At 38.4% G+C, this 72,089-nt stretch overlaps 1 protein-coding gene and 1 pseudogene across 3 annotated transcripts in view; both read left to right on the forward strand.

Annotated features, from left to right (window-relative positions):
- Positions 1–27,670: 27,670 nt before the first annotated feature.
- Positions 27,671–29,911, forward strand: LOC108402141 (STE20-related kinase adapter protein beta pseudogene; annotated as a pseudogene).
- Positions 29,912–56,700: 26,789 nt separating this feature from the next.
- SLC40A1 (solute carrier family 40 member 1) overlaps positions 56,701–72,089 on the forward strand; it is a 19,914-nt gene continuing 4,525 nt past the window's right edge. Inside the window, exons 1-6 of one of the 3 annotated variants that reach the window (XM_073218531.1) lie at positions 56,704–57,048; positions 57,508–57,575; positions 61,957–62,006; positions 64,058–64,217; positions 66,348–66,463; positions 67,519–67,645. In XM_073218531.1, the coding sequence (XP_073074632.1) occupies positions 57,041–57,048; positions 57,508–57,575; positions 61,957–62,006; positions 64,058–64,217; positions 66,348–66,463; positions 67,519–67,645 (529 nt within the window). In that variant the 5' untranslated portion in view covers positions 56,704–57,040. Of the gene's footprint in view, positions 57,049–57,507; positions 57,576–61,956; positions 62,007–64,057; positions 64,218–66,347; positions 66,464–67,518; positions 67,646–72,089 lie in introns of all 3 variants that reach the window. The other 2 variants (XM_017668460.3, XM_073218532.1) reach the window with 2 other exon arrangements.

Consider the following 72,089-nt stretch of genomic DNA (forward strand, 5'->3'; position numbering starts at 1 on the left):
TATCTAACACCTCCAGTGACATGTCCCAGATATCAGCTTCAGTCCTAAAGGCTGCAGACTCACACTGCTCATAAACAAACACACCCTGAAATGAAAACAGCTCAGTCACTGACTGTAGTTTATTATTAAGGGAAAAAAATGTTTTGTCAGTTTCATCTTTCTTAGCTTAATGGTACATGGATATTAGACAACAAATTTATGGTTTAGGGGTTCATTTGTTAGGAAGAAAGGAAGGAAGAGGGAAAGGAGCAAAATCAAGGAAAGGGGGAAGGGAAGAAAGGAAACTATTAGCAATACATTTTTTAAATTTTCTTTTGTCAAATTACCCTGACAATGTTTACAACAAGAGGTGAAATGTTATAGGATTGATTTAATAGTCATTTTTTTTCCTAGATAGAGGTCAAAGAATTAGGCAAAACCCAACCCTTTTTCAGTTTTAATGGTTAGTAAGGGTTCCAGTATTAATATGTGAATCAATGCAACTTGAATGGCCAGCTGTGGCATCTGCAGACAAGTGTGCCCCCTGTCACCTCTTCTCTCCCAGGTACTCACTGGCTTCCAGCTTCCCTGCCAAGGTGGGCACATGAGAACAGCTGGGTGCTCTTATCAGTGAGAGAAAAAATACACAGCTTGAATTTCATTTTTCACTGACATGCTGTATTTGAGCTGGTATTCCACATTTCAAGTGGAAAAAGGCCTCCTAAATCAGGTCAGCTCTTCAGGGGTGCAGAGAGAGCAATTGAAAATGTACTTTTGGAAGGCTGTGAAACACAGTTCCCATTTTGTTATAAAAATCTCACATCTCTACAGTTCTATGACTAGCTCTTTCCTAATGAAAAATGCAATTTAGACTTATGCCTACTTCCTTTTTTTTTAGTTATCACATGCATTTTTATCATCTACATTCATGTATTATCTAGGATTCATGATGAGCTATTCCTCCCACAGTGCTGGTCCTCACTGCTGTTGCAAAGCGGCAACACCTGAAGCAGGTCCATCCGGTGTAACTGCAGGGGAGAGTCAATGAGTCCTTTCACATCACTTTCATCATCTCTGAACAACAACAACTAAACGTCCAATCTAAAAACAATGTGTTTGCTATGCACAGTTTCTAATTCCCCTATAGTGTGCCTCCTAACACCCTCTGACAGAGAGATTCCAGAGGCCCCTGCTGCCCTGCGGTATTTGATTGTCTGGGTGAAAAGATAGTTTTTTGAATTGCATAATAATAGCTATCTGTCAGAGAAACTAGGATTCGATGAGATTAGTAGGTAAAGCATGGCATAGTCTCTGACAGCAGTAAATGCTCATTGAAAGTGATAGTTCTCTAGGTTAGTTCACCTAGTTTCTCTGTAACTCAAATATCCACTAATAGATCAGGTTCTTGAATCCACTTGAATTAGTTATGTAGTCAAAAGGGTAGCAGATGAAATCCCAGATGGGAAAGGGGCCCATTCCCAATCAGAAATAATCCTCCCATTGTGATGTTTAATGGGATTTAATCTCTAGGAATCATACATCTTTAAAAAATTATTAATGGATGTCTACAAAAGAAATTCAAGAAAATAAAGTCTGAATTCCTAAGAAGAATGCATTGATTATGACCTGGTGCCTGATTTATACAATGTGTTTTCCATCTATACATGTAGATTTTTTGCTTTTAACTGTTATCTCTAGCAGTGCAAAGAGGGATCAGATTGGAACCCTGCAAGACAGCCAAATCACATCTTTGTTAAAGTGGTAGTTGCAGTTACTGGGATAAAGGAAATTCCTGCTTGAAGTGGATAGTTTGTTCTACGACCTAAATTTGTATCATGTGAGTTGAACCCTGGAATTTGTGTATGAAATTGCTTTTAAAGGGTAAGATATACAGAGAATTGGTTGTACAGAGAATATACAGAGAAACCAGTTGTAACTGGTTTGTTTAAACTGAGCCTAGAGCAAGGCAGGCCATTGAGGGGGAGGGGCAGAAAGGCTAGAATAATTTCCCAGCAAGAGTCTCAGGCTATTTAAACCAGTTGAACATGCTTATGGGAGCAGGACACACCCTGGGGGAAACCGACTCCAGAAATAATGACCTTACATAGCACGACAGTGTCATAACTTTGATCTTCTGATGCTGACCCATTTTTACAAAGCTTTAGATACACACAGCTATACATTGTGGAAGTTTGTATACAAAATAGAAATCAGAATATGGATTTTCATGTCAGGTTGCAGACTGTGAGTTTCAACAATTTAACATTTTACTTATTATGATATAGAGCACTGTTCAATCCTTTTATTGATGACTTCTACTGAAATAATGGGAGTATGGTAAAAGAGTTATGTTTCTCAAGAGTCTGTGGATAACTAGGGGTCTGAAGACATTATTCTCAGGTCCTTGTATTTTGAAGTCTGTATATGTGTGTGTGTGTTTTCAATTCAATGATGATATTTAAATTATTGCTTACCCTTACATGAATAAGCTTTCTTTTTATTGTGGTAACTCATACCTGAAAGATACTTTCATAACTCATCTTAGATCAATGTGTTTTAAACCAGAGACTTGATATATTCTTGGTGATTCTTAGAAAAAGGATCTATTCTTTACTCAAGCTTGAGAAACACTGTCATCTTGGATAAGTGAGTTAACTTTGAGCCCTCATTTCTTGATTTATAAAACAGGATTTTAAACACCTCCTTCAGAAGGTTGCTATGGATTAAATGCAGACAATGTTTAAAAAGCACTTTGGACTTAGGTGCATAGTGAGTGTTAGTTTTCTTCTCTCTCTTGGTTCCTTTCCCTCATTCCCTGAGGATATACAGCAGTAGAAAACAGATACAAGCACTCCAATTGGAGATAAGTCAAGTAAAAAGAAGGTAGAATGGTTTTAATAAGTTGTCATATGTCAAGTTATTAGAAAGTTATAATTAGTTATGCTGCAACTCCACATTCATTGAGAAGGAATCTCATATCTGTGAGTAGAATGTTATAAATAATCTAAGTGTACTGGAGTGCTTTATATTTTCCAGCCTTTTGCGATTATCTTTCATTAATATCCAAATAAAAGTTATTCAGACTCTCATTTGCTTGCCCACAAAAACTCATTTCCCTTCTGGGTATTTTTAAGAATTTTTTAGAGCCTTCCTTGTCCTGTTATTATTTGTTACTTTTTATTTAACTGCCCTCTCAGGTCTTGATTGTCACCGGCCATCTGGTCACCATACTCCATGTTGATCCTCCTCCCTCTTCTTCATAGGCCCCCAGATGAGGAGAGAGCCCTTTCCTTCAAGTTCTAAAGCAGTGTTAAGACAGCATATTCTAGATTGCAGTTGGCTAATAAGAGTTCAGGGACCTAAAGCTAATGGTCAGACTCTGTCCATGGGTGTCCCCCCTGCTCCATCAGGAGGTGTTTCCAGTGGGCTCTCTCTTCTTGGGCCCCTCTTGCTGCTGCCCTTTGGGTCCATACATTTACCCCTGGCTTCTTGTCCCCAACTCCCTGGGCCTCAATCGCCCATTACTCTACCCAAAAGCTCAGTGTTCACACAAGATAGAGCTATATAAAGGCCATTGTAATGTCTTTCCCCACACCTTTAAAGCTGAAACACCCCCAATTAAATATCAGTTACAAAACTCTTGGTCCTCATTCTGTTAATGCCAATTAGCTGACGGATTTTAGTCACTATTTCTATATTATAATTTCATTGAATTTGGACTTGATTGGTAGAGTTGGTAATGGGGGTTGTAGGAGATACAGGTATGTATGTGGGAATATAAAATGACCTCTACTTACGTGAAGAAACTAAAATAGTCAAACTCCTAGAAGCAGACTGTAGAATGGTAGATGCCAGGGATGGGAAGGAGGAGGGAATAGGGACATATTAGTCAAAAGGTACATTTCAATTATAAAAGATCAATAAGACCTAGAGATGTAATGTACAGTATTGTGCCTATAGTTAAAATTGGCTCACTGTATACTTATGATTTTGCTAAGAGGGAAGATCTTATAAATAAATCAATAAATAGGGCAGCAGGAAATGTTTGGAGGTGATGAATATGTTAGTCTTACATTGTAGTGATGGTTTCTTGGGGTATACTTAACTCCAAACCCACCAAGTTGTATATATTAAATATGTTCAGCTTTTTCATGTACATCATAAACTCAGTAAAGTGGTTTTTAAAAATACATAATCTCCATGGTTCCTTCAAATTCTGTTTTGTTCTAAAAGTAACTTTTTAGTATTAAAAAAACACATACATTACAATTAAAATATCCTTATGTACTTATGTAAATTTAGTAATGAAACTACTAAAATTTAAGTATAGCCAGTGTAATTTCATCTCTAATTTTATGTAGAAAGTTTGGCACATAGCAACAAAATTAATCATATGATTTCTGTATATAGGAGATATTCTTATTTCTGTGAATTTCTTAGTCTCTGAAAAAAAATTTTTTTGGAGGTGTAAGGGAGGGAGGCATATATGTTATTATAATAAGTATATATATTTCAGTAGCAGATAAACATATTTGTTGTAAAAACAACTGATTTGATTTCCTACACATTTGTGATGAGTTGATTTTAAATTAGGTTTCCATGAACTTGTGATATCCCTCCCTCAGAAAAAATAGTCAGGTAAGGTTGTCCTTTTCTGGGAGTGGCAGGGTATGGGGATAATATTTTCCCCAGAATTGATACTGTGTGAAGGTTTGAATTTATAGGAAAGGATTTGAAAAAAAATACCTGGATCATAACCCAAGTCTTCCTATATACACACTTGATGGATCTTTTCACATGTAAGTTACAAAGGAGAACTCAGGATTACTAGGCCTCACCTCACACTCTTGGTGGAGGTGGGGGGGTGTCAGGGATATACCCTAAACACACATATTTCCTTCTGGCTTCAAGCTGTGTAACTCCTCAGAGCCAACAGCCGCACTCTCTGGGTTTGGGGTGGTGAGCACCCTGACCCCAGGACTGTGTAGAGTGCATCAAGTATTTGTGGAGACTGAAGAGGAAAAGGAAAGGCTGCATTGCCTCAAATTTAGTAATAATGGATTTTACTCTGCTTCATTTGTAAGTTTGATTATTGATTATGGAGATTGTGGTTATATGAGCAGTATCATTTGAAAAACTTCAATTGTTATTGCTTATAGGCAATAACTAAAGCATCAGTTAATATTTTATACATATATTTGTATATATATGTACACAAACATACACACATTTTAAACATACCAGATTTTAAAAATAAAGACATCAAATCATCTCCTTAAATCCTATACATTGTGCCCTCATCTTCCTCCAAGTATTGGTAATTCCCATCTCTTTTAAACTCCATCATTTGGAAAGAACTGGAAACAAACACACCTTAGATCAGGCCTCTTAGGCCTACTCACATTCCAGTGCTGCCTTGAAGATGAATTAGAAATCATGGAGTAACTAAAAGGTAAATATTCCTTTTAGTTACCTACTGGTGTATTTTAGTTCTTTTTAACTACAAAACTTAGTTTTCATGGTGGGTAATGTTGTTAATGTGGATAGAATTATTCTGTAAATAAAGAGGTATCTTTTAAAGTTAATATTAATGCATCCTGTTCATTTCTTGCTTACAGTGATGGGGACAGGAATCATTAGCCATAGAGAACAAATACATATATTCAAGACAAGCCCTATTGTAACAGTGTTCTTTCTCATCATTTCCCAAACCTGTCTGTGTTCTTGGGTGGGAGGCAAAGAAGGGACAATGCTGCTTAAAACTGGGCATGCCCATGGGACTGTAAGGTTTATGTCAATGCCATCTTTCTTGTGCTTTATGGTAAAAAAGTGTTTTAGAACCACTGCACAAAAATAGTGGATTTTTGTATATACAGCCAATTAATATACAATAAAGGAGCCATACATATACAATGGGGAAAAGACAACCTCTTCAATAACTGGTGTTGGGAAACTGGACAACTACACATAAGAGAATGAAATTGGATTACTGTCTAACTCCATACACAAAAGTAAACTCACAATGGATCAAAGACCTAAATGTAAGAGAAGAAACCATAAAACTTTTAGAAGAAAACATAGGCAAAAATCTCTTGAACATAAGCATGAACAACTTTTTTCTAGACACAACTCCATGGGCAAGGGAAACAAAATTAAAAATGAACATGTTAGACTACATCAAACTTAAAAGCTCCTGTACAGCAAGGACACCATCAGCAGAACAAAAAGGCATCCTACAGTATGGGAGAATATATTCCTAAATGACTCATTTGGTAAGGGGTTAATGTTCAAAATATATAAAGGACTCATCCACCTCAACACCCCAAAAACAAATAACCCCACTAAAAAATGGGTAGAAGACATGAAAAGACAATCCTCCAAAGAAGAAAAACAAATGGCCAACAGGCACATGAAAAGATGCTCCACATCCCTAATCATTAGGGAAATGCAAATCAAAACCACAATGGGCTATCACCTCACACCAGTTAGAATAGCCACCATCCAAAAAATGAGAAATAACAAGTGATGGTGAGGATGTGGAGAAAAGGGAACCCTCCTATAGTGTTCGCTGGAATGTAAACTGGTGCAGCTGCTGTGGAAAGCAGTATGGAGGTTCCTCAAAAAACTAAAAATAGCAATACCTTTTGACTGAGTAATTCCACTTCTAGGAATTTATCCGAAGAAAACAAAATCCCTGATTCAGAAAGATATATGTGCCCCTGTATTTATGGAAGCAACCAAAGTGTCCATTAATAAATAGATAAGTGGATAAAGAAGAGGTGGTAGTACATATACACAATAGAATGCTATTCAGCTATAAAAAAAATTCTGCCATTTGCAACAACATGGACCTAAAGGGTATGATGCTCTGTGAAATGAGCCAGGCAGAGAAAGATAAACACCATATGATTTCACTTCCTTGTGGAATCTAAAAACAAAACAAAACAAAATGAAAAAAATAGCAGTAGACTCATAGACACTGAAAAGTGACTGGTGGTTACTTTGGGGGAGGGGTTGGGGTGGATGGGTGGGGAGGGTGAGGGGATAAAGGGGCAGAAAAATTCTCAGTCATAATATAAGTTGGTCAAGGGATTGGTAATAGAGCATGGAGAATATAGCCAATGATTGCATGACGTCTTCCTATGTTGGCAAATAGTGACTGTACTAGTGGAGGTGAGGATTTAATAATATGGGTAACTGTTAATCCACTGTGTTGTACACTTGAAACCAATATTAGATTGTATATCAATGATACTTCAATAAAAAAAATAGTGGACTCTGAACTTTTAAAGAAACAGAGATCTTTTTCTTAAGAGAATTTTTGCATGGCCCTAAAATAGATAAAATAGGTAAAAGCACAGATGCTCTGGGTGACATGATAGAGGGGTGGGATGAGAAAGTTACAGAATGCAAATGGCTGGGCTTCCTTTTTGGGTGTCCTTACTCTGAAGAGTCCTGAGGCACCCTGTAGAACCCAGGGCCAGGAAGACCATAATTTGGATTGCTCTAGAGTTGACTCCATTGCAACATAATAAGTGCATCACCAAAAGGGGTGTAAATATGCAGTAAATATTAGAGACTTCTTGGAGGAACAGATGAAAGATCACAATTACCTTCAAACTCTGTGATGGCTCAGTGGCCCTCAAGGAGATGGCAGAGGGGACCAGTATGTGAGGCTCTGCTCCCCTTTATTCCCATATCCCTACACATACATGGTTACTCTCGTATCTATTTACCCTATTGGGTTTCAGACATAAGATATTGTTTAATGAAAAGATTCAATTTCTGAAAAATGAAAAAATTTTAATTTGTTAAATTTTCTTATTTTGTAAGGCAAAGTTGTGATTCTTATATAGGTTGATTCAATTAGTAAATAGCAGAGTCAAGACTATAACCAGGTCAAATGAACAGTTCACCCCACATTGATGAGTGTGTGTTCAGTATCAGGCACTGTCCTAGGCAGGAGCAACCTCATCACCCCAGACCTTCTCCAGTATCAACTGTCTCTTTTCTGTTTTTGCTTTATGTGGGTTCCTTCCAGAATGATGACATCATGGAAATGATTCTCCTACTCACCATTAACACAAAGAGGACTTTCCTCTGGGAGCCCTCAATCCATACTAACTTTTGATTAAAAGAGTAGAGAATCAAATTGGTTTGGTGCCTGCTTGGGTGTGGCATGGTTTTGTATACATTATGCCACAACGGAAATACATTTGGTTCTAGTTTAATAGAATTTAGAAAATACAGGGGTTTTTTTTGAGAAGAGGTGGGAAGAGGTGGTGTAGCGAGGAGAGACTGGAGGCAACATGTCGAACTGAACATGTGACATGAGTTTGAGGCAGTGAATGCAGCTGGGGCAGATTCTGTGCCACACCAGCCTTTCTCATTATTGCTATTATAGGTAGAATCAGGACCCTACCTTTCCAAAGGTCAATAGACAGGAAAAAAGACAATCTAACCATTTTTGCCTTGCTATTTATATTGCCTTTGTTCTTGGAGCGCCAGTCACAGAGCCACTGTCTTCTCTCCTACTTGCTGCCTCCCTGGGCCGCCCCAGAGGCTAGAAGCACAGGCCTTCCACAATGTGCAGGCCCAGGACCATCACTGATCTGTGATGTCCTATTGCACAGCTTCTGCCAGTCATGTAATGTTTGCAGATGTAGGATCTAGCTAATGTATGAAAGTGTCAACAGCTAAAATAGGGGGTGGATTTATCTGTGTAATATTGAGTTGTTTGATTTAAATGTTTCCTTTTATACTACTCTAAGACCACTTCCGGGCATATTAGGGATTCTCCACTGTCCTCTAGGCACATAAGGGGAATATTTGCCCTTGTTCATTCTTTCATTTGTTCCTTCTTCTGTCCCTCTCTCCCTTTTCTTCCTCTTTTTCTTCCTTTCATCCTCCCTCCTTCTGTCCTTCCCTTTTTTCCTTTCTTCCCTTCTATCCTGGGGGGTAAATACACAAAATTGTATGCTACTACTTATTTCCTGATCTCTTACTGTGGCAAGAAACTTAATGATTTATATATATGTAATTTAATTTTATATAGAAATATATATTATGCATACTATATATTTTTATATAAATAAATCTATAATAAATAGAAAAATATAACTATGGTTTTAAATTATAAATATAATATAAATTTATGTATAAATATATTTATATACATCATATAAATTTATATATAATTAATGCAAATTATATGTAAATTTAATCCTCATATCCAACTTTTATTAACATTTGTAGATTAGGCACAGAGACCTCTGCCCTCAAGGAACTTATATAGACAATGGACTCTTATGTCCCAAGTCTCACTAGCCTATGATTAAAAGAAGGTCACAGTTCTCCTTCATATCCAAGTTATGACACAAGCTTCCAACCTGCTTGATTGCCATAAGTCCAATCTTTACCAGGTCCCTCCTTGCAAACACCCAGGAGAACCTCAAAGCACTATAGCACATGTGCCCTGAAGCAAGAACTCAGATTCTCCCACTTTGACCTTTTGGTGCCAATCTTGTTGCTGTTAGCACCCCTTGTGAAGGTCGCTGCTCTATCCACCTCAGCTGTCCTCCTCTGGGAACCATCACTCATACCCTTGCTCTGGTTTTAGAAATGAACCCTGCTGTTCTTTCCCTCAGCTTTTCTCTCAGAAATAGTAAAGGTTCAAGTTCCCAGGTTGGTTAAACGACTTGGTCTCAGACAGGCTCCACATAGCAGGGGCCTGTTTACCCTTACTCCTTGGCATCTCCATGCCTTGGATTCTAGGCCCCAGAGAAAGGGAATTTCTTCCTAATGTCGTATAGCTATTTAAGCAAAAGACTTGGGAGTGGTTCCTTTCAGACAAAAACAAATTCTAGGTCTTCAACCTAAAATGCAGAAATTGATTGGGAGTTTTAAAATAGCAGATTGAAGAGCTTTCAAATTATATTAAAATCCAGACACCTCAGAGTACATCGGATCACAGTGAGTTCCTGCAGTCTTAAACTAACCACATCTTCACAGTGCGGTTCAGACCTCCCACCCCCGAGTTTCAGTATTGTTGCCATAACAACAGTAGTTGATGCCCTTCCGAGGGAGGTGAGACATTTTAATTTGCTAAGGATATGCAATCCTAACATTTAAGAGTGCTATAGAATCATTCTAGGAACGAATGAATGTGATTTGTAAATGAACTTTTAGAAGAGAATATGTGTCTCACATTTTCAGTTACCAATCTGTGAATATACAGGCAAAATGAACAGGAAAATGGAGGCCGTCATCTACTCACCTAATACTGATAAAAATATCTTGTCCCACATCACTTCTCACCACCAACACACGTCTTTCCAACCTGGTCAGTTCATGATTTTCCCCTCCCCACACATCCATCCCCTTCTCTTTTTCTGTTGCTTGAATTACCTAGGAAATTTACATCTGTAATTTTTCTTGCTTTGTTCTTTCAGGCCTGATATGTTCATACTTTGTTTTATATAGTCATTAGCATGTGAATGGTAGACTGAAGCTTGTAGGGGGAATGTGGTCTCCCCATTCTCAACATCAGCCCTAACAGGGTGGTCTCTACACATTTATAAGCCTTGCAAAATAAGGGCAAAAGCAGAGAAAGACAATCATTGGAATGAATCAGAAACCCCAATGGCACAATCATGAAATATTTGGAGATTGTGAAATAAAATTGTTCCCTTTTTGTTTATTATTTTAGAATGTTTTTCCAAAGTTCTTTTTTTGTTTAAAGCAAGTTTATTGTGTTTTTCCAGTAACTATTGTTTTCGTGTTGCCTACAGTCTTTCTATGGCAGTTTCTCCTGTATGTTTTTATAATGTCTATATTTTATAATGTCTATATATTATTATCTATGTGAAATCCCAGTGCTATCTTCAAGTAAAAGGCTAAACTTGATAGTTTTGTTAGGCAAAAAGACAGACATGAGCAGGGTAGAAAGAGAGTAAAGGCCACCAAAGAGTTAGTCAGATAAAACCAGAGAGCCAGAAAAGACTCACAGAGTTAATTAGATGAAGTTTCAAGAGCCAGTTTTAAGTGACTTGAAATGTCCAGACATTGCCCAGATGAAAAACAACTCCCCAGAAAAAGAGAAACAGTGAAGCACGGGCACTCCCCAGCTGAAGAAAAACGTCAGAGCATGGGTGCGGCACTCATGGGTGCCCAGGTCTTCATTCCACCAAACAGATCAGGCCTTCAAGGCCAAGAATGATCAATCAAGGACGACTCTACCCTGCCAAAAACCCCATAAAGGAAGGCTCGCAGCAGGCAGCCGATGCCTGTCTGACCTTAGGCAGGCCGGCTCCGTTGCAGAGTGCAATAAAGCTTACTTTGCTTTCACGTCTCACGCTATCTGACTTCCTTGAGTCAACGAACCAAACTCCTTCCTAACAGTTTTCTCTTTGAGGAACCTACCTAGATTGTTTTTATAACAGTACTAATCTCCAGTGAATTAAGCACATGCAAACTGAAGGTTAATTTCTTTGGGATAGCATTTCTGTTATGAAACACAGGAAAACCTGGACTGGATTGCTGGCGGAAGAACCAAGAGGCACTCGGAGGTCTTGGAGGATGGAGGCTTATTTAACACAGCGGGCTCAGAGGAGAGTAATCTCCAAAGGTCTGAGTCCAAGCACAAGGAAGGGGAATGATTTATACTTTTTTGATATGTGGCATTTTGGCGTGCGCAGCTAGCAGAATGGAAGAGGAGCCCGGAGAAGTGAGAGCCGGGAGGAGTGAGGGGAGGGGAGCTGGGAGTGTCTGTTGACCTTGCCAAGGAAGAGCCTGGAGGAGGGACAGAAAAGCGGAGGAGGGACAGAAAAGCGAAGGAGGCCAAGGGTTTTCTGCTGGCCTTGATGGCTGTGTTGAATATTTTATCACTCCTCACTCTGATGCCCCTTTAAACACGTTGTTTTAGGGGGCATCATCTTCTTGGTTTATGATAGGATCATAATGGCTTTGCATATATATGAGCTGTATGGAGGAAATGTGTTCCTTGATAAAGTTAATGAGCCAGTTAAGGATACAGTGTCCTAGTAATAGCCCAAGGAGCAAAAGGGCCACTGGCCCTGCAAGGCCAGTTAGAAGAGTTGTCAGCCATGGGTTCCATTCAAACCATCCCTGAGACCAGGACTTTCTGTTTTCCAGTGTTTTATTTCTATGCTGGATGTTTTCTTTTACTTTAGCTAGTGAGCTTCTAACTATGCCAAACTGGTTTGCATACAAACGACCATCTTCTCCCTTGGACATAAACAGGAGGTCAAGTCCTCTACAGTTTTGCAACACCATTTCAGCCAGGGAATCCATTTGATCTTGAAGTCTATTCATGGTGGATTCTAGCTGCTCTAAATCTTCATTAACTTCTTGTGTTAGTGCAGTGAGATCTAAGTGTCCATTTATTAGGGCCGCTGTGCCCACTGCAGCTGATCTAGCTACACTGAGCCTGGCCTGACTAGAGCAGGGATCAGCAAAGGGCAGCCCATTTTGCTTGAGAAATTTCACTGGGGGAAAGGAGGTACCTTCTCTCAGGCCCACTGTAAGTAAATACTTGGGGTAGCACTCAGACAAGTATGCACAGTCCAGGCCGGGCAGCGCTATAGATGCATTGAGCTAGTCCGATGTTACAGGCCCACCACATGCCGTTTGGGGCAAGATATATTAAAGATTTATTAACAGTGATATTATTAGCAGAGATGTCAGTAAAGCCTCCTTTTAGCAGTTTAGGGGGCTTTTTAGAGGGTCAAAGGCAAGTGGCATTTCCTGTTACGTCACCCATAGTTAGTTGTGACTCTGGGTGTAGGCACAGGGAATGATTGTGAACAGTGATGGGAGGCAAGGTGAGCTCTACTCCAGTATAGTAAGGAGATCTGCCTCTAAGGCACATCCAGCAGTCTTTGGCCAGCTCGGCAGTGTTGTATTTAGGAGTTGATGCATATTTTGCAACATAGGAAACAAGCTGGGATTTCGCTGCATTTTTCTTTTTGGGTGGGGTGAAGCCTCTGTCAGGGACAGTCTGGGGCCCTTTATGAGGGTTGAATATGGATCCCCTAAGCCTGCCAAGGGTGCATGTGGCCTTGGAATGAATCTTGGCTCTTTGCACTGGATGGCTATTAGGGCTCCTGTATCATATCCAGACTTGTATAGCCTGATTCCCCAAGTGTATCCAGTTTCCTACTGGTAATGTAAAGGTTGGTTTATAGTGAGGGTTAGGTATCCCTGCTGGCCCATTTTAAAGATAGCCAGGGTTACTAGTTGGCCATCCCAAATAGGTGGCTGCAGTAATGCATACCCAATAGGGGAAGTAAAATTATCTAGGGCCATTGCAAGGTTTCATCTTTTGGGTTTCAGGGGGGTCATCAGGGCACATGTACATGGGAGGGTTTTCTGTTATTCTTTGGGCTCGACCTGAGTAGGTAGGTATGTTTGTTTCAGGGAAGAGGTGAGGCAGGTAGAGGTTTAGTGTGGGAACAGGTGTGATTGCCAGGGGATTAGATGACTTGCATTTATACTTCCAACTGCTTCAAGCTAGTATTTTTTCTCCCTGAGGACAGTGTAAAGTTGTATAGTTTAGGGCTTCTCTATTCCAACATGGTTTGGGTAGTTAAGCACAGTCCAAATAGGTATAGAGGTAACATTATAGAGAGATACTGAGGACTGAGTTAAGTTAGGAGAGACAGGTAAGCACAACAAAACAACCTATGATTAGAAACAGACAATAGAAAGGGCAACTTTTTGAGTAACAGTCCAGTCAGAGGGGGCAGCTGCAGAGAGTCCAATGCCCAGGATGAAAGATACCACTCCAGTGAAGGCCAGGATGCATGGTACACAGGTGTTCAATAGTCAGGGTAATCATTGACGCAGAGGTGGAGAGGATTCTGGAGGTCTGGCTGGGCCCTTCACTGATGTATTTCTTCACCCGGATTATGAGCCCTCTTCACTCTGGAATGATGGACCCATGGAGTGATGCCTGCAACTTTGAGGGCAGTAGGAGTGGTTAGAACAACAATGTAGGGGCCAGCCCACTGAGGCCTGAGGGGGGTCCCTTTCCCAATCTTTGACCCAGACTGAGTCCCCAACCTAGAAGGAATGTACTGGGGTCCCTAAGGAGATTGGGGCTCTTTCTATGGTGTATTTTTGTAGCTTATTTAGGGTGGCTCCTAAGGCTTGGAGCTGTTCCCTCACTCCCTTATCTCCTATTTGGTGTAGGTTCTGTGGAAGGCTTCTTATATACGGGGAGTAGGGGGTGTCCAGACACTAACTCAGAAGGGGAAAAGCCTTGAGTTCCGGGTGTGCAGTGAGCACGCAGGAGAGCCAGGGGCGGTAGGTCCAGCCAAAGGTGGCCAGTTTCTTGGCAGAACTTAGCTAGGGTTCCCTTGAGGGTATGATTCATTTGCTCCACTTTTGCTGAACTCTGTGGCCTGTATGCAGTGAGGGGACCTCTTTCCTTATAGATTTCCCCATGTATGTGTACAGTGGTAAAGGCATATCAGGAGTCACTGTAGATGCTGGCTTGCTTGCTCTCGCTGGTGAGGGCTTGAATCAAGGCATGCAGTTCAGCCTACTGTGCTGACCATCTGGCCGGCAGGTATTTTGCTTCTAAGAGCTCATTGGCAGTAGTTACTGCATAACCTGCTCTCCAGATACCCTCTTGTAGATAACTGCTGCCATCACCGAATAGTATGAGTTCTGGATTTTGTATTGTTTGGTACTGCAAATCCGGATGACTTGTGTAGACTTTGTCAGTTACTTTGGAGCAGTCATGATCTGGTTTCCCCTCTTCAGTTGGGAGGAAAGTTGCTGGATTCAGTGTCTGTACTGTTTCAAGAGTGACCCACAGGTTTTTACAGAGGAGCCCTTGGTACTGCGCCAGGTGAGAGTTGGAGAGGAAGCAGTGTCCCTGTGTGTTCATGAGGGATACAACAGCATGGGGGACTTTGACATTTAGTTCTTGTCCCAGGGTAAGTTTATCTGCTTCCTTAATGAGTAGAACTGTGGCTGCTAGCACCCTGAGGCAGGGTGGCTGTCCTGCTGCAACCGGGTCCAGTATCTGACAGGTATGTGACCGGCCGCTGCCAGGCCCAACAATCTGTGTGAGAACCCCAAGGGCCACTTTTGCCTTTTCATGTACAAAGAGATTGAAAGGTTTTTCTATATCTGGCAGGCCTAGGGCTGGTGCCTGTCCTAAAGCAGCTTTTTATTTCCAGGAAGGTGGCTTTCACCTCTTCTGTTCAGACAGGGGGCTCTTGGTCTGGTTCCCCTAGGAGGCTGCAGAGGGGTCTCGACATTGCTGAAAATCTGGGAATCCAGATTCGGCAGAACCCTGCAGTCCCAGGAACTCTCGTAGGCCCTTCTTTGTCTGGGGTGGGGTGGGGAGGTGATGGCCTTTTTCCTCTCCATCCCTAGTGCCCTCTTTCCCTGGGTGAGGAAGAAACCCAAGTACCAGACTTGCTGCTGGCAGATTTGTGCCTTTTTCCATGAGGCTCAGTATCCTGAGTCTGGCAGGAGTCACAGGAGGGCTTTTGTGTTTTCTGTGCTGTTCTTTTGGGTGTCACTGGCAAAGAGGAGGTCATCTTTGTACTGGAGGAGGGTGCAGCACGTGGCTTCCCTCAGAAAGCTGGTGAGGTCTGTAGCCAATGCCTCTCCAAAGAGAGTGGGTGAGTTCTTGAACCCTTGTGGAAGCCGTGTCCATATTAACTGCATCTGCTGTCCCATATCAAGTTCAGTCCATTCAAAGGCAAACACAGGGGGGCCAGCCGAAGGCAGAAGAAGGCATCCTTTAAATCTAGGCAAGTGAACCAGGTGGCAGACCCCGGGATCTGGCTGAGGAGGGTATACAGTTTGGGACCACCGGGTGTAAAGAGACAGTCACTTTGTTAATGGCTCGCAGGTCTTGAACAATCTGGTGCCCTCCTTCTGGCTCTTTGACTGGTAGAAGTGGGGTGTTCCAGGGCAACTGACACTGGTTAGAATGTCTGCCTCTTGGAGTCTGATCAGGTGTTCCTGGATGCCTGCTCTCACCTCTTGTGAGAGGGGTTACTGCTGCTGTGAGAGGGGTTACTGGCTGGGTCCCCAGAGCCAGTTCTGCAATGAGAGGGGCTCTGTTACAAGCAAGTCCAGGTGGGTTATTTTCAGCCCATACCAAGGGGAAGGCAGCTTTGAATTCAGGTGGGCTATTTGAGATGGTCTCAGCACAGAATAGCCTCCACCCCTCTTTTCTATGTGTTGTTATTGCCAGTATGAGGGACCCTGTCTCTTCTGGCCCTGAATTTAATTTAAGGCTGGTGTGCCCAGTTGGGTCAAAAGTTATTTGAGCTCTGAGCTTTAAGAGTATATCTCAGCCAAGGAGGGGAATGGGGCACTCAGACAGGTAGAGAAATTCATGTCGGACCTTGTGGCCTCCAAGTTCACATTGGCAGGCTTGGCAGAAGTGTTGCTGGACTGCCTTTGTCCCAGTGGCTCCAAGAATAGTTGTAGTCCTTCTTCTGAAGGGGGCTTCAGGGAGGGTGACTATAGAGTGTTTTGCCCCTGTGTCAACTGTAAAAGTCATGTTTTGGCTCCCCACCTTCATTTTGACCGTGGGCTCATGGGGGCTGAGAGTGAGGAAGCCCAGTCCTTGTCAGTCTGAGTCTGTTGCTGCCAGACCAGTGAGCCTTTCCACGTGAGGTTCCTCCTGTCAGCGGCTGGGCTTCAGGACTTTGCCTTGGTTGGGGCATTCGTTCTTCCAATGCCCCTTCTCTTCAGAGTAAGCGCCCTGGTCCCTGGCTAGGGGTGTCCTAGGCATCCCCTCTCTTGGTAGCTGGCTTTTCTCTGCCTTATGGTCATCTCTCTTTCTTTTAGGGTGGCTGCCAGGAAGCTGCCCTTTTTCTTCATTGTTTTTTCCAGCCTCTCTGTCAGCCTGAACTTCTCTGTTTAGATACTTTATTGGCAATTTTAATCAGCTGAATGATATTCATCCCGCAAAGCTTTCAAGTTTTTGGAGCTTTTGTCTGATGCCTGGGGCGGTTTGGGCCATGAATGATGTGTTGACCATTTGTTGGCTGCTTTGTTGAGGTGACTAAGACCCTACCTTGTCCCTGCCTGTTGCAAGCAAATCGCACCCAAGGAGGAAGGGTCTGGGCAACTCCTGACCAGGAGTCAATGTATGGGAACTGATTAGGATGACCTGGATCTCTAGTGATGACCCACCAGACTCAGTGGGTTGTTGGGAAATCTAGGGACTCTTATGGAGGCCGCCCTATACTAAAGGTGGGCCAATCAGATTCACACAGGGTTTTCAACCTGCTGGAAGTTAATTTTTCTCCAAGGTCTCTCAAAAATCTCTTCCTGAAATTTTTGATCATGATGTTGAAAACTGGGTTTGCTGTGCCCTGACCCCATGAAGTGTCCATGTAATGGGATGACAGACAAGGGAGAGGGGTGCCCCCTTCAGAGAGGCCAGTCAGATGCCCATCTGTTTATTCTCCTTGCAGAGAATTTGGTCAGCCTTGACTAAGGTGCACCCATATAAGTCCTGGGTGAGGACAGCTGAAGCTGAGTCACTGTTATGTCATGGTGACCATCCGCAAAAATGGCAGAGGGCCCACTCAGATTCCATAGCACAGGCCGTGGAATCACAGATTCAGTGCAGACTGACTGACTTCAGCTGCCCTGCACACTCACTCACACACTCGGACCAGAGATTAAATATTCCCTCTCTGGGGATTCCTACCTGTGAGACTTCTAAGAAGTCTCTGGGAGGCGATCAGGCTCCCCTTCCACCCCAATGGGTGGGAACTGGATGGGTCAGGGGCCCTGGGGCATTACTGTAATCAGACGTGGGAACCAGGTCCTCACCTGCCAAGCCTCCCTGGGTCTGGCGGGCACAGCAGAGCAGGGCTGGCCTGGGGCAACAGGGCGGGAGACTGCCGAAAGATCAGGTAGGGTATGCCTTCTCCATTGCGATCTCCCATTCTGTGATGGCCCCACTGTTGCTCTAAACTGGTGGCAACAGTGGGCCAATGAAGTTGAGTTTACCAATCAGGGAACCAAATGTCATGGAAAACTGGAAAACCTGCACTGGATCACTGATGGAAGGAACAAGTGGCACTTTAAGATCTTGGAGGATGGAGGTTTATTTCACACTGGTGGACTCAGAGGAGAGTAATCTCCAAAGGTCTGAGCCCCTAGCACAAGCAAGGGGAGCAATTTATACTTTTTTGATATGTGGCATTTCCATGTGCACAGCCAGCAGGGTGAAAAAGGAGCCTGGAAGAGTGAGGAATATAGTGGAGGGGGCTGAGGGTTTTCTGCTGACCTTGATGGCTGTGTTGAATATTTTCCTTGTCATTTCTTTAATTCACAGGCACTAGGCAAACTGTTAAAATAAAGTCAGAAATGATGAATTTCCTATTAAGTAGTTTTAATTAACTTTCTATTATTATTACTTTAATTGGATTATATAAAAGAAAGGTTTCCTCTATATTGCCAGAATTCCAAACTGGGTGGCTATAGTGTAAGGAGCTTTTAGGACATGATACGTATAAATGAAACAACTACTGTTCCTTTGGCTCAGGTCTTTTGTTCAGATAATAATATGATTAGGCTGGAAGACAAGTGTCAGCACTATAATAGAACTGTTGATGAAAGACATGGGGATAACTTCAGAGGAACAGGATGAATCATTTTTGCTGTTACTACTGTTGCTTATTTCCCTCCCTTTCTGTAAGGGCTGTGATTAGTTGGACAGGTTTTTGCTCAGTAACTCAACTCAGCAGCTATTCTGTCATAGAATTTTATAGATTGGTAGAGCTAATAGATTTTAAAAAATATTAAATACTGGAGAGAACTTCGGAAGTCATCTAACTGAATTCTGTCATTTTTACAAATGAGGAAAATGAGGCCCAGGGCAAATGAAGGACTCTCTAAATTGCTTCATTTGCAACACAATCAGGTCTAGGTCTCCTGGACCAGTTCTCTTGTCTCCTGGACCAGTTCTCTTTTCACCGCATCATGCATCCTTTGCATATCAATTGCTCACTAAAGATGGAAATGACTGATTTTTTAAGAGTTTCTAATAAAAATATTTTTCCCTAATTATTGGATCATGGCTCCTGGACCTCTTAATCTAAAGCATATGCATCCTTCTTCATTTCAACACTGAAAATATCTGCCTAAAGCACTCACCAGATAAATAAAGTCAGAAATGATGAATTTAGACTCAGAGCGGGGCTGTCCCAAGTGGAAACAATTGCTGTCGAGTTGATCAGTTATGATAGTGGTCTCCAAAAAGCTGGGCATGAGCAGGTGGCAATTATTAATAAAGCTATTATTGGTCCATGGCAATTGAAAGAATTAAGAACAATATATTAAAATAATCAGATAGCCAACTTTATATTATTAAAATTTCTTTAAGGTTGTTTTTTCTATATATTCTTCCATATTTATGGCATTGGGTGTTGTTCAAGATATGGTGATTTACCTTCATAGACATTACATTCTAGTGGAGGACTCAGACTCCAAAACAATAAAACACATACTTCACATATCAATAAGTCCTAGGCAGAAAATAAAGCACAATAACAAGACAGACAATGCCTGGAGTGGGGCAGGAGGAGCAAATTATGGTAGAGGGGTTAGGGGAAAGTCTCTGTGGAGGTGACATTTAAGCAAGAACAGATGAAGAGAAGGAACCACCAAGTAAAGATCTGAGGGAATAACATTTCTGTCAACAGAGAGTATGTGCAAAGGTCCTAAGGTGGGAATGGGCTTGGAAGTAGCAGAAGTGGAGGGTAAGAGGGAAAGAGAAGGAAGTGAGAACACAGAAGTGGCCAGGTGTCAGGCCATCTGGGAAACACATTTGGGTTCTATTCTACATGTAACAAGACATCCACTGGATGTTTTTAAACTAATAGGACAAGAGTAGAGAGAGAGAGACAAATGAAAAGATTGCTGCAATAATATAAATGAGAGAAAATGATGACAGACTAGGGAGGTTAGGGTGGAAATGGAGGTTCTGAAAAATGGTAGATTTGGAGTATATTTGAAGGTTGAACTGACATGATCTGTTGAAGGATTAAGAATGGGACAAAATGTGAAAGTGTGGCAAACAGGCTTTCAGGTGGCCTCCGTGACCACTGCTTCTTGGTGTTCATGCACTTGTATAATCCCCTGCCTTTGAGTATGAGTGGGGCCCATGACTAACTTCTAACCAGTTAACTATGGTACAGGTAATGGGACTTCAGTTCTGTGATTATATAACATTTCATTTTGTTAGCAGGTTCTCTTTCTTTCTTCACTGCTAGCATTGAAAAAGGAAGCTACCATGTTGTTAGAGGGCCTATGGAGACAGCCATGTGGCAAAGAACTGTGGGTAGCTTCTAGGAGCTGACAGTGGCCTCCAGCTGACAGCAAGCAAGAGGCCAGGGCCTTCAGTTCTACAATCCTGTGAATTCTGCCAACATACTCACTAGCTTGCAAGCAGCTCACCAGCCAAGCATCCAGATAAAAGCAAAGCCATGAGTCTACCCTTGCTTGCAGTCTTGCAGAGCCCTACAGAAACTTGCAGAACTTCTGACTCATAGAAACCACAGGATAATAAATGTGTGGGTTTTTTTCTTATTAAGGTATCATTTATATACACTTTTATGAAGGTTTTACATGAAAAATATCTGGTTACTATTCACCCATATTATCAAGTACCCCCTTACCCCATTGCAGTCACTGTCCATCAGTGTAGTAAGATGCCACAGAGTCACTATTTGTCTTCTCTGTGCTACACCGCTTTCCCTGTGAGATTCCCCACAGCATGTGTACTAATCATAATACCCTTTAATCTCCTTCTCCCTCCCTCCAAGCCCACCTTTCCTCACCCCTTCCCTTTGGTAACTTCTAATCCCCTCTTGGAGTCTGTGAGTCTGCTGCTGTTTTGTTTCTTCAGTTTTGTTTTGTTGTTACACTCCACAAATGAGGGAAATCATTTGGTACTTGTCTTTCTCCACCTGGGTTATTTCACTGAGCATAATATCCTCCAGTTCCATCCATGTTGTTGCAAATGGTAGGACTTGTTTTCTTCTTATGGCTGAATAGTATTCAGTTGTGTATATGTACCACCTCTTCTCTATCCATTCATCTACTGATGGACACTTGGGTTGCTTCCATATCTTGGCTATTGTAAGTAGTACTGCAATAAACATAGGGGTGCATATGTCTTTCTGAATCTGAGAATTGTTTTCTTTAGGCAAATTCCTAGGATGGAATTCCCGGGTCAAATGGTATTTCTACTTTTAGTTTTTGGAGGAACATCCATATTGCTTTCCACAATGGTTGAATTAGCTTACATTCCCACCAGCAGTGTAGGTCGGTTTCCCTTTCTCCACATCCTCACCAGCATTTGTTGTTCTTAGTTTTTTCAATGTTGGAAATCCTAACTGGTGTGAGGTGATATCTCATTGTGGTTTCAATTTGCATTTCCCTGGTGGTAAGTGATGTGGAGCATCTTTTCATGTGCCTGTTGGTCATCTGAATTTCTTCTTTGGACAGATGTCTGTTCATATACCCCACCCATTTTTTTAATTGGGTTATTTGCTTTTTGGATTTTGAGATGTGTGAGCTCTTTACGTATTTTGGATGTTAACCCCTTGTTGATATGTAATTTACAATATATTCTCCCATACTTGAGAATGCCTTTTTGTGCTACTGAAGGAGTCCTTTGCTGTACAGAAGCGTTTAAGCTTGATGTCATCTCTTTTGTTCATTTTTGCTTTTGTTTCCCTTGCATCAGGAGATGCATTCAGGAAAAAGTTGCACAGGTTTATATTCAAGAGATTTTTGCCTATGTTTTCTTCTAAGAGTTTATGGTTTCATAACTTACATTTAGGTCTTTGATCCATTTTGAGTCTACTTTTGTGTATGGGGTTAGACAATAATCCAGTTTCATCCTTTTACATGTAGCTGTACAGTTTTCCCAACACCAAAGGCTGTTGAAGAGGCTGTCATTTCTCCATTGTATATCCATGGCTCCTTTATCTTATATTAATTGACCATATATGCTTGGGTTTATATCTGGGCTCTATATTCTGTTCCATTGATTTATGGGTCTGTTCTTGTGCCAGTACCAAATTGTCTTGATTATTGTGGCTTTGTAGTAGAACTTGAAGTTGGGGAGCACAATTCCCCCAGCCTTATTCTTCCTTCTCAGGATTGCTTTGACTATTCAGGGTCTTTTGTGGTTCCATATGAATTTTAGAACTATTTGCTATAGTTTGTTGAAGAATGCCATTGGTATTTTGATATGGATGCATTAAATCTGTAGATTGCTTTATCCAGGATAGCCATTTTAACAATATTAATTCTTCCTATCCATGAGCATGGGATGTGTATCCATTTACTGGCATCTTCTTTAATTTCTCTCATGAGTGTCTTGTGGTTTTTCAAGGTATAGGTCTTTCACTTCCTTGGTTAGGTTTATTCCTAGGTACTTTATTTTTTTTGATGCAATTGTGAATGAAATTGTTTTCCTGATTTCTCTTTCTGATGGTTTATCATTAGTGTATAGCAATACAAAAGATTTCTGTGTATTAATTTTGTATCCTGCAACTTTGCTGAATTTAGTTACTAGTTCTAGTAGTTTTGGGGTGGATTCTTTAGGGTTTTTTATGTACAGTATCATGTCATCTGCAAACAGTGACAGTTTAACTTCTTCCTTGCCAATTTGGATGGCTTTTATTTCTTTGTGTTGTCTGATTGCTGTGACAAAGACCTCCAGAACGATGTTGAATAGCAGTGGGAAGAGTGGGCATCCTTGTTTTGTTCCTATCTTAAAGCAAAAGCTTTCAGCTTCTCACTGTTAAGTATGATGATGCCTGTGGGTTTGTCATGTATGGCCTTTATTATATTGAGGTACTTGCTCTCTATACCCATTTTGTTGAGAGTTTTTATCATGAATGGATGTTGAATTTTATAGAATGCTTTTTCAGCATCTATGGAGATGATCATGTCATTTTTGTCCTTTTTTTTGATGTGGTAGATGATATTGATGGATTTTTGAATACTGTGCCATCCTTGCATCCATAGAATAAATCCTACTTGATCATGATGGATTATCTTTTTGATGTATTTTTTAATTCGATTTGCTAATATTTTGTTGAGAATTTTTGCATCTATGTTCATCATGGATATTGGTCTGTAATTTTCTTTTTTTTGGGTGTCTTTGTCTAGTTTTGGTATTAGAGTGATGCTGGCCTCATAGAATGAGTTTGGAAGTAATCTCTCCTCTTCTACTGTTTGGAAAACTTTAAGAAGGATGGGTATTAGGTCTTCACTGAATGTGTGATAAAATTCAGCAGTGAAGCCATCTGGTCCAAGGGTTTGTTCTTAGGTAGTTTTTTTGATTACCAATTCAATTTAGTTGCTGGTAGTTGGTCTGTTCAGATTTTCTATTTCTTCCTGGGTCATCGTTGGAAGGTTGTATTTTTCTAGAAAGTTGTCCATTTTTTCTAGGTTATCCAGTTTGTTAGCACATACTTTTTGACAGTATTCTCTCATAATTCTTTGTATTCCTGTGGTGTCCATAGTGATTTTTCCATTCTTATTTCTGATTCTATTTAGGTGTGTAGAGTCTCTTTTTTTCTTGATAAGTCTAGCTAGGGGCTTATCCATTTTGTTAATTTTCTCAAAGAATCAGCTCCTGCTTTCATTGATTCTTTCAATTGTTTTATTCCTCTTGATTTTATTTATTTCTGCTCTAATCTTTATTATGTCCCTCCTTCTACTGACTTTGGGCCTCATTTGTTCTTCTTTTTCTGGTTTCATTGATAGAGAGTTTAGACTGTTCATATGGGATTGTTCTTCTTTCTTGAGGTAGGCCTGTATTGCAATATAATTCCCTCTTAGCACAGCCTTTGCTGCATCCCACAGATTTTGTGGTGTTGAGCTGTTGTTTTTTGTCTTCATATATTGCTTGATCTCTGTTATTATTTGGTCATTGATACATTGATTATTTAGGAGCCTGTTGTTAAGCCTCCATATGTTTGTGGACTTTTTGTTTTCTTTGTGTAATTTATTTCTCATTTCATACCTTTGTCGTCTGAGAAGCTTGTTGGTACCATGTCAATCTTTTCCAATTTACTGAGCCTCTTTTTGTGGCCTAGTATATGATCTACTCTTGAAAATGTTCCATGTGCACTTGAGAAGAATGTGTATCCTGCAGCTTTTGGGTGGAGTGTTCTGTAGATGTCTGTTAAATCCATCTGCTCTAATGTGCTGTTCAATGCCTCTGTATCCTTACTTATTTTCTGTCTGGTGGATCTGTCCTTTGGAGTGCGTGGTGTGTTGAAGTCTCCTAAAATGAATGCATTGCTATTATCCCCTTTAATACTGTTAGTATTTGTTTCACATATGTATGTGCTCCCGTGTTGAGTGCACAGATATTTATAATGGTTATGTCCTCTTTTTGGACAGACCCCTGTATTATTATGTGATGTCCTTCTTTGTCTGTTGTGACTTTCTTCGTTTTGAAGTCCTTTTTATCTGATACAAGTACTGCACCTCCTGATTTTTTCTCCCTATTAGTTGCATGAAATATCTTTTTCTATCCCTTTACTTTTAGTCTGTGTATGTCTTTGGGTTTCAAGTGAGTCTCCTTTAGGCAGCATATAGTTGGGTCTTGTTTTTTTATCCATTCAGTGACTCTGTGTCTTTTGATTGGTGCATTCAGACCATTTACATTTAGGGTGATTATCAGTAGGTATGTATTTATTGCCATTGCAGGCTTTAGTTTTGTGGTCACTAAAGGTTTAGGGCAACATCCTTATTATCTAACAGTCTAATTTAACTCACTTAGTATGCTATTACGAACACAATCTAAAGGCTCTTTTTTATTTCCTCCTCCATTCTTCATATATTAGGTGTCATATTCTGTACTCTTTGTGTATTCCTTGAGTGACTTTGGGTGTTGTGATTTGATTTTGCATCTGCTTAGTAATTGATTGGTCTACTTTCTTTACTATGGTTTTATTTCCTCTGGTGAAAGCTATTAAACCTTAGGAACACTTCCATCTATAGCAGTCCCTCTAAAATACACTGTAGAGACAGTTTTGGGAAAGTAAATTTGCTCAGCTTTTGCTTATCTGGAAATCATTTAATTCTTCCTTCAAATTTAAATGATAATCTCGCCAAGTATTCTTGGTTTGAGGTCCTTCTGCCTCATTGTATTAATATATCATGCCACTCCCTTTTGGCTGTAAGGTTTCTGTTGAGAAGTCTGATGATACCCTGATGTATTTCCTTTGTATGTGATCTTTTTTCTCTCTTTGGCTGCTTTTAATACTCTGTCCTTATCCTTGATCTTTGCCATTTTAATCATTATGTGTCTTGGTGTAGTCTTCCTTAGGTCCCTTGTGTTGGGAGATCTGCGCACCTCTATGGCCTGAGAGAATATCTCCTTCCCCAGATTGGGGAAGCTTTCAGAAATTACTTCCTCAAAAACACTCTCTATCCCCCTTTTTATGTCTTCTTATTGTGGTACCCTTATAATGTGAATATTGTTCTCTTTGGATTGGTCACACAGTTCTATCAATATTCTTTCATTCCTAGATATCCTTTTGTTCTCTCTGTCCCTTAGCTTATTTGTGTTCATATTCTCTAATTTCTATTTCATTTGCTGTCTCCTCTACTTCATCTAATCTGCTTTTAAATCCCTCCATTGTATGTTTCATTTCAATACTGTATTCTTGAACATTTGCACATCATTCCTTAATTCCTTCCTGAGTTCTTGAATATTTTTGTTTAGCTCCATGAGCATGTTTATGATTTATACATTGAAATTTCTTTCAGGAAGATTGATGAGTTCAGTTTCACTTGGCCTTCTTTCTGGTGTTTGTGGGATTTTGGGTTGAACCAGTTTCCTTTGACTTTTCATATTTGTAGGTGGCCCTCTAGTGCCCAGAAGCTCTACTCTCTGGAGCTGCTCAGCCTCTGGAGTAATGGTGAAGGTCCCAGGGGAGTAGTGCTGGTACCTGTTCGGGGGAAAGAAGTCTTCATTGTTTCCCTGCTGTAGTGCCTGTCTCCACTGCCAGGGCCAGTGAGCCAAGCATGCAGGAAGAAGCTTCTGTGCTTTGAATTTGTAACTGCCATAGGCAGGGATGCCCTGGCTGGCCTGATGCCAGGGCAGGGGCTGCTGGTTTGCAAGTGGTGCCAGCCAGGAGGAAGGCATAACAGGCTGTGTATCATAATGGGAAGCTTCAGAACTGCGTGGTCATCCGGGGAGATGGAGTGGAGGAAGCTCCTAAAAGTTCCCAACCTGCTGGGCAGAGCACACCTGGACAATTTGTCCACCTGTTGTTTCTCCTGAGCACCAAGTTCTGGGTGATTCTTACCCCTTTAGCAGCCCTCTCACTTTTCAGAAGTCTCTCAAACTGCCCGCCTTTCTATTTTCCCACAGTGGCTGGATGTGGATCCCATTTTCCATAAGCAGCTGGAACCTCAGTCTCTCCAAGTATTCTGCCTGTCTTAGCTTTCCAACCCCACTAATCTGCAGAGCACCATGTGATGTAGGTTGATGCTCCCAGAGCATATCTCCAGGGATGGGTGTTCAGCAGTCCTACACCTCCACCCCTTCCCTGCTCTATTTCTCTTCCTCCCTCCAGTAAGCTGGGATGGGGGAAGGGCTTGAGTTCTTCCAGATCATGGCTTTGACATATTACCGTTTTCCTTAAGGCCTGCTAACTTTCCTCAGGTGTAGACAGTCTGCTGCAGCCTTTTTTTCTTCTGTTGTTTCAGGATTTAATGTATTTGTTATATTTTAATATTATATGTGGTTTTGGGAGGAGGTTTCTGTCTCACCTCTCACACTGCCATCTTTCCAAATGTGTGTTTCTTTAAGCTGCTAAATTTCTGTTAATTTGTTACACAGCATGGAAATGTACTTCACATAGAATGTTTAATTCAATATTCTAGTTTTAGTGTCACAAAATGCTAAAACAGGAAGAAAGCCATGATCCCTAAACATGGTCAACTTATTTTACAGATTGGGAAAATAAGGCCATAGAGAGTGAGCAACTTATCTGTGGCCACATGGCTCACTAGCTATTACAATCTCCTCTCCTGTTTCTCCACCTATTTTTTTTCCTGCTGCACTATGCTGCCTTCTAAGTATTACATATCAAGTATTTTTGTTTCTTTGTTAGTCTGTGTGAAGCATATCCTGCAACTTTATTCTGGCTTATTGAGGTTTAGAATTTTTTTCTTTTGATCTACGAACGTGAAAGTTAGAGTGTCTGTTTTAGTTCAGAAAAAAACAAGTGTTTTTTTCTGCTTCATCCAAGGGATCTATTCTATATGTTAGTCATCTGAATTCTCAACTTTTGACCTGTGGCAACCCCCATCATGAAAATATACTTGCATGGGGTTAGGAAGAACTTTTTAGAGTTTTCCCAAACATGGCTCATTTTAATACTTCCTGCCCAGTCAAGGCAACTATCCTCTCTCCCACAAATTCTTGGGAGGCTTTGGAAACCCTTTCCTCTTTTACGTGGCCTTCCCTGGGAAACACAGCCACAGTAAAGATCACTGAAGGGTTACTGGGTTGTGATGCTGGACAGCAAGAAAATAGAAAATATTTAAAAAATAAAAAAAGGAATGAATGAAAGAAAGACTGTGAAAACAATGCAATATAACATGCTAGTGACCTTTGGTGCTCATGATTAAAATCATGGAGCTTGAACAGCCCCAGGATATGAACATCTCTCATAAGCTGCAAAGATGTTGTCAAACCTAGTGGGCACATCTTACACTGCTTTCTCTGTCCATTGTCAAAGACAAGAGAGAAAGGAACTAGTGTTTTGGTTAATGCTGCTTTGGAATTTGCTTTATTTATGCAGTTCATGAAGTACTGGAAAGATTTAACTACTGTAACACCTCAATACCTATTTTCACGGCAGTCATCCTCCTAGTTCTCACATATTTTCCTGCTTTTTGTCTCATGTCATCTTCTTTGCTTGGCCTAGTACAAAGTTACTATTTTCATTCTATTAATGTTGGGGTGAGAAAATGGAATTCTTTTCTTTTATGTATGAGCCAAGGAATTATCTGCATCAGGACTGATAGGGTGAAACAGTCAACAGGGGTAGAGTGAAAGATGACAGATCAACATCCATGTGCAGTGAACAATCAAATCTTTTTCTATAGATTACAGTAATTTGGGGGTGACTCAGGACAAAATGAGTCTTGGAAATAATTCCAGTTTAAGTTATCAAACTGTAGGTTGGACTCCTATTCAGCTACTTGATATAAGCAAATTCTAGCAGTCACATTTTATGTGGAAATATTTCCCCTGACCTAAGTACATATGTGTAATTACAACAATTCTGAAAACAACTTGAGGTTACTAAGCTTCCCCCATCCCTTTTGCTGGCAAGATCCCTAACCCCCCACTCCTCTTTTCTACAAAGATACTATCTTCACTTGCCAGGGTACTAAAATTAGAAGATTAAATATTCTTTGATTATTTGTTGCTTAACTAAAATTTACATAACTCAGGAATGATAACAAATGAAGTTTTGTCAGATATTTATACATGAAATTTGGTCTATCCCATCATTTCCTGGAGCAGGTTTAGCTGAGGGATAGGAGGCTGGTCTGGTAGTGGAAGAATCTTCTTGGGAATAGACGGATTCCTGTCACTTTCTGTGAATCAAAGTGATTCACTGTCTCTTTTGGATTGTTTCTGCCCCTCACAAGCACAAGTTGAATCGCTCAGATGTGAAAAACAGTCTGAGACCAGTATCCATCAATACTTGGTTGAGGAGGCCCCTTCCCAGTTGCCTCCATTTATTAGAGCCAGTGAAGTGATCTGTTTCAACATTTCTTATTATGAATTCCAAGTGGAAATAGGAAGAAGATTCGACAACTTGACCTCTGTCCATCTTGTACACCATACTCCCACAGGAACACTGGTGACTATAAAAATTACAGATCTGGAAAACAGCACAGAAGAATGCCTGAAAGCTTCACAGAGAGCAGAGATTCTATTCCACTTTTTCTGAGTTCCCACATTAACAACTTATTGGACTGTTTTCACTCTTGGCAGCTGGCTTTGGGTTATTTCTCCATTTATGGCCTATGCTTCAGCAAGTCAGCTCTTGAAGACTTACTTTCCTGAAGGAGTGAGTAAGAAACTTTAATAAGAAACATTCTCTTCGGAGCAGTGAGAGGGTTGAGCTATCTACACCAAAATGGCTAGAGTCACAGGAGTGTTAAGGCCAGCCGTATCCTCATTTCTGGTGATGGTCTTGTGACCCTCTCTGGTCTGTCCCATCTGCATAGTTTGGCTAAACATGGACAGAGGCATAGGTCTGTGTATGATTTCTCACAGTTCAGCACAGCAGTGCAGCCATGGCTGAGTCTAGAATTGAGACAGGATTTACATGGATATAATGTAAAGTTGGATATTTACAGTGCTGGAATTACAGCATATTAATTGGCCAGTGGGTGGGTATCCTTCCAGGACATCCATAGGACTCAGACACTGTTACAGAAACTGAAAGGTCCTCCTTATAGCCCATTGGATATCAGTACTTTCCTCAGTCAGAATCCAGAATGAAGAATTTCCAATCAAGTATAGACTCTGGGATTGGAGACAGTGTACCTGCCTCCTGTGGGATCTGCACAGTAAATAGTGACAGATTGCAAATGGCATCCTCAAAAACTCTCTGCTGCCTTCTTTAGCTTGATACAGCTCTGTTTGTAACAAGATCCTGAGAAAAGGCCATCAGTAAGCAGTTTATTGTCCCACATTTTCTTCAAACATGAAATAAGTAAGCTAGGATTCAATCAGTACTTGCCCTGTTGCCTCCTGCTTCACAAGCCATCAATGGCACTGCCTCCAGCATCGCGTTGGACTGAGCCAGAATGTGACTTTCCTGATGAAACAGACTCAAACGGGGAATTCTAGGGATGTCAAATCCTTTTACGTCCTATATACTTGACACTTTTCCCCGGCTGCTTTTTCTTCTGTTTTGCTAGGTACAAATACTAGAATTATACTTGAAAATACAGCTGGTGCACTGGAGAATCTAATCATTTAAAACCACTCTGTTCAAAGGAATATGTAGTTATAGGCCCTGTGGCTAGCTCAGAGTTACATTACAAATCCAGAGAAGCTTCAGACTTATTAAATTATCTTAGTAGCATCTGTTCTCAATTTTTTTTTCCCCAAGCTGTGACTAATTCCTCTTCTGGACCTCTCAGTACAATTTTTGAGCCAGTTAATTTTTCAGCATCTTGCTGCCCTCAGGAAAATGGAACCACAGAGGACAGCGCTTCCAAGTACATTTATTACTCCCAGTTCTCTAGCCTTTTTGATCACCTATTATGAGACTAACAGGCTAGTTTATCCTGCCATCAAGCCTTTTTTTTGGTAGAAGGGAAAATGTTTATACTTTCCCACTCTCTTGTGTTAATACTAACGGTAATATCAAACTGAGCCCCACTCACACTAAATGGTTCACCTGAAATATATAGAGAAATTGTAATTTGCTTTTTATTTTTGATGGGCTAACATAATACTTTTCTACTCATGTAAACTATAGGAGCTAAATTCATGCACCCCATGGGAGCTCAATAAAGATTTTCTGAATCAAAAAAATGCGTAACTATTTTGTTTAATTTGTTTTAGATTCCCATTAACTAACAAAGTAAAGTTGGACATATTTCCAGTAGGTACCCTTTTACATACCTAATTTTATTTATTAAAAATAATTTCAGGTATCATTATATAGCACTACTCAGCACAAGGAATTTATGTTTACATATTTAATTTGTCATCTTTGTTTTGAACTGTTCAGAATATTAAAAATACATAGCTATAATAGAGGGCCTTATATATCAGATAATTTTTCTTATGTAACTTATCTAGTATTTAACTTCATACTAAAATAACTTATTAAGACTATTTAATTTGCTTGGGAAAACTGACATGAATAACAGGTTTTTTGGTCTCAATACCTTGGCACAAAGTATCCATAATTATTAGTACTGCAGAATTAAGCATACTTTCAGAAATCTAACAATGTACAAATTGGGGAAATTTCAAAGTTATCTATTCAGAGTTGTTTCTGAAAATAAAACTCAGTCTTTCCCTCTAACACCAATTATCTAGTGTTCTTACACTCTAACTAAATAGCTAAATTGGTCAACCTCAGCCTTACATTAAAATTGGAGAATTTTCATTACAATAAAATTTGGGCTTTTCATTGGCATCTTTTAATGAATTTGCCTATGCTGAGCAAAGATCTTTGAATCTAATAGACAATTAGTCAAAATAAACATTCCCCTGAACTGGTATAGAATTTTCGTTGTTGTTATTTAGCTTTGTTTTAATTAGCTGTTTTATACTGGATGGTTCAGAGCTCCAACCTACTGCTTGGGCCTTAAGACTACATAATCCTATAATTATGATACCCCTAACTATGCAGAAATAAAGAGCTCACTATTGCATTTATTTTTAGAACATATATGTAATAATCAGGTTTGTGGAGAGTGTAATGAATCATTGGCTACTGAGTTTCATTTTTTAATAAATAATTTTTCATGATTAAATGGGATTACAATGTTTTTGTTTCCACAGTTAAAAAAAAAGTAAAGAAAAAAAACAAAATAAACATAAAATAAACTTTAATAAATATAAGTTACTCAGACATTTAAAATATGATTTCATGTGGAGTTAAAAATTGCAAAATGCTTCATTATTTATACTTTTTTCAGGGGATTTTTCCCAAAACAGCAAAATCAGTTATTTTTGTGATAATATAGATATTAATGAAAATGTATTAATATATTTCGATAGTATTACATATATAAATAGAATCTTAGTCTTCAATAAAACTGCAAATAAAATGCCTGTGTAAACAGATGGCTTAATAAAGTAACAATAATTTTTACAATTTCCTCAGAGCTTATAGTGATAGCATATTTTTACCTGAATTTCACCTACTTCCATTATCCCAGTCTCTCATGCCCATCACAAACGCCAGGTCTTCTTCAAGGTCCTTCCTAATTCTTCCTTCTTGATGCTATTTCATTTTTTGAAACTCCATTGGTTATTTGCATATTTAAAAATACTTCTACTAATTCTTTGTTACAAAGGCTTTTCAATTTCAAGCAACAGAGGCTGAGACAGTAACTTAAAAATATAGGGTTTTATTTTTCTGACATGACACATATTTGGGAGAAAGCAGCTGATGGCAATATGTCAGTAGCTCAGTGATGTCAAAACTAGCATCACTGTGATTCTCTTGTTCTCTGCCATTTGTTTCCAAGATGGCTGCCACAGCTCCAGGCATCACTTCAGCATTTGCTATAGGAAGAAGGGGAAGGAGCTGATGTATCTCCCACTTACAGACATCACTCCACTATATTTATTGAAGAAAATTACTTTTGTGTAAGAATCATGTGCTTTCCAAAAACATTTTCTTTTAAAAAATCTCTTTACTTAAATAAATTTGATAGACAATAATATATTGGTTTCAGATGTACAACACAGTGACTTGATAATTATATACATTACTAGATGCTTGCCATAATAAATGTAGTTATCTATTATACCAAGATATTTAAATATTATTGATATATTCTCTATGCTGTACTTCCATTCCTATGACTAACTTATTTTATAATTTGCAGTTTGTACCTCTTTATCCCTTTTACCTATTTCACCCATCCCCTTACCCCTGCTCCTTATGGTAATCAACAGTTTATTATCTCTATTTGTGGGTCTATTTCTTTTCTGTTTTTTTTTTTTTTAGGTTCTACATATAAGTGAAATCATATTGTATTTGTCTTTCTCTTCCTAGTTTATTTCACTTAGCATAATACCCTCTAGGCCCATCCATGTTGTCTCAAATGGCAAGATTTCCTTATTTTTTATGGCTGAGTAATGTTCCATTGTGTATATATGCCACATCTTTATTCATTCATCTACTGATGGGCACTTTGATTCCATATCTTTGTTATTGTAAATAATGTGGCAAAAAACATAAGGGTGCATAAATCTTTTCAAATTAATGATTTTGTTTTCTTTTGGTAATTTCCCAGAAGTGGAATTACTGGGTCATATAGTATTTTGACTTTTAGATTTTTGAGAGAATTCCATATTGTTTTCCACAGTGGCTGGACAATTTACATTCCCACCAACAGTGTAAGAGGGTTCCCTTTTCTTCATATCCTTCCTCACCAATACTTGTTTTTTCTTGTTATTTTGGATAGTGGTCATTCTGACTGATGTGAGCTGAAAGCTCATTGTGGTTTTGATTTTCATTTCCATGATGATTAGTCATGTTGAGTATCTTTTCATGTGTCTGTTGACCATGTGTATATCTTTTTAGGAAAAATGTCTATTCAGGTCCTCTGCCTATTTTTGAATTAGATTATTTGTTTTTTTGATTTTGAGTTGTATGAGTTCTTTATATATTTTGGATATTAGCCCCTTTGTGGATATATCATTGGCACATATATTCTCCCATACAGTAAGTTGCCTTTTTGTTTTGTTGATGGTATCTTTTGCATAGCAGAAGCTTTTTAGTTTGATGTAGTCCCACTCATTTATTTTTAATTTTGTTTCCCTTGCCTGGGGAGATGTATCCAGAAAGAAATTTATCACACTGATGTCCATGAGATTCTTGCCAGTGTTTTCTTCTAAGAGTTTTATGTGTCTTACATTTAGGTCTTTAATTCATTTAGAGTTTACTTTGCATATGGGGTAATACAGTTTCATTCTCTTACATGTAGTTGTGTGGTTTTCCCAACACCATTCATTGATGAGACTGTCTTTTCCCCATTGTATGTTCATAGTTCATTTATGGTATATTAACTGACCATATATGTGTGGGTTTACTGGGCTCTCTATTCTATCCCATTGATCTATGATTCTTCTTGTGCCAGGACTTTTTAATTACTGTAGCTTTGTGTATAGCTTGAAATCAAGGCTGAAATAAGGGCACATGATATCCTCAGCTTTGTTCTTCTTTCTCAAGATAACTTTGGCTATTCAGGGTCATTGTGGTTGCATGTAAATTTTAGGATTATTTGGTATAGTTCTTTGAACAATGCCATTGGTGTTTCGATAGGGAATTCAGTGAATCTGTAAATTGCTTTGGGTAGGATGGCCATTTTGGTAATATTAATTCTTCCTGTCCATGAGCATGGGATAGATATCCACTGATTTCTGTCTTCTTCAGTTTTTCTCATCAGTGTCTTATAGCTTTTAGAGTACAGGTCTTTCACTTCCTCAGTTAAGTTTATTCCTAGGTATTTTATTCTTTCTGATGCAACTGCAAATGGAATTCCTTTCTTGATTTCTCGTTCTGCTCATTTATTGTTATTATAAAGAAATACAACAAATTTCTGTATATTGATTTTGTGTCCTGCAACTTTTCTGAATCCATTTATTCTAATAGTTCATTGATGGCATTTTTAGGATTTTATATATATATTTAGAGAGAGAGTCATGCCATCTGAAAATAGTGACAATTTTATTTCTTCCATACCAATTTGGATGCTGTTTATTTTTTTTCTTATCTAATTTCTGTGGCTAGGACCTTCAGTACTATGTTGAATAAAAGTGGTGAGAGTGGATATCTTTATCTTGTTCCTGATCTTAGAGGAAAAGCTTTCAGCTTTCACTACTGAGTATGATTTTGGCTGTGGGTTTGTCATATATGGCCTTTATTATGTTGAGTTATGTTCCCTCTATACCCACTTTGTTGAAAATTTTTATCATGAATGGATGTTGAATTTTGTCAAACACTTTTTTAGCATCTATTGAGATGATCATGTGGTGAATGATCCTTTTGGTATATTTTTGAATTTGGTTTGCTAATATTTTGTTGTGATTTTTGCATCTATGTTCAAGGATATTGGTTTATAGTTTTTTTTTTGTAGTATCTTTGTATGGTTTTGGCATTACCATAATACTGGCCTTGTAGAATGAGTTTGGTAGTATTCCTATTTTTTTGAATGCTTTAAAAGGATGGGTATAAGCTCTTCTTTAAATGTTTGGTAGGATTCAACCATGAAGCTCTCTGGCTCTGGCCTTCTGTTTATTGACAGTTTTTGATTAGTTGCATTTCATTACTAGTAACTGTAGTAATTTCATATTGTCTGTTTCTTCCTGGGCCAGTCTTGGAAGATTGTCTGTTTCTAAGAATGCATCCATTTCTTCTAGGCTGTCCAATTTATTGGCATATAATTTTTCATAGAATTTTCTTATAATTCTTTGAATTTCTGTGTTGTCAGCTCTAACTTTTTTTTCATTTCTGATTTTGTATATTTGTGTCCTCTTTTTTTTTCTTGATAAGTCTGGCTAGGGGTTTTTCTATTTTGTTTATCTTCTCAAAGAACCTGTTCTTGGTTTCACTGATTTTTAAAAAATTGTTTTCTTAGTCTATTTTATTTCCCTACTGATCTTTATTATGTCCTTCCTTCTACTAATGTTGGGCTTTGTTCTTGTATTTCTAGTTCCTTTAGTTGTATGGTTATATTGTTATATTGCTTATTAGATGTTTTTGTTTCCTGAGATAGGCTTATGTTGCTATAAACTTCCTTCTTAGAACTGTTTCTGCATCCCTCACATTTTGAACCGCTGTATTTCTGTTTTCGTTTGTCTCTAGGTATTGTTTGATTTTCTCTCTGATCTATTCCTTGGTCCATTGATATTTAGAAGCATGTTGTTTAGCCTCCACATGTTTGTGTTTCATTTTACAGGTTTTTTTCTTGTGATTGATTTCTAGTTTCATATCATTGTGGTCTAAGAAGATGCTTGATACAATTTCAACTTTCTTTAATTTGTGGAGACTTGTTTTGTATCCTAATATGTCATCTATTTGGGAGAATATTCCATGTGCATTTGAGAAAAACGTGTATTCTGTGGCTTTTGGGTAGAATGATCTATTTTTGTCTGTTAAGTCCATCTGGTCTAATGTGTCAGTCAATGTTTTTGTTTCCTTTTTTATTTTTTATTTCCTGTCTGATCTATCCATTGATGTAAGTAGGGTGTTATTATGTTGCTGTCAGTTTCTCCTTTTAGGTCTGTTAGTATTTGATTTATATATTTAGGTGCTCCTATGTTGAGTACATAGATGTTTACAATTGTTATATCCTTTTGTTGGACTGATTCCTTTTTCATTATGTAATGTCCTTCTTTTCTTGTTACTTTCTTTGTTTTGAAGTCTATTTTGTCTGATATAAGTATTGCAACTCCAGCTTTTTTTGTGTCAATTTACATGGTATATCTTTTCCCATACCTTCAGTTTCTGTCTGTATGTGTCTTAGGTCTGAAGTGAGTCTTTTATAGGCAATAAATAGATAGGTCTTTATTTTTATTCACTCAGTCACCCCATGTCTTTTGATTGGAGCACTTAGATCATTTACACTTAAAGTAACTATTTATATATATGTACTTATTGCCGGTTTGTTAAGTGTTTCCCAGTTGTTTTTGTTCTTCTTTGATCCTTCCTTTCTTGCCCTCTTCCCTTCTGTTTTATGACTTTCTTTAGTGTTATGGTTGGGTTCCCTTCTCTTTCCTTTTTGTGTATCTGTTACAATTTTTTTGGTTTGTGATTACCATGGGGTTCTTATATGACATCCTATGAATATAACAATCTATAAGAAGCTAATAGTCACTTAACTTTGAACATATTCTAATGGTACTACATTTCTTACTCTTTCTCCTCGATGTTTTAGGGATATAATATCTTCTTTTACATCTTTTAATTGATTTCATTAACTAATTTTTAGATGTAATTGCTTTTGGTACTTTTCTCTCTTTGACCTTCATAATAGTTTTTAAGAAATTGATCTACTACCTCTGCTATATGTTTGCTTTACCAGTGGAAATTTTTCCATTTCTTAAATATCTTGCTTCTATTTAGGGTCTTTTCTTCTTAAAGAAGTCCTTTTAATATTTCTTGTAAGGCTGGTTTATTAGTTGTAAACTTTTTTTAACTTATGTTTATCTGTGAAGCTCTTTATCTTTACTTCAGTTGGAATGATAATCTTGCTGGGCAGAGTATTCTTGGTTGGAAGTTTATTCCATTCAGCACTTTGAATATATCATGCCCTTCCTTTCTGGTAGGTAGAGTTTCTGCAGAATAATCAGCTGTAACCTTATGGGGCTTGCCTTATACATAATCTGTTGCTTTTCTCTTCCTGCTTTTAAGAGTCTCTCTTTGTTTTTGATGTTTGATATTTTGAGTACAATGTGCCTTGGTGTGGAACTCCCTGAGTTCATCTTGTTTGGAGCTATCTCTGTTTCCTGGACCTGGTAGACTGTTTCCTTCCCCAGGTTAGGGAATTTTCCAGCTATTATCTCTTAAAATAACTTTTCTACTTCTTTCTCTCTCTCTTCCTTCTGGGACTCCTATAATGTGGATATTAAGATGTTTGATGTTGTCTAAGAAGTTTCTTACCCTATACTTATTTCTTTTAATTCTCTCTTCCTTCTTCTGTTCAACTTGAGTGTTTTCCATTACTCCATCTTTCAAGTCACTGATCTGTTCTTCTGTATCCTCTAGTCTGCTGTTCATTCCCTCTAGTATATTTTTTATTTCATCTGTTGAATTCTTCATCTATGATTATTCTTTAGATTTTCTCTTTGTTGGGGTCCACCTTAAGTTCCTCTATTGTTTTCTCAAGTACAATGAGTATCTTTATAACCATTGCCTTAAACTCTTTCTCAGGTAGATTGGTTATCTCTGTTTCATTTAGGCTTTTTTTTTTTCTGTTATTTCCTTCTTATTTTGTCATTTGGAGCATATTCCCCTGCCTCCTCATTTTGTGTGACTTTTGTGCTTGGTACTATGAATGTTGAATGGGCTCACTCTCCTTGTTTTGAAGGATTGGTCTTGTGTAGGAGAGTCCCCTGTGTAGAATTCATGTCCCTTATGATTTTGGCAAGCTGGAGGCTGAGTAAGTATGAGATGGGCTCCCAGAGAAGGGTCCTGCTGGCTCAGCCTTGGGAGTACATTGGGATGGGCACCTTGGATTCTGTACTGGCATGGAGAAGGGTGGTGGGCCAGTAGCAGGTGGGAGGCACAGTCCAGATAACTCCTGGATTGGCTCCAACTGATACCCCTCTGCTTTCTAACCCATATGCCTGTGTACACTCTGAGACTTATTGAGACCACTCTGGGGAATTCCCATGCCCATAGGAGCCTGCTGGCAGTATGGAGTCAGGATCTGTGCACATTCTTCCTAAGCCCCTGCACAGTTTGGGCTGCTCCAGGGGATCCCCACATCAATGTCCACTGGACCCTCTGGGGGCTGGGATCAAACACCATGCACACATGTGTTCCCCTGTAGCCCCTGTATACCTTGGGATGTTCCAGAGAATTCCTGCATCAGCACCCACTGGGGTATGTTGGTGGTCAGGGATCAGGCCCCACATGCATGTTCCCCAATGGTGCTCTGGGGAGCCAGCAGATTTGTCCACCCTCCCTGTGAGCTGGGAACTTTCTGCTCCTGTTGATAGGGGCTGGGTCAGGGGACAATAGCAGGCAGCAAGGGGGTACTGCTGGATCTCCTGCAGAAGCACCTGGGTAAGGGTGGGGTCAGGGACTACCTAGACCAAGTTTGATTCTGCTCTTCATCACACTAAGATATGCAGAAGGAGCACTGGCCAGCTCCTCTGATACAAATAGCCTCCTATGGGGTCTTTGCCAAGCAATGGATGTTCTGAAACTTGTGTTCTTTCCCTTACGGTTTAGTTGAACTTTAAACTAAAAGATTTGTTTCCTGTGCCTCAGGGCAGGGAGTCCATGACTGGCTCTCTCCCCCTCTCCCCTCTGCTGTTCTCTGTGCTGAGGGTGGGGTTCTTGCAGTTACCTTGTTTCTGTCTCTCCTACTGTTTTGTTTCTTTTTTTAATGTGATTTCTCTGTCCCTTGTTGTATAGAAGGTGTTCACTTCAGTCTTTGTTCTTCTTCAGGGTGAAATGCTCTATGTGTAATGTAGACTTGGTGTGTAGTTGGGAGAGTTGGGTTCAGGCTCTCTCTCACCCACTGTCTTCCCAGAATCCCTCAAAAGTATTTTCAAGGTATTAATTTGGAATCAGTTCATCAAAATTTAGGAAAAATTCACATTATGCTGATTGAATGTGTTTAATCACTATTCATTGAATATAAAACAAAAAATAGTTCTGGCAATGTTTTAAGGAATCACAAGGAACACAGAGTTTCCTTGAACATTCACATGGACAGACTCACTACTAAGTGTGGTAAAGGAAGCAATCATTAGAGGAGATGAAGCATCCATCTTTTTCTTCCTGAATAAATGCATATGTAATAAAATAAAAATATTTTAATTCAGCAAAGTGCACTTTCATCAATGAGTAATAAGCAACATAACAAAACTTGTATTTTTTGTAAATAAAAATTTACAAATCATTTCTATTTTGGAATAATTTGTACAATAGGGGTAATTTATAAATTTAGATGTATAAGATGAGATATAGAAATCATAGAAAGTATATGGATATGTATATGTGTATGTGTACATGTATGCATGTATTGGTTCTATTGTCCCTTCATAGCTTTAGGAAGTTGATATATTCATGGCTTAAACATACTAGTGTCATCTTGGGATCTATACCAAATGCTGAAGTGATACCTGGAGAGAGGTTCATTTTTATTTCTAGAGTGAGAGATTCATTTGTATTTTTGGTCAATCATAGAATTTCCTACTTTTTTTTTTTTACAGTTGTTATGAAATGAAAACCTGTATTTAGTCCTTTTTAAATTCCAGCAAAAGTTCCTTCCAATTTTTCCTTTAACAACCAAAGTCCTCATGTCATATGCTTTAGATATAAGTGTTTCAGTTTCAAAATGATCTTTGTTTTACATTAAATACAACCCTGGGAAAACAATACTAATACACTTCTATATAAAGAACCTTGTTAGATATAACCTCTTCTTTAATTTATTACTGGCTCCTGCCTTCTTTTCTCTTAGCATTTTCCTTTTTTTAGTAACAAAGATAGGTTTGTACCAATTGTGAAACTGTACCTCAGGTTGCTGTAGTAACTAATGGCCCTCAGAGTGATGCCTGGAGATGGCCAGAGTACAGTAGCCAAGACTGGCCTGGATTTAAGCAGCAGAGGTGGGAGAAGTCCTTGAGTGTGCCCTTTTGGTGGCACCCCTGGCTTCTCAGGTGCTAGAAGAACTGAATGAGTTTCAGTGATTCCTGAGGACTCAGGTTTCTTTCATTTAGTGTGGATATTTCTTGGTGACTGTGAGCTAAATAAATCTTAGAATTAACCTATATCTCCAGGGCTAGTGATGGTCCAAAGTTTGTGAGTCTTTGGGTAATGGCAGAAGATTTCTTCAAATTTATCTTAGTCTGGCTACAATGAACAGAGCTGCAGTTATATTGCCCTTGAACTTAATAGTGAGTAAACGGGCTTACTACATTATTCCTTTTTACTTAGTAGCCTTTGCAAGTAAATATTTCATTAATCCTGAAAAAGGTAAGAGACCAGAGAAAGGTTTTAAAAATAGTTATTAAAGTGAAGCCATCTGGGACTAGGTAAAAATAATAATAACAAATAAGAGCTATAGATATGTTTTTTAGTCCTTAAAATGTGTCAAGGTTTTAGAAAAGTATTAGGAATAATTGCCATAATTGCCAAATACATCATCAAGTATTTGGATGAAAGGTGCTTTGATAAATATAAGAATGAGTTCTTTAGTTAATAATAACAGTAATTTGGCACTTTATATGAGCACTTCAATATACATTAGATCCATTAAACATCCCAACAGGCAGCCTCTTACCTAGACGACCAAATGGTAGGAACTGACTCATAAATGTTCAGAGAGCAAGTTACCCACATAATCTGAATTTCAATCTGTGACTTCTCATTCCAGGTAGTTCCCTATGTTTAGACACCCATAAGGTCTACATTTATTAATTAAACCTGTAGTGGCTATGTACTGAGAACTGTAATAGGTGTCAGGTTTCCCAAGATGAATAATACCTAGTTCTGCTTGTGTTCACTTGGTCGTCCTTAGCTGCACACATGTTATTCTGTATGCGGCAGTAGCCTGTTGGGTTTTATGCTAGCTCCAGCCTGGGAATTTGCTGTGAAATATATGTTTCATGACAATTATGTTTTCAAGCTGAGAAATATTTCTCAGAACTAGACTTGCTTATACTGTTTGCATATCATATACTAAAAACACAATTGTGCATGGATATCTGGGTGGGACCATGACTTTTTTTATGTGACTGTACGGAAATTTCCTTTCAGAAGTTTTCAAACATTAAGTTATTAACAAATCAAATACACTATACCATTCTTTTAAAATTTATTTTCTTCTAATGTTCCTCTGCTCTTGAGTCAGTTGGTTTTAAGCCAGTTGGTTCATGCTACCTGGATTACTCCCGTTTGGCTCCCTCTTTTAATTTTTTTTATGTTTATTTCTGATTTTGAAGATCAAAGGCTCTGAGAAAACTACTTTTCTTTTTTTGTGTGATGGTTAATCCATGGATCGCCTGTTAAGTTCTTTGTCTTCTAGACACAGGTTCCTAAATGTTAGACTGGAAAAGACCTTAGAAATGAACACTTCCCAACTTGCATAGATAATTTCTCAGGCCTTAATTTATTCCTAGGGATGTGTTATGTCTTTTCAGTTTCATCAACACTGGGCATACGTTTCTCAAAAGAATGAGAGAGACAGCTACTAACAATAATTCCAAGGTAGTAATTCTTACTACTCATCAACTTTTCATATTATATGTTAATATTACACTATATCCATAGCCCAATTAAAATGGTTTTCAAAAAGATATTTGGAACAGATTGGTGGTTGACAGAGGCAGGGGTGAGGGTGGGGCAAAATGGGTGAAGGAAGTCAAAAGGTACAAACTTCTATTTGTAGAATAAATAAGTCATAGGGACATAATGTACAGTATGAAAACTGTAGTTAAGAATATTGTATATTTGAAAGTTGCTAAGAGATTAGAACCTTTAAAGTTCTCATCACAAGAAACAATTCTGTAACTATGTTTGGTGATGAAGGTTAACTAGACTTATTGTGGTGATCATTTCACAGTATATATAAATATCAAATCATTATGTTGTGCACCTGAAACTAATATAATATTGTATGTCAGTTATACCTCAATTTAAAAAAACATTAAATTCAGAGCAAAACAGTGTCCAACAAAAGGTATTTGGGTTACCTTTATCACTGTTTTCTATTGGAAGGGATAACTAAGAGATGATTATATGGTTACCGGTCTCAAATGTGTTTGGACCTATATTTTAATGTGGGTGCAGAAATTTGCAATAATTCAGATAAAATAATGAAGCTTTCCAGTGAAGCTCAGAATTTAAAATACAGAAGCTGCCCATTTTCCATGTCTTGGGCTCTTGCTTATCCCCTCCTTTCTCTCTACCTAACGTTGGGGATAACCAGCATCTTTGGTCTAAAGAAACACCAGCTAAATAGAGATTATCCCCTTCATTCCCATCAGATGACTTGCTATCAGGTTTCCCCCATCCCATGTTTGTTAGGGAAGTTAATTAAAATTTTTACTCTAAATAGAGATAATTAAAATCTTTTTCCCTAGCCATAAGGAAATAATTAAACAGGAAAATAATACCACGAGGATGTGGAAAGAAACAATTTATACTACTACCAATAATGGGAACAATTAGCATTTATTCACATTCTTTAGCCAAAAACTTACACTATATTTGAGTATTCTTCATATTTGATGAAGACTATGCAACTACATTTTTTTTTTGCCTCGACATTGAATTTCTTCCAATGAAATTATCTAGCCAATCAAAAAAGTTTCTTGATACTGTTCCTGTCTAGAAATGGCTTACTTACTCCAGTTAGAAGGCAAATCCGCTGGCCAATTTCTTTCATTTTCACCAAGCAAACTAAATTCTTCCTCTTTACTTCTGCTGCTCAAAGTTGTATCCTTTGAGTTCAGAAAAAGAACCATTTCCATTGATTATTTCTTGGGTTCTCAAAATCATAGCCACCAGTGGATTCTATGATAATATGCTGTTGTTCACGTAAAGGACCTCTTGTGACTTCATGTTTTTGTTTGAATAAAGAATTCTCATGGATGTAAGAAACTGGAGTGCTTGCTTAAAATAGCCCCTCATTCTACTTTAATTCTCTAAATATTTTCTTTCTTTGGGCAATATCCAGGTATTGTTCCCTTTAAGAGGGAAACACACTTATGCAGTGTCAAATAACTTCACATCATGCAATAAATATCAAGTAATGAATGATTTTTGACAGTTTAAAAAAGTTATCAATCATGCATTCATTCTAATAATATTTCTTGAATGTCTTCCATGCTATCCCAGTTTGATGATTCTAAGTGTTTCTGTGATTGTTATTTTAATAGACTACTGATTATAGTCCATGTCGTCTTGTCTTTTTAGGATCCAAAGCAGGGGAGATCAGGATTTTTTAGTAGCTTTCAAAGTCTTGTCTGTTGGATGCACAAGTCAGTTGCCTGCAAGAAGGTCTGAGGGAAGGTCCAGGGCATCACACACAGTGTGTGCTTAGGAGATGTCAATTCTCTATTCACCCATCCACAACTTTTCTTCTCCAGTAGTGTAAGGGATTAATATCTCAAATTGTGACATTGTCATGGTGGATGTAAGCCTCACCAGGGTTGTCATCTTGTCTTTTCTGCTTACTTCCGTATTTCCACATCTTGGAGAGTGCCTAACCTGGTAGGAGCTGCATAAATGAGTGCTGACTGACAAGAAAGATGTGCCTTCCCCCAGCTCTGCTCATAACCTGTGGAAGGCAGCTTTCTACCCCACCCAAGCTCCAGTGAGGCACTGGTTACTCCCCTCTCTTCTCCCACATCTTTGGTTGCCTCAGGGTTTATGGGGTAAAAGACATCTTTGTACAGAGATAGTTAAGCCATGCCTCACATTTTCCTCAGTTTACCTCTTGTTTCATTGCTGTCTACTTCGATTAATTTGTGTTTATTTCTTTAACATTAATTATATAACTGAATACTTGAGGCCCACTTCCATAGTCTTAGCTCCTAAAAAATCTTATTCTGATGGAAGTAAGAAAATTTAAATAAGTCTTGTTGGTCAAAGATATAAGTTAACTGTAGGGAATTGTTCTGTGCCTATACTTTGTTAGTGTTTATTTTCGGTTCATCTAGTAAAGATCTGGGGAATTGTGAAAAAAAAGCAGGTACCTAAAATTTAACTTTTAGTCATACATCTTGAAGAATTATGGTGATTCCATGGAAAGCATGAAGGCTCTTACTACACTGTGGGGCAAGGTTTAATTACTTGCAATCGAATTATCTACTACTTGCAAAAGAAATTTGCCCTTACACAAAACTGACATCTTAGGTATACAATACTACTTCTAAACCAGTAATGTAATGGTGTGAACACAAATTATACATAATCTCTACACACTACATATTCATGCTATTTCATACTATCTATATTCTGTGGATGCTAGATAGATGACAATTTAGAGAATCACTTACTCATAGTTGATCTGAGAAGATATAATAGATTTTGTTTGCAAATCTTTACTGCTTCTATTTTAATTCTCAAGAGAGAACTGAGCTGTATACAGTGTTGTGAGAGAGTGCCAGCACTACCTTTATGGTAATGTGACTGGTGGGGCCGTCTATTTCAAGCCAGGTAGAAAATGGAAGAGTACATTAGGGGATCATTACTAGTCAAGGTTTTAGTTTCTTATCATCTGGGCATAGTAACTCAGCAAAATACTTCCCTAAAAGTATAAATCTTAATTTCTTTGTCTATAAAGTGGTTATAATGATCATGTTTACTTCATGTGGTTTACTGTGAGAATTAAATTAATTAGTATATGTACAGTATATGGAAGAGTGTCAGCACATAGCACATGCACTGTGTCAGCTATTATTTATTATTATTATTATAACCAGATCAGAGTGGATAAACTCAAGGGATACTGGTTGTTTTAATTTATAGAAAGGCATATTTCTTTCCAGGGAAAAGAATACTCCTTATACTTTCTCTATCAAGCACCATGCGATCTATGATATTACATTAATAAATACTTGGTGAGAATTAAATGAAAGGAAAGTGAATTGGATGGCTCTACAAGATTTTTCAAGTAAGTGTGGCAAAATCAATGCTTCTTATTATCAGCTGTTGTGATCTTTCTGGAGCCACCTGTCAGGTAGTTCTGTTCTTTCCCTTGGATGGTGATGACAACCTCTCTGTCTCCCTTCAGTAGAGACCACCTCTTTCCAAGTAGGGTTTAATCTCCCTAGAGAGGCTTCCCATGCTCTAAGATTATTTCAGATATTTCTTGGCTTAGGTCTAGATTTTAGAATATCATTAACTACTTTGGAGCTCCAAATCATCTGCCAAACGACCACACACTGTTTTACATTATATTTAAATCTCTAACCCAGAGAGGGGAAAGAAAACTGGAATTTGTCCTTATTGATTTTATGAAGAGGGTAAGAAAAACCCTTAAAATAATTCAACCACTTCTATTTTTAAAGTTATGGGTCATTAATAAAATCATACCTTGTTCATCTTGGATATATGGGATTTCATGTTTTTTGCATATGAAAAGGTTTAGCTCTCCCGTTTTAATGGTGAAATTTATTTTGATTATTGGATGTAATAATCTTTTACTTGCTTATGTATACTCTGTATCAATGTTGTGTAATTCTGTTTCTGCTATATGTGACATAAATATTAGGCATGCATGATGATAGCAAAAATTTAGTAAGGTTCTAAAGAATTTTCATTGTACAGTATTGCCAGTAAGGAGATGAGTGGCTTGCTCCTGTTGTCACAATCACTTTGAATGTGTCTGATACTGAAAAATATCAATGCTTAGGAGAAGTCAAATGTTATTTCTTTCTGATGAAACAAAGTTAATTACTAGTAATTGTTGGATTAGTTTGCTAGGGCAGCTGTAAAAAACTACAACAAACTGGGTCACTTAGAATAACAGAAGTTTATTATCTCACAGTTTCAGAAGCTGGAAGTCAAAATCAAAGTGTCAGCAGGGTTAGTTCTTTCTGGAGGCTACGAGGGAGAATCTGTCCAGGACTCTCTCCTAACTTCTGGTGGTTTGTTAGCAATCTTCAGTGTTTCTTGCCTTGTAGATCTCTGCCTTCATCTTTACATGGCATTCTTCATGTGTGTGTCCAAATTTTCCCTTTTTAGAATGATACCAGTCATACTGGATTAAGGGCATGCTCTAATCCAGTATGACTTCATCTTAACTAATTATGCCTGCGGTGACCCTATTCCAAATAAGATAATATTCTGAGATTACTAGGGATTAGGACTTCAACAAAAGAGCGTTTATGGGGGGCACAATTCAAGCCGTAACAATCCTCAGATTTCATTTTTAAACGTTATGAGCAATGGGACCTGTCCCTGGGGTTTGTGTCATACTTGAAAATATGAAGAAAATCACCAACCAAAAATAAACAAACTAGCCCGCTGGTCAACTAAACAACCCTCTGCCAGCCAGGGATTTTCACGCTCAATTGACAAATGGATTGAGATAAACTTCACTTCACAAGCACAGATTCAGAAATTATATTCTCTTACATCTTTGCAAGGATTTAACACCCAACAAATTATAGTGTGGGAAATACGTTCTAAAAAAAAGAGAAACAGAAGAGAAGAAAATTAATTTGGAAATCTTCAGATTTTATAATAATCAATTTACTAAGAAACTGTATGGGTACCACCCATCCTGCATTCTGTGGAACTGCTCCAGTCTTACCAGGAAAATCTTACACCCCCTAAACATCACTTTCACATCCAAATAAATGCTTAATATTTACTAGATGGCAAAATAAGTTACTGGTTAATGATGACTTGTTACATTACCACTTCACTTTTACCTGGAACATACTATAAGAGGTGTAGAAAACCTACACATGAAAAACTGAAGACATTTTTAAGGTTGCCTTATACAGCATATAATATTTAAAAGTAAACGACCTTTAATTTTAATGTATTGACTATTTTTTAAAAAAAGATAGAGATGAGATGAGTGTTTTGGTTTGACAGCCAGATGTACTCTAATGTATTTCAGTCTTTAATGTAAATACAGATACATTTAGAGGCTCAGTTACAGTGGGGAATGGACAATGTTTTTTACCCTTTTCACCAAATTATAATCTCTAATGCTCATTAAAAAATTACTGGAAACAGGTGCTTTTTTTGGAGGAGACATCTATTTCTGAGACATCTTACTATGATATGAACAACTTTTAGTGTTTTTGATGTTTGATCACTATCACTAACAAAACAGTATATCCAAAACTGCAACATTTTTCTTACTAATAATAGTCCAGAGAATCTTACAAAGCAATAAAACCCTATTAAGTCATAGCTACCACAAGGACTACTACCTAAAACCCTGTGCTTTTTTATTTAAACTGAAAACAGCATTTGAGACCAAGCTTGTGTTTTCATAAATAAGTAATTTAAATTAAATTTCAAAAAGTTGGATTGTATTTTTTTGAAGCCTTCTATATATCTGAGATATAGAATCTGCAGCTTCTATGATAATAGAAAGATGTTTGAATTTTTCACTTTTTTATTCCTGGTTTTGTTTATGTGGACATTAATTGGTATGGCAAACACAAACTCAAGATAACCTTATGCTCACAGTAAAAGACAACTTTTCAAAATCAGTCAGATCTTAATTTATTCCTATTTGTCAGAATATATTTCATTCCCTTTATGAATGTAAAAAGTCATTCAAATACACATCTTCAGAAATGCTGGCAAATCACAGGTATTGATGAAAATTCAGAGAGTTTATTAGTCTTTTTTCTTGAAATATACATGGCATCTCAATTAAACAACACTTCCTTAGTTCTGCATTCAGGTCTAGTTTTGGTAATAAAAAATACCAATTCTAAGTCTAGTTATAGCCAAGGAATATCAACAGAACACTGAGTTCTTCAATCAAGCCCTCCAGGCAACTCTGATACCACAATAAGTTTGAGGTTGGCAAATGCATTCTTGTTCTATTCCTTGTTACTTGCTAACAGAATCCCTAGTGAGATATTAGGTGGAGATCCTATGATCTCAGGAAAAGTGGTTCCAGTTTCTGGCCTAAGAGCAAGCATGTGACTCAGATCTGACCAATGAAATGTAAGGGGAAATCCCTGTTGAGTCTCTTGGGGAATATTTTCCTTTCTGATACAAGTCAGGGTACTGAGAGAAGCCATCTGCCCTGTACCACTGGCTATTTCTGTCTTTGAACATGGTTATAGAAGGATGTGGGGCTTGGGGCTCCTGTAACTGTCTTGCAACCCAGAAAAGTCCAAAAGACTAATTTCTTAACAGCATAGCCAGCAAGTGAAATTTAAGTTTAAAGAATCTAGACGAAATATCAGAAGGATCTTCTTCCCCCTTTTAATTTTAAAACAAATAGATTCCAATAGAAAAGTTTCCTTTCTCTCTCTTGAAGGGGTGGTAGTTACACGAGTATAATTTGAACATTGATGCAATATTTACAACCAGAGTTAATCTGGATGTATATATAAACCATATATGTATGTATATAAAACTATGTTTATTTATTTATATCTGAAGGGAAATTTACTGGAGAGATATTTTGACCAGTAATCCTTATAAACACCTTAGAAATGGTCACCCACTCCTCTTTTGGTTGAGCCAGTTTACGTATATGGCTGGACTTCTGGTTTATTTGTATAAGGTTAACTGTCTTTCTACAGACATGTTTGCCATATAAGTGAAAGTATTTTGAACTGGAGGTATCAAAACAATGGTAAGTTTTTTTTATCTTTTTCTCTTTGAAGACCATAGCTAGTTAATTTGACCAAAAGGCAGTTAGGGCACTTCATGAGCATTAGTACCATGGAGCCTTTTTTAATATATACTGTTATGATTTGCAAAGTAGTTTGGAATAAATGGCATCGATAAACCAAGCAGTTTCTGAAACATGTGAACAGAAGAAATCAGTAGAGATGTCATATACTTTTACTTTTTAAAAAGTGTCAACAATTTGAAAGAGAAAATATGCCAGATTTCCCTGGGGCCAGATAGCACAATGAAATAAAGATGAACACCAATTTAATGTTATTTATGAGATTTTAGTGAGGAGTTATTTCTTGAATATCTAATTGCCAGCTCAGTGTAAGCTCACAATAGGTAGCTGAATACAGTTAATTTGCTTTGATTACAGTCTTACTTGAGCTGGTCAACTGCTTAGAAAATGGGACTTTTTTTTTGTGGACAGAAGAGAATCCTATGGCACAAATGTGAACCTTCCCTAAACCATTTAACTTTGTGTTCAGCTTTAGCTCAGACAGTCCACTGTATGAAGAGCTGACAATCATCATTTTACATCAGTGAACTTGACCTTAAAGGACAATAAGTTGCACATACAAAGGAAAACAAATTATGCATGTCTAAAGTAATTGCTACTAAGAAGATCACTAAACTCCTTTAATGATATCCTATATGCTCATAAACTGATAATTGTAGTCTAGGTGTTCTTCATTTGCAGTTTTAAATTAGTCAAAACATTAATGTTTTCTAATGTGACTTCCTAGGGATGTGTTATTGTTTTTTTCAAAGGATGGAACCATCTTAATGCTCAGGAGAATACAAAAGTACACACCTCATGACCACAAGAAATAGGATGCTGGCTTGCCACAGCACAGTAATTGGCCGTTACTGTCTATCAGAGGGAAAGGGTGGGGATGGAATAAGGGAGACTCACCGTATTGATGGAGAGTGAGGTAAACCTAAGAAAACAGTTCTTGAAGAAGCTGAAGCCAGCTTAAGCTGGACTTCCAAATTCAGGTGAAACCTGAAAGATTAAGGACACTTTCTTTGAGATTGATAGCCTTGAAAATATTTTTGCCAGTAAGTTCCAGCAGCATGTTTTATATATTTTTGGCAACCCCCTAGATGTACATTGAAAACCAGTCTTCATGTGTAAATGTAATGTTCTTCAGGAAGCAAAACTTCAAATACCCATTGTTACATTTCAGATAACAGATGGGTTACACACTTCAAAAGGCAATTAATTAATTAAAGTACAGAAACACCAAAAGAGTTACCAGACCAAGGTCCCTTACTTGGTGCCATTATTTTCCAGGTTATGAATATTTATCTATGGATCCAGTAGATAAATAAAGTTGTATAGAAATAAACAAAGATCATATGCTGTCTTAATGAATACCTCAAAATTCCCCAGAGGTATAATAATGTAATCAGTTCAGGTGCAAAACTAAGTATAGAACACAAACACCTAATTTCTTAAATGAAGTAATACCCACATACATGGTAGACTTACTGAGATTTCTTAAAAACTATTATTGCAAGTTATATTTTAAAAGTTTACTTTACTGTTGCCTTGAAGAGAATTTTACAGTTAGCTCTGTTCAAAGGCTGAGGTGGTATAAATTGACTTAAAAATCTTCTCGTGGTTGAAGGAATTAAAACTACAGAAAATTTGAATTAATACTTTTGTTTCTAGTACTATACTTTGTTTTTGTTACTTTTGGATACTATAAAAGTATGGTTCATTATAAAAGTATGTAAATAATACATGCTCATTATATAGAAGATTATTGAGAAGCAAATAAAAACCACTAAAGCTACCTACTATTACTGAATCACAGACCATTTTGATGGATTTGAACTCAAGATCAAATAAAGCTTTCATTTACAACTGAGGAAACAGATCTCAGAGGTAAAGTAAGTTATCCAAGGGCACAAAGGTGCTTATTAGTAAAGATAGAACTCTGTCTCCTGATTTCTAATCAGAAGCTCATTTCTGATGTACCATGTTGCCCCTCTCTTTGCTCTTTCATTCACTTTTACCTTCAGTTCCTTAAATTCTCCTTAACCCAGTCACCTTGCCAAACCCATAATACCCTTCATCAACAAATCCATCATTCAAAACCTTTCCTACTTCCAAAGGAAATGTAGGCTGTGTGTGTGAGTGTGTGTGTGTGTGCACACACGTGTTCACATGTGTGTGAGAGAGAATAAGCACATAGGCAATGCACCTGTGGGATTGATTTGATGTAAGAGGTCCATGATCAAAGACCTTGTACAGTTATTAGAGGATAAAGAAAGAAACCATCAAAGCACATTGTAGACGAAAATAATTATGCAAATTTACTACTCTTTCAGGTAGAACATTTTCTAAATATGAAAAATTATTCTCAAAAATATATTTCTTCTGGCACCATAGAATTGCCATCTTCTATACCTAATAATAAATATGTATCTAATGTTGATTTATAAACAGCTTAAGAATAGCCTCCTTAGTCATATACAATCTATGCTGATTATGCTCCCTTTTAAAATTCTCTTATTTCCCCTCACAGTGCCAAGAAAGTCCTTTAGACTATTCTTGAGAAAACATTTTTATAAAGCCCTAACTTTTGATGCTGATTACAAAATTCATCAGTAATTAGCCTAAAATTAAAAATAGAAAATCCCCAAAGTGTTTTATTTTGACCTATTTGTCCTTTTTCATACCTAAAAATATAAAATTGAGCTTGTCACCAACCTATTTCATGTTATTTTATCCATCTTAGAGCCGTACAGTGCTCTGAAAGGAGGGTTGGATTTTCAGCTAGACTTGGACAGCAGGTACCACATGGAAGTTCTCCAACAGCTACTGGGATTAAGTGGTTCCCACCCCACCAAAGGGATGGTAGTACTCCCACTTCACCCCTCCCCCAGTTTTAATTTTACATTGGCCTCCACCACTGACACTTAGTTCTAAGACTCTACTGGTGCTCCAAGTCCCCAAGTGTGGAGTGTCTGAGACAGAAGATTGAGGATATGAGCCCTTTGCTTAGATGGGGGAGTCCTTCTGGGCTGTCTTCCCGTACAGGAGCCATCAGGGAGGAAAAGCCCTATTTATGCTAATTGGCATCACCTGTGTTGTCCCACGCTTATTAGGTGGTGACAGAATAACAAAGCAGAGAGAACAAGGGCTTTGCAGCCAGACAAGTCTAGGCTTGAATCCCAGCTTTACCCTTCTCTAGCTGAGTGACTTTGGGTGAGTTATTTCACTTCTTTGAGTCTCAGTCTCTTCACATGTACAATGGAGATAATAGTATTATTTCACAGGGGTGTTGAAGATGAAATGAGGTAATATCGGATAAGCACTTTGTTTAATATCTGCACTTGTATAGTGCTCCAAATATATGGGCCTTTTTTATATATGTGGCTCAGTGAGATAACAATGCAGTGAAACATTTCGGACAGACATCCTTGGAGGGACCTTCTTATTATATTTTTAACCCTCCATACAAATATATTTCTTTTGGGATCTTCAGAATTCTACATTTAATTTCTCAACTAGAAACTGTAGACTACTGAGTGTACCAGAGAGAGAGAGAAATGAGAATCAGCATTCATGAGTATTTTCTAATGACATCAGAGAGGAGAGCTTTGTCCAGGACACATACTAAGGGCTTTCTTTATTGTGTTAGGGTCTTCCTTCTTACACTGTTGGTCTGTGTGAGCACAGATTCAAGGACCCAAGAATAGGCATATAGTCTAATCAGGATTTATGGCTGTGAGACACCAATATCTTTCACTATGCTGCACTCAAATTGACATGTTGCTACATGTCAATTTAATTGGCCATTTTATGAGATAGGAAGAACAAACCAGTAGGGAAGTAACAATAAAACTGAAATAAAAAGCAATCAAACAAAATAGAAGAGCAGACACAATGATCAATCACATCACTGAGGTTGGAGTTGGAAAGGAGCTAGAAAATAGGGACTCTTGCACTGAACTTAGGGGCTATGTCCCAAAAGGAAAATGAAGAAACTCTGAAATTTTTGCATAGAACTCAGAATGTCAAGTTCATTCATAAGCATAAGGCCAGGTTAGTGGAACTCAGCTTCAAAGTGCTCTTAGAAAGAGGTATGCAGTGTTGGAGTGTCTGAGACAGAAGATTGAGGATATGAGCCCTTTGCTTAGATGGGGGAGTCCTTCTGGGCTGTCTTCCCGTGAGGGGCTTGTAAGCAAATAGTGCAATTGAAAAGAGTGCCAAGAAGACCAGTTAAAATGAAATGCCTGGGAAACCCATCTCTGCTGCTGTAGCTTGAGGAAGGCAAGGCCAAGCACAGTCTTGAGAATGTGAAGGGAATACTGTGGTGATACTAATGTCTGTCTTCTGTGTTCCTTAAAACAGGATATCAGAGAATGGACGTTATGCTGTAACACGAGAGTTAGCTTAGATAGCAAAAGAAACTACCTATGGCAAAAGTTGGGACCGAAACACATTAATTTCCAGTATTATGGACAAGATGTCTGTTCCTCTGTTCAAATTCTCCTTCTTTTTGAGATCTCCTAATGCCACGTTGAACCTAGTACCTCAATGAACATTATTACTGAAATACTGAAAAATGTCCAACTTTCCATACCCATATAGGAATTTATTTCATTAACTGAAGTACACTTCACATAACATTCACTATTTTAGCCATTTTGAAGTATACTTTTCAGTGACTTTTAGTACATTCACAACGTTGTGCAACTATTGCCACTATCTAGTCCCAAAACACTTTCATCACCCCAGAAGGAAACCACACACCCATTAAAGAGTCACTACTCCTTCTCCCTCCCCAGCCCTAGCCCTTGGCAACCACTCGTATGCTTTCTGTCTGTATGGATTTGCCATACAAATATATTTCTTTTGGGATCTTCAGAATTCTACATTTAATTTCTCAACTAGAAACTGTAGACTACTGAGTGTACCAGAGAGAGAGAGAAATGAGAATCAGCATTCATGAGAAACTTTGCAAAGTCAAATTTCTTTGAAATATTCAAACAAAATGAAAACCTGGGAGGATACTTATTTTTCCGTTAGAAGTCTGTAACTGAAGTGTCTGAACTTAAATTTCTCAAGGGCCCAGTCAGTTATAGGTTATAGAAATGTCAAGCAGTTCTTGAAATATGCCTGCAACATAGAGAAAGGCTTTTCAGTGGCAGTGTAGCTTTATCGCTCCTCAGTTTGGCTGCAGAGTTTCACACCCAGCAGAAGTATGTTAGGCTAAAGAGTTTCCCACCCATCCAGGAAGTCTTCTATTCTGCTCTTCCTGTAAGCCATGAGGCTCTTCCTGTAACAGTTGATGATAACCCTATTACTTTTCTTTAGAGCAGTGTAGTGCTGAAATTCTTTATTCTGCATTTGTCCTAGTGAGCATCTCAGATACAGCAGAGGAAATTTAGGATGTTGATGTGTAAGTGAAAAAGCAGCTTAAAAACAAAACCCATTTTATTTCCCAACCATAAATGCTTAACAATTCTTAATTAAATATACATTTTATCCTGGCTAGAATTTTTAAAAAGTTAGTTAACCTATTTATAAACTTGAAATCTTTGAAAATGAATTGGGAAATGGTTTGTAGAGCATAATTTTTTTGTATGTGTGAACTGATTTCAGAGTTGCATGGCTTTCTTACTTATGATTACATTGACAGGAAAGTTATGTTTTCTGAGTTCTGGGAAAAATGCATATGACTTTTGAAAGACATCTTAATTTTCAACCAGTCAATTTCTCAGAAGGAGAAAGGGCCTATTAGATCTTGTGATTTACATGGTGCTTTGTAATCTCAAATGTCAAGGATGGGAGATTACTGTCATTTTGCATTTTGAATGTATTTTGAGGATTTTATTCATTTTCATTTTTAATTTCTTTCCATTTCATGAACCCCAACTAATATATCTTGACCATTCCCATTAACACAGATTAAAGATCCCTCTGCTGAAGCTCAAACACCTCATTGGTTTTGATGTTATGGATCTTGTTTGTTTTCTTTCCAAGGTATCTTTCCTGTATGCCTCACTGTAGTCTCTCCTCTGTAGTCTTTCATCTTCAAAAAGGAAGTTCTCTTAGCTTTGGCTTCTGGGGACACTTGATAACAATGGAAAACAGTCTCCTTATCACATTTTGAGGTATATGTTGACTTAACTACTGTTCCCACAAACACTTAGGCAGTTGACCAGAAGTGAATTTTTTCTTAACTAACTGAACTTCCTTTAGGCCACCTGGAAGTCGGGGACAACACAACACTTCTAATGACAAGAATAATTAATGTGAAAGCACTTAGAGATCCTTTTTGCTGAGAGACACTCTGGCAAATGTCCAAAGTATCTATCTTTTGTGCTTTGCTTGAGGACCTATCAACAAAATCCATCTCCAGTAAGAGATTGCCATAATGTGGAGAGGTTTAATTCACCAGTTACCACCCTCTTCAAGCCCCTCATATTGTATGGATACATGACTGTTCTCCAACTTCAGAAGAAAAAGCAAAACCCCTTCAGGAGTGAAGAGAAAGGACTTGAAAAGGAAAAAAGCATTAAAAACAGTATAGCTAAACTGTAAATCTCCTATCTCTGTCCTCCAGACCACATCCCAACGAATCCAGCTGCACCCCACCCAGCAGACTTGGGGCTCCTGATTGAGAGTCCAGATACAGGGCATATATTCATCCGATTCTCCCTTCACTACTGGGTGTTAGTCCAGCTTGTGCTCAGGGTGTGGAATCTAGTTGGAGTTTCAATGTGTAGGATCTACTCCTGGGGTTTTGGCAAGACTGAGAAGGGTAAGGTAACTTGCAGGCAATGGGGACTGATAGGCCAAGGGGTTTCAGACACGGCGGCGCGGTGGGGATTGTAGAAAACTCATGGAAGGCTTAAGTCCGGTGTTGAGTCATTCACCTGCTGCTTCAGGAGGCCACCGAATGGCTGTATATGGACAAGGTCAAACCCAGGGACACAACTGGGATAACCGGTATTCCTGGTAAACTGCCATTCAGACACTTGGGTATTTGGAGAGGTGGGGAAGGGACGCGCGGGTGGAGGTGAGGGCGAGAGGGGGTGTTGAGGGAGGAGGCAGGATGGTGAAGGGAAATGCTAGGGCAGCTTCCTCCTGGCTGCAGCTCCAGGAGGCATTTGGAGAACGGTGTTCTGGGTTGGGGGTGGGTCCCTCACTGGCCACGGGTCTTGACCTTTCCAAGCCTCCATTTACTCCCTCAAGAGGCCTCGACTCTGATCTCTGTGGCCCTCCTGCCCTTTGATTCTGGTTCTTTTGAGGGAGGCTCTGCTTTGCAGTCTTGGGAAGAAAAGATATTCTCTGCTGCAGGCAGGCCGGAATAGGAAGGCCAGGAAAGCAGCCTCTGTGACACGGATTGTATTTATTTAGACACCTATATTAAAAATTATTTTGGTTTAAAAAAAAAAAAGACCCTCTTCCCCGAGTCCGGGCTGGAACCTTGCACCGCGCCCGTGCGGAGCCTGCCCGTTCTCCCGAACGGCCAGGTGGCCTGTGCGAGGCGCTTCCCTTCCCCGCTGCTTTGCGCGCAGCCTCTCCCTGCAGGCCCCGCACCGCCGCCGCCTTCCCCGCCGCCCCGCGGCCTTCCCGAGCTCCCTGCCGGCTTCCTAGGGGGTGGGAAAGCCGGCGAGTGGAGCTCGCTAGGCGAAGGGCGCTTAGCTTGTTGGTGGGCCGCCCGCGCCCCGGGCGGTGACTCCTCCTGGGAAGGGCGTTGGGGGCGGCACCGCGCAGGGCTGGAGAGCGCCTGGCCTCGCGGGGCTGGGACGCCCGGGGGGCCCGGCGAGGGAGGGGGCGGCCCCGAGCCGGCGGCGGGAGCGAGCTCCTCCTCCGGCCGGTATAAGAGCTGAGTCCGGCAGCGCCCCGGCGGCGTGTGCGGCGGCACAGGGTTCCCTATTCGGATCGGAAGGCCTGCTGAGCACCCCCCGCCCGCTTCCATAAGGCTTTGCCTTTCCAACTTCAGCTACAGTGTTAGCTAAGTTTGGAAAGAAGACCAAAAGAAGACCCCGGGCCCTTTCTCTTTTGTTCTTCGCCGTAGTAGTTGTTGGGGTCTTTGGGCACAAGGCTCCTGGGTTTTCCTCGGTGCTCTCTTCAGTTCCTTGCACTCCTGTTAACAAGCACCTCAGCAGAAGCGGCGACAGAAGAGCAAGCGGGGGGCGCCTGGTGTCATGACCAGGGCAAGAAAGCAAAACGGCCAGGGAGGATGTTGGGGTGAGTTGACCCAACGCGTGCGGTGGGCGGTGGACGCCAGCAGCTCCACGCAGGTTCGGGAGGAACGCAGCTCAGAATGCTTTGGAGCTCGTTTGACTCATATTTCAATAAGGGCTGAGGGAGAAAGGAATTTGAAGGTGTGGGAAAAGGGGCTTGCACGCAGGCAAGGATGGAGTAGACTGGGCAGTTTCGACTGCCTGTTTCAAGAATGTTGAAACAGGAGCTTTCTTCACTGTATGCGAAGTTATGCGGTTATTGACCAACAGGTCATGCTGTGTTTAAGTGTGGGGTATTAAGTAAACATCAATTCCTAGGTAATTCAATAATTGTGCATGGTATTTCCCACAAAGTAGTTTTTAATAATCATGTTTAGTAAGAGCAAATGAATAAGCAATCCAAGCTCAGCTCACTCAAGGGAGGAAATATGCTTTTTATCTTGCCCCCCATGTGTCTTTGCAGAATCCTTAACCAGCTACCTGACCTCTGCAAAATTCCTTCTCTACCTTGGTCATTCTCTATCGACTTGGGTAAGTGAGAATATACAGTAATTCTTACAACATGCTTGCACAATTTCTTGTTTCCTTTCATTCGAGCCAGTTGTAGTAAGCCGTCTTCCAGTTTTGTCATACAGCTGCACAAATCAACCGTTCAAATATACATGCTTTAATGAAAAAGTTATTTTCACCAAAGTTATTTTCCCAGAGATGTTAGTAAATGCTATTTAATTATCAGGTTATCATACTTTATTTAGAATGACAACTATCCAAATGCAGGATCAACAAAGACAGGAATATTTGCATTGTTTGTGAATTGTACTTTGCATTAATAGGCTGAGTAAATGGTAATATCTGCTACTAATGGATGAATGTCTCATATACTTTCTATTATTTCACACTGTAAGATATTTCTCTTATTTCCTATGTTAAAATTTTAAGTTCCACCATCTTGCATTGTGAAAATACTGTAGAATAGTGGAGTGCTGTTCACCGACTAATTTAGGCTAAAAATTGCATTCTACAGTTAATTTAAATATAATTGACCTGAAGAGCAAATAGCTGTGTGATGAAAATTCTCGTCTTTAAAAATGTTATCTGTAGGTTGATCTATGTGATCTCAGACTATCTTAAAAACCATCATCATCATCCAATGAAAATCAGCAACTGATTCATAATTCTCCTGACTACCAATGTGATTTTGGAAGCATCCCAGTGTTTCTGTGGGCCTGGGTTTTTTCATCAACCTGCACCGCCCCCCAAAAAGAATAGCCCCCAAAGCATGCTGGATGTGTGTTTAATTAATGACGGTTAGAATCTTTAAAATTAGCAATTCTTCTTATTGTTTAAAAGCAATAAATTTGAGTCTAGTCTATTCATGCCTCATATGTGATACTTGATTAAAAAGAACCATGAGTAAGAAGAAAGAATTTTGAGGCTATATTTTATGAAGGTTGTTTTTTTTTTTTAACTGGAAACTTCTATTGGATCTTCCTTAAGACATGAATGTAAACTACTGTATGAGGAAATCTGTACCCATGGCCTTGGGAAATTATTAAGCTAGTTTATCAGCTCTTTAAGAAATAACAGTTCAAAGATGACTTTTTAGAAAGGACAGCTCCTGTCTCCCCACAGCTTAGACAAAGATGACTCTGCAAATACATGTAAACAAAGTTTGTTTCATTTCCAACAGCTAATTATTCTAAGTAGAAATCTCATGAAACTACCCTTAATCTGAACCAATAGTTTGTTCTTCCAATTTAATCCAGTAAATGTTTAAAAAACCCACTAATAGGTGATGGAGATAGTGTCTGAAATTGTCATCTTGAGGTCTGGATCTTTCTCTTAAGGGAAGAAGGTGCCTCTCTTCCAAATACTGATCAAGTTTAAGGTTTATGTGACCTTTTGTTATTAGGTTGGGAGGTCACATTTGCCAAAAGAGTAGAACCTGTGGTTGCTTCAGGAGGATTTTTTGTCATGTTTATGAAAAGTTCCACAAGAAAAATGACAGGTGCTTACCCCAATCTTACAGTAAGTTGAGCAAAGAAAGTTCTTGGGGGATAGCTGGATTTTAAAAAACTCCAGTAACTACAACCATATAAGGTTTAGTGGATTTTTTCTTCTTATTGCAAAGGACTGCAAAAGAGGAATGCTCTAACTCTAGATAATTCTACCTTTTCAATTTTGCCTCCTGTTTGACACCCTGCCTGATTTTATTACAACAAAATATGTGTTTATGTATATATATATATGTATGTGTACATATTTGTCTACACATTCCCCTGCCAACTCTGCCAACTCATGGTTTCCTGGACACTGAATATAGAGATGTTTACATCTGTGTGGGACTGAATGCTTTTTATTTCTGACTTCATTTCTACCTGCCAGGGGATCCATACATTTTACTCCTACTATCAGAATACAAAATATTGTAAAAAATATATCCTGTTATCAAGTCACTTACAGTGTAATTTAGTATCAGCTTTAAAAAATATATCTAATTACAAAAAGGTAACTAACAGTGTAAGGTAGTGAAAAAGGGTGGCCAGTTGTTTTTATCTTATGTCACTATCCTGTGGACCTTCTCTATGTATACTCCAGATGTCTGCATGGCTCCAGCCCTTATTTCCTTCATTTCTCTCCTCCTAGAAGTCTGACTGCTTCCTCCTGCTCCACCCTACTTTATTTTTCCTCATAACATTTATACCACCTGACCTATTCTGGATTTGTTTTTGGTCTCTGCTCACTAGGATGCAAGCTGCATGAAAACATGCACCCTGATTTTTGTGCACTGCTGAATTTCTAGTGCCTACAATAGCAGTGGGTACATAGGAGCCTCTCAGTAAGTATTAAGTGGATTAATGACTGTGATCATTCATTTACAGATATTCAGTTGGCCTTAGGCTCTCAGTCCACTGGGGGCAGATGGACGTGTAAACAAATCATCATAGTGTGGTGGCAGCATGAGGGAGTACAGGAAATGGGCATAAAGAAGGAAGGGGTGGGTTTGAGATTACACTTGGTTAGCATGTACTGAAACTTTACATGATTCTAGGGCTTTGTGAGAATAGAATAGAATCCATGGCTTCTTAAAGCCTAAACCCTTTGGAAATTAGGGTAACGGTAGCAATTTTATTCCTCTCCATCAAGGAGGTGGCATGCCATCCAGGGATAAGGAAAAGAGAAAAGTTTAATTCAGTAACAGTTGTTTTCATGGCCTGCTTTAGAGGAATCTAAAACATACTTTTTTGGAAAAGAGATAACAGTGAAAAAACAAAGAAGCAATAGTAGTAGAATAGTAGCCCTTATTCTTTATGTTAAGAAAGAAGAAATTCATTCATGGAGGCAACCTATCATTTGGGGGCATTTATGTGTTTTTATTTTTACCTTGCGAGCAATTCAGAGAAATGGAGATTAGAATCAAGTACCTCCACTCTCTTCATTTCATTTTATTGTAATCAAATCTAAATTTGTTTCTCATGTTAAAGATTAAGAAAACAGCTTATTTTGTTATTGGCATCTTTACCTTAATATATAGACTTGTCTTTTTACTGGTTTCAAACAGTGTATCATACATTTAAAAAAATTTTTGGTATCATTAATATACAATCACATGAGCAACATTGTTGGTTACTAGATTCCCCCTATTATCAAGTCCCCACCACATACCCCATTACAGTCACTGTCCATCAGCGTAGTAAGATGCCATAGAGTCACTACTTGTCTTCTCTGTGCTATACTGCTTTCCCTGTGCCCCCCACCAGATTATGTGTGCTAATCATAATGCCCCTTTTTCCCCTTCTCCCTCCCTTCTCACCCACCCTCCCCTGCTCTTTCCCTTTGGCAACTGTTAAGTCCATTCTTGGGTTCTGTGAGTCTGCTGCTGTTTTGTTCCTTCAGTTTTTGCTTTGTTCTTATGCTCCACAAATGAGTGAAATCATTTGGTACTTGTCTTTCTCTACCTGGCTTATTTCACTGAGCATAATACCCTCTAGCTCCATCCACGTTGTTGCAAATGGTAGGATTTGTTTCTTTCTTACGGCTGAATAGTATTCCATTGTGTATATGTACCACATCTTCTTTATCTGTTCATCTACTGATGGACACTTAGGTTGCTTCCATTTCTTGGCTATTGTAAATAGTGCTGCGATAAACATAGGGGTGCATATGTCTTTTTGAAACAGGGATACTGCATTCTTAGAGGAAATCCCTAGGAGTGGAATTCCCAGGTCAAATGTTATTTCTATTTGTAGTCTTTTGAGGAACCTCCATACTGCTTTCCACAATGGTTGAACTAATTTACATTCCCACCACCAGTGTATGAGGGTTGCCCTTTCTCTGCAGCCTCGCCAGCATTTGTTGTTCCTAGTCTTTTCTGTGTTGGCCAACCTAACTGGTGTGAGGTGATATCTCATTGTGGTTTTAATTTGCATTTCCCTGATAATTAGCGATCTGGAGCATCTTTTCATGTGCCTGTTGGCCATCTGAATTTTTTCTTTGGAGAAGTATCTGTTCATATCCTCCGCCCATTTTTTAATAGGGTTATTTGCTTTCTGGGTGTTGAGGCATGTGAGTTCTTCATATATTTTGGACGTTAACCCCTTGTTGGATGTGTCATTTACAAATATATTCTCCCATACTGTAGGATGCCTTTTTCTTCTGCTGATGGTGTCCTTTGCTGTACAGAAGCTTTTTAGCTTGATGTAGTCCCATTTGTTCATTTTTTATTTTGTTTCCCTTGCCCAAGAAGATGCATTTAGGAAAAAGTTGCTCATGTTTATATTTAAGAGATTTTTGCCTATGTTTTCTTCTAAGAGTTTTATGGTTTCATGACTTATATTCAAGTCTTTGAATTTTGAGTTTACTTTTGTTTATGGGGTTAGACAATAATCCAGTTTCATTCTCTTGCATGTAGCTCTCCAGTTTTGTCAACACCAGTTATTGAAGAGGCTGTCATTTCCCCATGTATGTCCATGGCTCCTTTAACACATATTAATTGACCATATATGCTTGGGTTTATATCTGGGCTCTCTAGTCTGTTCCATTGGTCTATGGGTCTGTTCTTGTGCCAGTACCAAATTGTCTTGATTACTGTGGCTTTGTAGCAGAGCTTAAAGTTGGGGAGCTTAAACCCTCCCGCTTTATTCTTCCTTCTCAGGATTACTTTGGCTATTCTGGGTATCATACATTTTTAATCATTTAGTACAATGGCATTTAAAACTTAAACAATTTCTATTTAAGTAAGAAAACTATTATCAAAGCAAACTTAAAAAAAAAGTTGTCTCAGAAATACTTATTATATTGTTGATTAATCCTCAAGATTTTTGAGCATTAATGGATCAAATGTAATGTACAAGAGCAATATACTTAATAAATCAGTCTAGGGTTTTGCTACTTATTCTATATTTATTCATTCACAACTGGGACCCATTGCGTGTCCACTCCTTTGTTGATTCCAGTTATTTATTGTGTATCTACTCTAGGCCAAGCACTGTGCTGAAGGTTAAGCATGCAGAAAGTTCTGGAGTTCATATTCCAGACTATCAAGTGAGAATCAGTCTTTAAAACATGGTGTTTCCATGGCTTTCAATGTTTGTTTTAATATTAACTTGACCACATCCATTTCATTCACCAAGGCCCTTTTCATATATTAATTTTGAATAGTGGTTTTAAATTATGTTCATAATCTTCCATACCAAAGTTCTTTACTTGGCACATTGACATCTTGGGCTGAATAATTCTTTGTTGTTGGGAACTTTCCTATGTTTCGTAGATGCCAGTAGTACCCCCAGTGCCCCACAGTTGTGACAACCCAAAACAGCACTAGGCATTGTCAAATGATCCCTGGAAAGTTAAATCACCCTCACTTGAGAAATACTGGTCTGCATGAATTTTACTGTAAATTATGGCTATTGTATACATGCATTAGTGTAAGTTTTGAATGTAGAAGATTGTTGCCTTGGCTTTAATAAATTTTTTAAAAAGTCCTTTGACAAAGCAGAATAATACTTTGTTCCTGATACATTAAATTTATCAAGAAGATGTTAAGGGACTTAGAAAGAACTAGGAGTATAGTACTCCTACTGGATTGACCACATAGGGTCAAATCCAGAAAGAGCTTATTTTGCATGGGAATTTAGCTTCCTACAGTGATTTCCAGGGATGAGTTATGATAAAATATTGTTGTCCTATATTATGTTAACACAGAAGTCAGAGATGGAGCCTAAAATCTTATAATATAGGCCATTATAAACTTATTACACATCAATTTACCCAACTTATTTAAAAGTCTGTTATCCCACACTTTGCAGTAATGAATTCCAAATTCCTTATGTACTCTGAAGTGAATAAATAAGTAGTTTTGTCCATTTTCAAAATCCATCAGTATTAAAATATTAAAAAAACTACATGCCTATGCATTTATTTTTGACATCTTCATTCTTGTAGTGCCTGAATTTGCCCATTTTAATTCCATCTTTCTGATTGCCTTACTGTTTTATGATGTTGAAATTTATTTGTGAAATATACTGTAGATTGTTAGGGGTAAGAGAAATGTTAGAGATCATATCATCCAGTTTTATCATTTTACAAATTGGGAAACTGGCTTTTTCTTGACATTCAAGGCATACTAATGTTTATGAACAATCCAGTAGTTTCATTCCGGTTCAGTAGCAAACTACTCAAAGCTTCTAAAATCAGGATAGGTCAGTTCCAGGCCCAGGTAGAAACCTGACACAAAAGAGAAGAGGTTTTGTCGCAAAAAACCCTGTTGGGTCTGGAAAGTGTGAATAATTTGTTTTCTAGAATGATAAGGCATACGTGCTTTTCATTAATATCATTGTGCCAGGATGAACAGTTTTAACACCTGACCAGTATTCATTCCATAGAGGAATTGTTGACTTTGAAAATTTCATGATGTAACTGGAAGCTTTTGATAAGGAAGCAACTTCCTGAGTATAACTGACTAGAAACTAAAAATATTTCATTGAAACATTTTCTCTTTTCTTCTAATTTAGGGTGATCGGATGTGGCACTTTGCAGTGTCTGTGTTCCTGGTAGAGCTCTATGGAAACAGCCTCCTCTTGACTGCAGTCTATGGGCTGGTCGTGGCAGGGTCTGTTCTGCTCCTAGGAGCCATCATTGGTGACTGGGTGGATAAGAATGCCAGACTTAAAGGTAAGTGGTGTTAGAGCTGATGACTTAGTTATTCATGCGACAGGTGCCTGAACTGGCGAGAGACCCACTATGTGTCTGTGCTCCACACCTGAGTGAGGGGAGGTCCTGGGGCTTCTGCACAGAGTTGGGATGCCAAGATATTGAGCTTATAGATTTAATTCCAGATGTTAATGATTAACACCATAGCAGTATCCTGGGAACCATGTTAAACATTAGAAGTTTACTTAACTCTGGCATCCTCTCTGTGACTTGCACCAGTGTCCACTTAGTGTGATGGTTCTGGGACAGCTTTAATGCCAGTCCTTTGGGTTGCTGTGCTTCATATAGAAGTGTACTTAGGGGACTTGAAAGCCATAAGTTTAGGGAGAATAGCTGAGTCTGGATCACAGGGAACTGAATTATGTTTTTGAGGGAAAAAGAAGTGATAGCATATTGACATCTAGTGCATTAATACTGAAATCATTCAGTTTTATATATGAAAGGGAGAAAGCAATCGAGCAATTCAGTTATTCGGAATATAAGGACAATGTGAATAATAATTCAGGGCAAAATTTTCCTGAATTGCTCAGTTGATAATGCCAAGACCAGGCCGTGTCTCTCTTAGACATTGGGGAAAGATTGAGCTAGCAGATTTTCTCAGTACAGGATGATTGCCTCTGGATAGAGAGCAACTGGATTATCAAATTCTAGGACTTATGCTATTAATAAAGTGATTGAAATAGACATTTGCCTGTTTTGGGAACCAAATGAGAACCAAAACACATATAGAGAAAGTTTCGCATCCTAGAAAAAATTCCTGGTTATTTACATCACTATACATAGGAACATAGGAATATTATACGTAGAGACCTTTAACCTTATGGTTGTTGACTATTAAAATCACAGGTTAGGAAAGAATGTAGAGTTGAATAAAGAAGAGTATGGTGGGATAGCAATCTCCTCCTTAGCCCTTGTAATCAACTCATATGTCGTCCTGCAGGAAAATGGTCTCTGATGCCTCTAGGCTGAGTTGGCCATTTCTCCCTCTGCCCCAAGAACGCTTTGTTAATTTCTCTGTTATTTCATAATTATCTCTTCACAAGTCTATCCTTCCTCTGGTCTGTGAGGTTCTGAAAGCTAAGAACCTCAGTCAGTGGATATTTAATCATTGTACAGTGAATGAATGAGTGATATGTTGGGATTTTATTTCAAACTAATTTCAGAAAGCAGTTTATTTTGTCTTGAGGCTTTGATAAGACCTTATTAAGCCAGAATGAGCTTTACTGTCCTTGAATAGAAGAGCTTTAATTATACCTTTCATGTAAAACTCTGTTTTTCAGAGTGCTTTTATTAGTATTTTTTTTGACAATCATAATGGCCTCCTAAAGTAAGGAAGGCAGATATGTTTTATCATCCTCACCTTATAGATACAGACAACAGAGACATTTAGTATCCTGTTCAAGATCATCTACCCTAGTGAGTGGCAGAGAAAAGACTACTAAGTGTCCTAACCTGACCTACCTGCCTATTCTGACTCCAGGACTTCATCTACATGAGTACCTTATGCTAAGAAAGTTAGCATTTTCTGGGAGGGAAGGTGAAGCTTAGAATTTCATAGCAATGGCAAATAGCATTATTATGCCAAAAGGAACACACTGCTGCTTTATTCCTGACAAATTTTTACATGTCTTTCCTATTTATCCACAGCATCTTATCAGATGCAGCCTTCTATGTAAGAGACTTAAGGATCCCATGACCTCTTCCTTAACCTCCTCCATTACCTACTACATGTTCTTATTTTAGCTTAAGTAACAAAAGAGCAGAGAGATGGATCTAGTCTGTGTAATATAGTTCTGTTTATGATGGCAAACTTTCGAGAGAATAAACTAAATGAAAATATGGCCATTATGAAAGGCTTCAACTAACAGAGAAAAAACGGTGGGTATTTCATCATTCTGTCTGCAAGTTTTACTGGTCTTGTGTGACCTGCTGGATCCTACTGGAAATTGTTGATTCAGGATTTACTTCAGGAGTGTTTTTTTCTTAAAGTAATTTGCAGATATGCTGGTGTAGTAGAACAAGGTTGTGTGGTTAAAAGCAGCTCCACCGAGATGTTTTGTATAGTGAACACTTTGTTCCTCCCTCCAACAGTGGCCCGGACTTCACTGGTGGTACAGAATGTTTCTGTCATCCTGTGTGGCATCATCTTGATGATGGTTTTCTTGCATAAAAATGATCTTCTGACCCTTTACCATGGATGGGTTCTTGTAAGTTCTCAATGATATTCTTGATGGCAGAAATTTGCACATCTGGTCATGGTAAAAGAGATGAAAACCTTTTGAGGCTAGAGAGTGTTTTTTTGCAAATGGGACCTTTTAATATTGATCTCTGTGTCTACTGTAATATCCCCTACAATTTTTGTTATGTTTTGTTCTTGTTTTTTTTGCCCCCAACAGGCTCTCATTAACTTTTGTTTGTAAGTTCCATCCTATTGGTTTATTTCCTATTTTTTTATGGCATTTCTAAGAGTTTATTATATAGTCCTGTTGTTTGTTAGTTTCAGCTTGTTAGAATTAACCTGTAATTTGTTCACACCATATAAGAAATGTTGTCTATATATATGTAAATTAGTCATGCTGTGTTTCTCCAATAATAATTGGTATTTTTGTTTGGGGACATGGACTAAGTAACTTGTCACACTATGATTTTATGATAGCTTGATGGAAAAGAGGAGAGAGATGGGGTGTGGTAGAACACAATGGATTTGATGTCACTATTGAATCTTCTTTTATATATTTAGATTGATATTGTAGAGTTTCAAAGGCAGGTAGAACATTAGAAATCTTCTAGTCTATTCCCTTCATTTTGTTGATGAAAAAACCCAAGGCACAGTAATGTTAGTGGATTGTCCATTATCGTGCAACTAAAAAGTTGTCAGAACTCTGACTTAAATACAAGTGTTCTTGGTCCTACTTTAATTTTTTTCCTGAAGGGGAGATACTTGTAGGGGAAAGTAAAAACTACCCCTGTGTTAACACTTTATGAGCTCTGCCATATGAATATGCATATAACTATTATAATTTTTGTATTATGTGTACTACAGATGATATAGATTAGGAAGGTATTATGCTCTTTGACCTGACTACTGGTATTGTTTCAAGTCTACAAAGTAAAATGATTTCTTTTGGTTTTATGAAATGAAAGCAGAATACAAATTTTATTATTATGACGGCAAAGACCATTTTAAACTGCATTGTACAGTGAGGTAGGGGAAGTGTGGTAAACTGAAATTTTAATTAAATTGTCCCCTGTAATTCCTCAGACTTCCTGCTATATCTTGATCATCACTATTGCAAATATTGCAAATTTGGCCAGTACCGCCACTACAATCACTATCCAAAGGGACTGGATTGTTGTCGTTGCAGGAGAAGACAGAAGCAAATTAGCAGGTGATCTGTTTTTCTTCTTTCGTCTAGTATATTAGGATTCACTTCAAATCAGTGCTAATAAATGAGGCTCAAGCCTTTTTTTTTTTCTGGGTATTTTTTTTAAGAAGACTAAATTGAAAGCATAGTCTTTTTCTTACCACATTATCAATCTCAGTGCAGAGTAATCTCACTGTTAGGGAGTGAATTCATAGGATAATGTACTTCTTTTTTATTCTATGGAAACCTGGCAAATGGAAGAACATTTCTTTTGAGCTCTTTCTTTTAAATTCTGTTCATGGTTTCTAAATATTTACTTAACACTTGGGACAGTGAGTGTCTGACACAGGATTTTGTCAGTCATACTGTGGATATTATTACCAGTACTTAGTGGTCATGCTATAGATATTATTCTTCTCCAAACCAAATAGAAACAACTTAATTCTAGGAGAGACTCTAGAAGTCAATTCCTTAAACTTTGAAATTATAATCTATAACTTTTACTACATTACATATGATGTAATATAATTGCTCTTACAAATACTAAAGAGTGAGAGGGCAGAATATGGTTTTAAAGAAGCTTACAATCTTGGTTGTCCATTGGAAACATACAAGAGGCCCAAAAAAGACTGAAGAATGCTTATAAGGCAACATGTCCTATTGCATCAATGATATTTGGGCTCAGAATACCCTACTCACTCAGTATTCCCTGCCCTCCCTTACACAGACACAAACTGGATTGATAATTACATGGGCTAAAGGAGGAAGGGTACACCTATCTACACATTAGAGAAGCTGAATCAGCTCTGCTGGTCATTGAGATAATGGGTATCACAAACACATTGCCCAACCATCCTGACAGACAAGAAAACCATTCTTGATGACTTTAATGGCTTATCCCATGACACAGGAAGCAAGATTAGGTGCTGGGGTCAGCAAGCAACTTTGACTGGACCGTGTGGTTGAAAAAAAAAGACAGAAAGTCGGTAGTTAGAGAAAGAGAACAAAATCTGTGGAAGGTCTGAAAGAAAAGAATTTGCTGAAGTCATCACTTTGTGGTAGCAGAATTATAATTGAGACAGAAATATCACAGGGATTTGAGAGGATGGTATATGCATATGGTAAATTTAGCACTTAGGAATCTACTGCAGGAAATTCTCTCTGGAGCTCAATAGTGATTCTTACTGATTTTTCTTCCTGGATCATTTACTAATAGGAAATAATTCCCTATTTCTTTTCTATCACATTGAACTATAAGATAAGGCTTTGTCCTTTTTTTGTGTTTAGTTCCTTTCTTTTCTAAAGGTACTATTTTGAGTAGGTAGTACGTGTCCATGTTTAAAATTCAAAGGGTACAAAAGAATATGTTTTGAAAATAGATTACATATTATATCTGTTGGCATATATTTTGGGGAAAGTTGGATTTTAAAATAATTTTTTCTTATATGAATTTCTTAACTCATTTTGACTCTGAAGTCTGCACAGTCTGTAAAAAGAAGTCTTTAATTTGGTCTAAATACATACTTAAATAAATAATAAAACAAAGATGCATATAACTTTGTGGGATCTTTCTGACTATAAAGTGATGTCCCAGAACAACAGAAATATGACTGGCCACTTCTCTCTGTCTTTTCTTATATTTGGAATTATTGCAAAGCAGAAGAATCTAGGCCAACCAGTCTATTTACTAACTTTCTGAAGTTTCTCAAGTTTAAGAAAGGAAGTAAGCTGCCTGCTGAACTCTTGTCCTCTGTGAGTTAGCTTTTAGTACATGGTGCTCTTTCACATCAGCCAGCAGCCTCATGAAGGAAAATATTCATACTGTCTCTCCTCAAGTTTTGATGTCAGCATTGTTAAAAAATTAAAAACCCTGCTTCCAAACAGGATATAGAAAATTCTTTAGTTCTGAGGGTCAATAAAGGGCTAACCATGGATTTTTGGTTCCATTTTTTCAATAAGGCAGACTTACTGAACAGACAAAAAGGAGGCGGCTAAAGGAAAAATAGAAGAGGGAAGTGAAAAAGTACACATTGAGGGGACTCTGGCTGCTGCCTTGGGCATCTCCAAGGCTGGGTCACTATACGCTGATGCACCTACTACAGTCAAGAGTGGTTTTTATTTATGTAAGCTGATTTTTGAGGTTGTTGCCAAAAATTGTTAGAAACCCTAGCAAGAGACTGGACAGGGTTGGCTGCCCGTGTGTGTGTGTGTGTGTATGTGTGTGTGTTTCTGAGTAGATTTTAAAGCTGGCTCAGTGGCATCAGGCCAAAATATAAACAGCTGTTACCATGTAATTTAGACAGCTTAGAGAAAAAAACAGTATCTTTACTATTTTTCCACATAAATACTGTTAATCTGTTCATCAGTTTGTCCAGAGACTTGATTTAGTGTTTTATTAAAGCATTCCCTTGAGCCATGACCCTAAGCCTGTCAAGTCTGTTTGAAGCTCACTTCCTTTTCCGTACTTTTTATTCCATCTGTTGTTTTATTTCCTTTCCTATTTCCTTTGTTAATCACTCATTATTTATAGCTTCTGAGGTTTTTTTTGTCCACCATTCTAAAGAAATATCTGTTGGTCAGTTTGATCAGGTATGGCAGATGAATTTCTTGTTTGAACTCTATTGACTAAAAATTGATTTCACATTTAAGGTAGACAAACCTGCTGGCTGCTATTTGCTCAGTAAATCTGTTTTTTATTATTATTCTGTGAGATATAATATACCCTTTAAAATAGCAAGTAGTTATTTAATGTCATATTCTGTGTCACAGCTGTGGCTGAAAATAGTTGAATTGGGATTAAATGGGCACACATTTATGTTTGCAAAGAATAAATACAAATTTTTAAAAAGGATATGTTTGCATACTCAGAAGACTGATTCTCCTTTAGCCTGTTACTAGTAAAATGATTAGGCCTTTTTAAAGATTATTATTTAATTCGTTCTTCTTCAGAAAAATAAAAGCTGTTTCTGATACATTATACATAAACATTATTAACTTCCTAAATTTGATATAAAACAGAAATTGGTGGCTTTAAGAAGCTTCATAAGCATATGTAAACAGAGATAGTGAATGTGTAACAAATCATTTTAACTAAATTAATGCTCTGGGGCTTTCAGATCCAAGTGTATATTTTCAGTAATACTTGATTTTTAGAATAAAAACATTGAGTTATTTGTATATGTTAACATATGAATAGGAAACTTCATGATGATGGCGTCTCCCCTGCCAGGTCTTAGTTGGGGGCAGGGGGAAGCCAGTGAAGCCTCTGTAAAAATGGTCACGTGTAAGATCAATGAAAACTGCCTTTGCCTCTCAAGTGAAAGGTGAAATGTGTCAAAGTTCTCCTGTTATATAACCATTATACACTCATAGGACTAGCTGGAAGGTAATTGAGGACCAGGAAAAACTAAAGCAGGAATAAAGGTGATTTTCTGTTAATATACCTATTAGTCACATACTGCTTTTCCTTTAAGGTACCCCACATGATTGATAAGGACTTGTCTCATTACTTTGCACTCTACTCTGTGAGATAGAGAATGAGAAAGTAGGTCATATTCTTGACTTCCTCTGCTTTATTCGTCTTGTTCTCTACTCTGACTCAGCTGTATGTTCCCATGCACGTACCCTAGACCATGTCACCACCACTAAAGCCTCCCTTTCCAGAATCTCATTCTTAGGCAGCAGGTCTTGAACGACCACCTGCTAGATGAGGAGATGCCACCTTCCAGCTCGCTCCTCTGGGATCCGGTCTGCAACAGTCCTCCAGCTGGTCGGCACCCACGCGTCATTCATTACACTTCCTTTTCTTTGTCTCTGTCTCCCTTTCTTACCCAATTAAAATTCCAAGGTCAGTCATTGGAGCACAGGACTGCTTCCTAGCACATACTCTCAGCTCACTTGGCCTCTTCTTCTTTTGACACTCTCCTTTTATAAGACCTTGGTCAAATGCAGCTCTCCACAGTGGAGGAAAACACGCGGCCTTGCTCTCTGTCCTCATTCCCACCGGTCCCAGTGGGCCCGGTGATGTTGCCAGATGATCCATTCTGTTTTCTCTGGCCCCTTCCTTCTCCCACTTCCCTAAAGGACTATTTCTCACTTGCTCTTTTCTCCTCAGACATTAATTACCTTCTCTCCCACCCTCACTTTCAGTGACTGCACTGTACTTTGTTATGTTACTGAGAACATGGAAGAAATGAGAACTGCCATTTGCTCTCACCATCACAGTGCTCTTGTTGCTTTATTATCTTTTCTCATGGAAATGTAAACTCCATGGGACAGAAAAAGATATTTTTCATTTTCTTTTTAGTACCAGAATGGTGCCTAGCTCATAACAGACATTTAATAAATGTTTGTTGAAAAAAGAATGAATGTAGAGGCACTATTGTTTTCATTTTAAAAGCTGATGTTAAACTAAATTATGTAATTTCAAAGGAATCACAATATTTGTGGCAAATTTAATGTGACTTGG

Source organism: Manis javanica, chromosome 12 (genome assembly GCF_040802235.1).
Source record: "Manis javanica isolate MJ-LG chromosome 12, MJ_LKY, whole genome shotgun sequence".
In the NCBI taxonomy this organism is placed as follows: domain Eukaryota; kingdom Metazoa; phylum Chordata; class Mammalia; order Pholidota; family Manidae; genus Manis; species Manis javanica.